This window comes from Malus sylvestris, chromosome 9 (assembly GCF_916048215.2).
Source record: "Malus sylvestris chromosome 9, drMalSylv7.2, whole genome shotgun sequence".
In the NCBI taxonomy this organism is placed as follows: domain Eukaryota; kingdom Viridiplantae; phylum Streptophyta; class Magnoliopsida; order Rosales; family Rosaceae; genus Malus; species Malus sylvestris.
The window spans coordinates 10,277,798-10,348,950 of NC_062268.1; the positions used below are offsets into that span (position 1 = coordinate 10,277,798).

General features: G+C 37.1%; 6 protein-coding genes, 2 long non-coding RNA genes and 1 pseudogene across 9 annotated transcripts; 1 reads left to right on the plus strand and 8 right to left on the minus strand.

Moving 5' to 3' along the window:
• Positions 1-5,398: 5,398 nt before the first annotated feature.
• LOC126582844 (7-deoxyloganetin glucosyltransferase-like) lies at positions 5,399-7,063 on the minus strand. Its single transcript, XM_050247072.1, has 2 exons — positions 6,529-7,063; positions 5,399-6,330 (listed from the first exon to the last, which is right to left on the minus strand). The coding sequence occupies exons 1-2, from the start codon at positions 7,061-7,063 to the stop codon at positions 5,399-5,401; spliced, it is 1,467 nt and encodes a 488-aa protein (XP_050103029.1).
• A 433-nt stretch (positions 7,064-7,496) lies between these two features.
• On the minus strand, positions 7,497-8,180 carry LOC126633779 (7-deoxyloganetin glucosyltransferase-like). The gene is made up of 2 exons (XM_050304336.1): positions 8,062-8,180; positions 7,497-7,938 (listed from the first exon to the last, which is right to left on the minus strand). The coding sequence occupies exons 1-2, from the start codon at positions 8,178-8,180 to the stop codon at positions 7,497-7,499; spliced, it is 561 nt and encodes a 186-aa protein (XP_050160293.1).
• A 3,716-nt stretch (positions 8,181-11,896) lies between these two features.
• LOC126633780 (40S ribosomal protein S20-like) lies at positions 11,897-13,790 on the plus strand. The gene is made up of 3 exons (XM_050304337.1): positions 11,897-11,951; positions 12,045-12,161; positions 13,564-13,790. The coding sequence occupies exons 1-3, from the start codon at positions 11,897-11,899 to the stop codon at positions 13,788-13,790; spliced, it is 399 nt and encodes a 132-aa protein (XP_050160294.1).
• A 2,947-nt stretch (positions 13,791-16,737) lies between these two features.
• LOC126582842 (7-deoxyloganetin glucosyltransferase-like) lies at positions 16,738-18,584 on the minus strand. The gene is made up of 2 exons (XM_050247067.1): positions 17,925-18,584; positions 16,738-17,836 (listed from the first exon to the last, which is right to left on the minus strand). Exons 1-2 carry the CDS (start codon positions 18,457-18,459, stop codon positions 16,905-16,907), a joined length of 1,467 nt encoding a protein of 488 aa, XP_050103024.1. The 5' UTR covers positions 18,460-18,584; the 3' UTR covers positions 16,738-16,904.
• A 2,531-nt stretch (positions 18,585-21,115) lies between these two features.
• On the minus strand, positions 21,116-22,162 carry LOC126582847 (uncharacterized). The gene is made up of 2 exons (XR_007609602.1): positions 21,799-22,162; positions 21,116-21,375 (listed from the first exon to the last, which is right to left on the minus strand). It is a non-coding gene; the product is annotated as an uncharacterized LOC126582847 (long non-coding RNA).
• A 7,558-nt stretch (positions 22,163-29,720) lies between these two features.
• On the minus strand, positions 29,721-47,615 carry LOC126582843 (7-deoxyloganetin glucosyltransferase-like). 2 transcript variants are annotated; one of them, XM_050247069.1, is made up of 4 exons: positions 47,558-47,615; positions 46,161-46,640; positions 45,107-45,913; positions 29,721-29,946 (listed from the first exon to the last, which is right to left on the minus strand). In XM_050247069.1, exons 1-4 carry the CDS (start codon positions 47,607-47,609, stop codon positions 29,942-29,944), a joined length of 1,344 nt encoding a protein of 447 aa, XP_050103026.1. In that variant the 5' UTR covers positions 47,610-47,615; the 3' UTR covers positions 29,721-29,941. The 2 variants fall into 2 exon arrangements, with proteins under 2 accessions (XP_050103026.1, XP_050103025.1); XM_050247068.1 differs by lacking the exon at positions 29,721-29,946 and having other exon boundaries at positions 44,905-45,913.
• On the minus strand, positions 40,336-40,632 carry LOC126582848 (uncharacterized). Its single transcript, XR_007609603.1, has 2 exons — positions 40,578-40,632; positions 40,336-40,483 (listed from the first exon to the last, which is right to left on the minus strand). It is a non-coding gene; the product is annotated as an uncharacterized LOC126582848 (long non-coding RNA).
• A 1,447-nt stretch (positions 47,616-49,062) lies between the features above and the next one.
• On the minus strand, positions 49,063-51,074 carry LOC126582433 ((R)-mandelonitrile beta-glucosyltransferase-like; annotated as a pseudogene).
• A 7,067-nt stretch (positions 51,075-58,141) lies between these two features.
• Positions 58,142-59,868, minus strand: LOC126582432 (7-deoxyloganetin glucosyltransferase-like). Its single transcript, XM_050246584.1, has 2 exons — positions 59,333-59,868; positions 58,142-59,216 (listed from the first exon to the last, which is right to left on the minus strand). Exons 1-2 carry the CDS (start codon positions 59,859-59,861, stop codon positions 58,276-58,278), a joined length of 1,470 nt encoding a protein of 489 aa, XP_050102541.1. The 5' UTR covers positions 59,862-59,868; the 3' UTR covers positions 58,142-58,275.
• Between the last annotated feature and the right edge of the window lie 11,285 nt (positions 59,869-71,153).

Below are 71,153 nucleotides of genomic sequence, written 5' to 3' on the forward strand. Positions count from 1 at the left end.
AGAATTCATCTCATCACCCATGGCATTGCACCACCTCTTCTTCTCCTCACTCTCAATGGCTTTCTCGAAATTGGATGGAATATCATCAATGATAATAGGAAGAGCAAAAGCAACATAGTCACTATACCGAGCTGGCTTGGTAATTTGTCTCTTTCCTCTGTTCTTGGCAATAGACTCTTGAGGTGAAACTTGCTCTTCAACTTGAATAGAATCTTCAAGTTCAACTTCTTTAACATCCTCATGGTCTCCAACTTCTTCACTTGTAGTGGCTTCGACATCAGCGGAAATAGGATTTGAAGTACCAGAGGCAATTTTCTCAAGCTCCACCTGTTGGACATCTTTCACATTCTTCTCAGAGACTTTGTACATACTTTCTTCATCAAATGTCACATCTCTGCTGATTACAAGTTTTTTCATCTCTGGGCACCACAACCTGTAACCTTTGACACCACTACTAAAACCAAGAAAGATAGCCTTTTTGGCTCTAGGATCAAGTTTATTTTCAGTCACATGAAAATAAGCAGGTGAACCAAAAATACGGATATAGTCATAATCAGAAGAAGGTTTTCCAGTCCATACCTCCATTGGTGTCTTACCCTGAACAGCAGCTGAGGGTAACCGGTTGATGATGTGACATGCATAATTAACTGCCTCTGCCCAAAATGACTTGCTTAAACCCGACTGAGACAACATACATCTAACCTTTTCAAGCAAGGTTCGATTCAATCTTTCTGCAACTCCATTTTGTTGTGGAGTTCCCCGAACACTGAAATGTCTCACAATTCCTTCCTCTTTGCAAACTTTAAAGAAAGGGTCGGATGTGTATTCACCACCATTATCCGATCTCAAAATCTTAATCTTTCTCCCAGTCTGGTTCTCAACCATTTTCTTCCAACTCAAGAAAATGCTCAATACCTCACTCTTGTGCTTCATAGTGTAAACCCAAGACCTTCTTGAATAATCATCAACAAAGGTCACAAACCAATGTCTACCACTAAAAAAAGGAGTCTTTGGAGGACCCCAAACATCTGAATGCACATAATCAAGAATGCCCTTCGTCTGATGTACAACAGTACCAAACTTCACTCTAGTTTGCTTCCCCAAGACACAATGCTCGCAGAAATCAAGTTTACAAGTCGTGGCACCTTTTAGAAGACCTTTTTTCACAAGCCCTTGTAGAGCTTTCTCACCGGCATGGCCTAATCTCATATGCCACAATCTAGTAGTATCTGAATCAGATGTGCCCATATTTTCAGAGACTACAGATGCTTCACCTGTCACAGTGCTTCCCTGCAATAAATACAAATGGCCACATCTAGGAGCTTTCATCACAACAAGTGCATCATAAGTAACTTTCAATGTCTGTCCATCTGAATGAAACCTAAAACCCTTGGATTCCAAAGTACCCAAAGAAATAAGATTTTTCTTCAAATTCGGTACATACTGAACACCTGTCAACTCTTTAACCATGCCATCATGCAACTTCAACTGAACTGTACCAATCCTTTTTGTTGTGCAAGGATTGTCATCTCCCATGAACACAACTCCATCATCAAACTCTTTCAAGCTTGAAAACCAATCCTTGTGAGGAGTCATATGATGAGTACAACCCGTATCCAACACCCGCTTAGTAGCACAATCAAATGATGAGGAAGTGGTTAAAGCAAAATCAGAAAAATCAGTTTCAACCTCAGTAACATTAGCTTCAGAACTTTCTTTGCCTTTGGTCTTCAACCTAGGACAATCTTTCTTCCAATGGCCCTTATTATGACAAAAGGCACATTCATCCATTTCCAAAGGTTTTCTACCTTTAGAGTTTCCTCTAGGTTGAGACTGTGATTTTTTCCTACTAGAAGATGATCTTCTCTCCGATGATCTACCTCTAACAAATAAAGCTTCAGAGGTACTATCATGATTTTTATCTCTATGCCTCATTTCATAATTCATCAAGGCATTTGACACATCTTCAAATTTCACAGTTTCTTTACCATGCATAATAGTGGTAACAAAATGCTCATAAGAGTCCGGCAATGAATTCAACAATATTAAGGCCTTATCTTCATCCTTAATATCCTCATCTAAATTTAACAAGTCGGCAATCAACTTATTAAAAGCATCAAGGTGTCTAATCATTTTTGTACCTTCTTTGTATTGGAAGCGGTAGAGCTTTTTCTTCAAGTGTAGCCGGTTCTCTGCACTCTTTGTCATATACTTGTCTTCCAATTTTTGCCACAACATACTTGCTAATGTCTCCCGCATCACAAAATACTTCTGAGTTTTTGCAAGGCACAACCGAATTGAAGAGCAAGCCCACAAATTTAATTTTTCTCATTCCGGCTTCGACATAGCTTCCGGCTTCTCTCCCAAAGCGGCAAGTAGATCTTGTTAAGCCAACACATCTTTAACCTCACATTGCCACATCTCGAAGTTGTTTGTGCCATCAAACTTTTCCACTTCGAACTTTACATTTTGCACCGTAGTTCTTGCAAACCCGGAGCTGCTTCCAAAATGATTCTCATCTTGCCCGTCTGACATCTTTGGCAACTAGACAATACCCAAGAGCAACCAGTGCTCTGATACCAATTGTTGTGCTAGGGTAGCACCAAACCCGTTGGAACCAACTCAAGCTAACCCACAGGAAATTTATCAAATGAAAATGCAAGAACAAAATATTAAAGACACCAAGATTTTAACGAGGTTCCTCAACAGTCAGTGTAACTGGAGTACGTCCTCGGAGCAGTAGGAGCTCACCCAAGAATCCACTATCAACCAAATGGGAGTTTACAAAGTGTTGGCAATCTCACAACCCAAATAACCCAATACACCCAATAGCTCTCACACACCACAGAAACAAATAGAGAAAGAAATATAATGAATAATTTCTTCTCTATACATATAGCTCAAAGCTATTACAACAACAACTACCTTGGTGGATGATTACTAACAAAAAAGAGGAGCACTTTCTTCTTCTCTTCAAAGAGGGGATGCTCCACTTCTATTTTTTCTTCTCTGTTTTCTGATGCACTCTTCTCTTCTCTCTCTCATTTCTCCAAAGGCAACAACCCCATATTAAAAACCAAAACCCACGGGTGTTATGGCCAAAACAATTCACTTTAGACAAGGTGCCATGTTTTCCTCCCCAAAACATGGAAGGGACATAATTATATTGTCTTTTTCTTTCTTTTGCTTTGTTTAATAGCTAAAAGGTGATGTTGAGTTGCCACTTGGCCACAATTCAACACCAACTACTTATAAGCACAATTAGTAATATGGAGAGTAACCCAACTACTTATAAGCACATGCAAGATCCATCTGCTCATCAATGTGAGATTCACTCTCAATAGAAAAGAAGTGGAAGTGAACTACTTCTAGCATGAGGCTTATTGCTTACCACTTCTATGGAACTAGTCATCTCAGATTATATCTCTAGTCTAAGACATTATATATATATATATATATATGTATGTATGTATGTATGTATGTATGTATGTATGTATGTGACATTTTCTCTTTGTCCTCTGTGCTCATTCATGTAGCTCTTATTCATTGATGAGTCAATTTTATACTATATATTTTTCCCTGTTCTTGGTATATTTTGGTTATTATTTTGATGATTTGTTATGTGTTTTCAATGTAGGACTTGTAAACTTGTTTTGAGCGTAAAGTAATCAAACTGTGGAATTTTTTAGTGATTACAATTGGAGCGGGTTCGTGAGTATGTCAAGCGAGTGTGTCAAAATTTCATAATTTTATCCCGAAGCATCTGATTGTGGCAAATTAATTATGCCTAGCGTGTAGTGTTGGCAGATTGGGCTACAGAGCTTGTTTGTGACTTTTGGGCTGAAAGATGATGGATTTTGGACTTGAGCTTTCTTGGAACTTGAAGAGGAGGTTATAATCTTTAATTTGATTCGTTTTGGGCCTATTTTGAGGCTTTGAAGGTCCAGAAACGTGATTATTTCTCTGTTGGGCAGATTTCTTAGTCATACTTGAAGTGTGTTTTTAAGTTATCCTTTTATTATTCTATTTCCTAGTTTTTAGAAAGCCTTTTCTATGAGGGATTTTAATTTGTGGTAGTATAAATAAGGCTTTTTGGCCATTAAGGTTCTCTAACTTAGCAAAAGCTTTGGAGAATTTTAGACTTTTTTCCTATAAGGTGTTTTCAACACTTTTTTAGTTAATGATATTTTCTTTGGTTTTTATTATGAGTATGCATAACTAATTCCTTTTACTAGGGTGATGCCATGAACCGTAGCATGAATATGTGATTTTATTAATTTGCTTATGAATGGATGCATACTTTCTTTGAATTATTAATCAGCGCAACTAAACTATCTATATATTTTAATGATTGATCACCATTAGGATATTTAGACAAGTAATTTGATGCAATTTCGGTTGGAACATCACCCTGAAATTGAGGAAGGCTTCTTGTGATTAGTAATTGTAAGTTAACTTAAGGCAAACACCATGCTCTTAAGGGTTGCATGGTTTTTCATAGGGTTTTCACAAAACTTAATGAGTCTTGCATGTTTATATTTGATCTGAAAGCACATACGGATTGCATGTTAAATATACGTTTTCGCTTGAACATCACAAGGAAAATACGCATTAGGAAAAGCTAACATTCAAATCATGTATATGAAAATTCATAAATAATTGGTAAAATTGCATAAGATTGTTAATGGTGATGGTGAAACCCTAGTCTTTCCCATAATTGATTTAATTTAAAAAATGTTTTCCTTCTTTGCTGCCATTATTTCCAAATTTCTTTTTATTGTTAATTTAGTCTTAAAATTCAAAAATCTCAAATCTTTGATAAAATCTGTTTTAAATAATTAATTAAGAATTAGTTTGATTACAAATTTGTCAAACAATCCTGATAGATAACGACCTTGCATGAGTGATTATATTACAATTTCTTTGTACTCTTGCAAGTATTTTACGTGATTTTAACCCTATTTGCGCACATACTAAAAATCCTATCATTCATCCTAATTAAAACCAAAAAAATGTTAAAGACATGATCAGAATTATGATAGTCTCTCTTTCTTCAACTATATGGTACTAACCGAATCTCATGGGAAGATATTCGAACTTTGGGTGCAAACGTTGTCCTAACCAACTCGGATATCATAGTTTGATCTTTTCTATGTATCACCATGTAAATTGGTTGCCATCTTCTTCTTCTTTTCTTAAAGTTACCACAAAGAAATACAAAATTGTAGCAATCACAGGATGGAAGGTGCATAAGCGTCCAAAGATTAAAGTTAGTAAATTGAAGTTCAAGACGGTGACATTTTTATTATTTATTGAGACAATAACCTCTGCATGGTAAATACTGCTACCCACAACAACAGCATTAGCAACAAGTTTAACAACATTCTAATGGATAATTCTAGCTTTTTCTCAATAGAACTTGATTCACCAAGTTCTCTAAGTTTTTGGATGAAGAACCATGTGGACCTGTAGATTCTTCCGCAAGTTTCTTCCACTCCATGGCCATAATTTTCATTTTCTTGCCCTTCTCTCCCTCCATCAACTCTCTAATAAGCTTCTCCACTTCATCTCTCTTCACATCACTATCAATCTCCAATCCACTTCCCCACTCATTGCAAGTGTAGTAACAGTTTGTGTATTGCTCGGCAAGGACTGGCCAACACAGCATAGGCACTCCTGAAGACAAGCTCTCAATCGTTGAATTCCAACCGCTGTGTGTCAAAAACCCTCCGACTGATGGGTGGTTGAGGACTTGCTCTTGAGGGCACCAACTCAATATTACGCCTCTTTCTTTGACTTCGAACTCAAACTCAGGCGGCAAAATTGCTGATTCGCCAACAACCAGATCAGGCCTAATTACCCACAAGAATGGAAGCTTACTATTTGCAAGTCCCCAACCAAACTCAACAAGCTGTTGTGGTGTCATGACTGCTATACTGCCAAAATTCACATAAACAACTGAGTTCGGGGCCTTATCGTTTAGCCATTCAAGGCACCCAGTTTCTTCTTTCCATAGACTGTATCCCATATGTTTCAAAGGATCTTTCGGCAATTGATTGAGAAGCAACTGGAGAGGGCCAATGGCGTAAACAGGTGGAGGCATAGATGAGAGAGCATCCAAAACATCTGGCTCCAACACATCAAAAGTATGAACAACAACTGCGGAAGCTTTATCAACTCTATCCACTGCTTCCATGGCAAAGTTAAACACAATGTCATTTGGATCTGTAGTTCGAAAGCAGCCCGGGAGATCCCTTAAACGGATATCCTTCATTCCTGGAACCCAGTCTATTACCATGTCCAAATATCCATTTGTCAAGCAGCTCTCATCTACAACACAACAACATAAGACAAATTTCATCACTTTATTTATACAATGATATACTTTAAACTAATCTAATTAAACTGCATGGAGAGGGATTCAAACATTGGTGCATATGAGGGAGCACATTCGCTCCGGCATTTAAAAAATTGGCAAGCAGTATTTAATCATAGATTGAGCAATAATTGATTCAACGTTTCTTTCACCTTTGAGGGGTGCTAGTCCCTTTTCCACCAAAACAGAATATTGTTTAGATCCCATGAAGCCAACTGCAGCTAAAGTAAAGAAGAGTGCGATAGGGATTCCAAGCTCTTCAGCAGCTGTGATGGTGGATGTCATAAAACCATCTGACACCAAACAAGTCACTGGAGGACTACCAAAACCATCTGTGTTGTCATTGAGTTTGTGGAGAAGGTTACGAAACGGAGCCAAGAAATCGTTTCGGATACAATCAAGAAGCAAAGGGATATCTTGAGGGGCATCCTCATCGGTATCTGAACTTACTGGAAGACCATCTGGGATTGTTTTGTACTGAAAATCAGGCAAGCCATCGAGGGAGTTGGGGCCGAGAGATTTAAGAAAGCGCTTATGGTTGTACTCGGTGTTGACAAAGGTTATGTGAAAACCTCTATGGTGGAGGAGCTTTGCTAATTTAAGCATTGCCTTTATATGGCTTTGAAGTGGAAGTGGAGTACATACAGCATGAGGCTTATAACCTACTACTGCAATGGAACTACTCATATTAGATTGTGTGTATCTCTACTGGAAGACAGTACTACTGCATATATATTTTGGTCTACTTTGTAACAGATGACGATGAGTCCGATAAGTAATGGACGGATGGGTTGGGTTTGCTCTTTGTAATTTTGCTCTTTCAGCCGGCAGTTGAAAATGTCTTACTACCAAAGGATTTTAATCTCTTTAGCACATATATGATAACAGCTTACCCTCTTGGCTCATTCATGTGTCTTTTCTATGACCTAATCAGATTATAAACCACTAGGATTTTTTTTTAAATCTTTGCAACATCAACTTGCGCTAGCTTCTAAACAATTAACTCCAACATAGGAAATCTGTGTAATTTTCACCGGGAAATTGAACAGGGGGCAAACAGAAACTAGTTGTGCAGTACATCGCTAGTTATTAAGACTAAAATTTATACGGAGAATGCAATCTAGTTGTTATTTAAGAGCACTTGATTCACCAAATTGTCCAAGTTTTTGGATGAAGAACCATGTGGACCGGTGGCTTCTTCTGCAAGTTTCTTCCACTCTATGGCCTTAATTTTCACTTTCTTTCCCCTTTCCCCATCCATTAATTCTGTAACAAGCTTCTCCACCTCATCTCTCTTGACGTTACTATCGATTTCCATGCCACTGCCTCTTCCGTTGCAAGTGAAGTAACAGTTTGTCTGCTGGTCACCGAAGAGTGGCCAACAGAGTATAGGCAGTCCAGTAGACAAACTCTCAACTGTTGAGTTCCAGCTGCTGTGTGTTAAAAATCCTCCAACTGATGGGTGGTCAAGGACTTTCTCTTCCAGGCACCAACTTACTATCTTACCTCTTTCCTTGGCTTCAGCCACAAACTCAGGTGGCAAAATCACTGACCAGAATGGCCTAAATATCCACAGGAAGGGATGCTTGTTATTTGCAAGTCCCCAGCCAAACTCAATAACATGTTAGTGTGTCATCACTGCTAGACTGCCGAAATTCACATAATAACAGAGTTTGGCGTTTAACCATTGGGGACACTCGGTTTCTTCTTTCCATAAACTGTATCCCATAGGCTTCAAAGGGTGTTCCGGTATCTGATTGAGAAGTAATTGGAGAGGGCCAATGACATAAACAAGCGGAAGCATAGATGAGAGAGCACCCAAAACATCTCGTTCCAATGCATCAAAAGTATGAAAAACAACTGTTGAAGCTTTATGAGCTCTGTCCACTGCTTCAAAGGTGAAGTTAAGGATGATGTCACTATACCAGTAGGGGAGAGCCCTTACGGGTGCATTTGTGCACCAGACTATCTCGGACTGAACTAGCTTCAGGGATTAAGCTGGACTGACTTAGACTAGACTAAGTTGGACTGATTTAATGAAGCGTTTGATGCAGTGTTGGACTAAAAAACAGGACTTTAGTATTATATTATATAATCTATATCTTTTACTATTTTATTATTAAATTTAATCAAATACTAATATTTTATAATATTTTACCTTTTTTCTTCTTTCTAGAATCATCTTCTTTCAACTCTTTTTTCTTTGTTCGACATCTTCTCTCTGTCTAAACCTCTCTTTTTCTCCGCCCACTGTTTACCTCTCCTTTCTCTGTACCTCTGTCTTCTCCTATCTCCCTTTTTTCTTCCGATCCACCTCAAATTACTCTGGCCTCCTTCTTATTTTTTATAGTTTGAAACTTTGTATTTATTTTGTTTTGCCTCAAAGAAAATGGCATGGAGCGGGTGCTGAGCTGCGGGTAACGGAGCGAGTTGAAACTTTGTATTTATTTTGGAATTGAGGGCTCGAGGACTCTCTGGGAGAGGGCAGAGAAGTGCTTAGGCTTAAAGCTGTGGTGTGGGGGATTATGATGTTCAGAGCCAATGCCATGTGAATTGTTTCTTTCGGATATATGGGGTGGGCTGTGGTGGTCGTCTGTTTCTCTGCTTTTATTCCTCAGCCGCGGGAATGAGGTGGGACAGGACAAAGATGCAGTTTGTGGCCAAGTTCTTCATATCTCTGTTTTCTAGGTCGAAGGGCGCGACCGATGAGCTTGGTTTGAGGAGAGGTGAATCGGACGACGGAGCTCATGAGTTCTCAATCGTGGTCTTTGTTCATGATTCAAGGTTGGGGACGAGGAGAGTAAAGGACGCGAGCAGAGAGCGATCGAAGGGATTAGCTAGTCCCATGGTTCGCGACGTCTCTCGCTAAGACCGTCTAGCACGGTCCTTAGTCAAGGCGAGTCCGGCTTACTCCCACTAAAGCTAGTCCCGTGAAGTAACAAACATGGGACTGGACTAACTATTAGTCTAGTCCAGTCCAATGAGGGCTAGTGAAGGGAAACAAATACACCTAAGTGTATAGCTTTCATTTCCTGAATCCAATCTATCATCTGTCAAACAGCTCTTATCTATAACACCGGAGTAATCATATTCATAAGTCATATGTAATAAACAAGCAATGAATCATTAAAATTAGAGAAATTCTTCAATATTTTTACATTTCAGTGATGCAATGCAAGTCATCTTTCTACCAAAGCAGAATAGTGTTTAGATCCCATTAAGTTGCATGCAGATGCCGGTAAAGTAAAGAACAGCACGATAGGGAGTCTAAATTCTTCAGCAGCCGTGATAGTCAACGTCATGAGGTTATCTGAAACAATGCAAGACACTGGAGGATTAACAATGTTGGAAGTTGCCATGTCATTTAGTTTTATTACAAGGTTACGAAACGAGGCAAGAAATTTGTTATACAGAATCACAATGCAAAAAGGAGTCTTGGGCGGAGTCTGCATCTGACACTGGAAGGCTATCAGGAATTGTTTCAGAATGAAAGTCAGACAAGCCATCAAGAGAGTTGCGTCCGAGAGATTTAAGAAAGTTGTATTGAACTCTGTGTTGACAAAGGTTATGTGAAAGCCTCAATCGTGGAGGAGTTTGCTAATTTCAGCATTGCCTTGACATGGCTTTGAAATGGAAGCAATATGAATACGGTGTGAGGCTTATCACCTACCTTCATGGAACTCATATTCGATTTGCAATCGCGTAATTGCATGCAGTTGAGCTTTATAGATGATCAAAAACTTCGAGTTCAATAGATAGAAGACGGTGAGGATGCCTTTTCTTCTGTACCATCTAAAATAGCATTGCCATAATAGAAGAAACGATGGAGTACAGTAGCTTGAGAAAATAGGATTTAGCTTTTTGATAGATAAAAGCTTTATCAACACTAAAAATAGTGCCTACAGACATATGCTTTTATTTCATATAGTCGAAACTATATACAGTAGACATAAATGTTTATGGTTCGAACACGTGAAAACTAGTTTGTTTGAAAATTCAAAGGTAGATATAATTATATAAGAAAATAGTTCTTTTGAAACCCAATAAGTAACCATCTAAAGTGGTTTCAGCACAAAGATGAGTAAAATAGAAAGAAAATTGAGAGACGAATGAAGAGCCAAAGTAGGCTACTTGAAACAAACTTAATATAAATTGGGTTTTGATCCTGGACATATCTAGTTTTTCTCTGCAGAAATCATGTAATAAATAAATTAAAGAATCTGTTGATTTTGTAAATTTGCATTCTATAAACTGGAAAATAGTTGTATGAAAATTTGACGAAGCAAGCAGGAAGAATTATCAGAAAACTTGCTGAGAGAGTTCATTGCTCTCAATGCATTGGATTGTATTGAATCATCACTCACTCACACAAGAAGTGTGAAGGAATACACGAAGAGAATCTAGCCTTTAAGCTTCAAACGGTTCACACGACCCTACGAGTAACAAACCCCATTGAGCAGCACAAGCTTCACTTAAACCTTCTAACAGAAAAGACATGTGGCACAATAAGTCATTAAGATATTTTAATCTTAGTCGTGCGTTGCAGCTGAGTGTTCATGTTATAACTAAGAGTAAATTATAGTAATGGTCCCTCAACTTTAATCAAATTGGAGAAATTGTCCATCAACTAAAAATTCATTACCATTGGTCCCTCAACTCATTAAAATGTGTAGCTATGGTCATTTTCGTCAGCTTCGTTAGAATTTTGTCAAAATAAGTTATGTTGGAAGGACCATTGCTACAATTGGGGTCCCTCAACTCATCAAAATGTGTAGCTATGGTCATTTTCGTCAACTTCGTCAGAATTTTGTCAAAATGAGTTATGTTGGAAGGATCATTGTTGAAAGGACCATTGCTATAATTGGGATCCCTCAACTCATCAAAACGTGTAGCTATGGTCATTTTCGTCAACTTCGTCAGAATTTTGTCAAAATGAGTTATGTTGGAAGGATCATTGCTACAATTGGGTTAAAGTTGAGGGACCATTGCTCCAATTGGGCTAAAGTTGAGGGACCACTCCAGTTAGATTAAAGCTAAGGGACCAATGGTAATGAATTTTTAGTTGAGAAACCATAGCTGCACGTTTTGATAAGTTAAGAGATCAATGATAATGAATTTTTAGTGAGGAACCATTGCTCAAATTGATGAAGTTAAAAGATCATTGCTACAATTTACTCTAACTAAGAACAAAACACTAAAAGCTTTACATAAGACTTGACATCCAAGCAATCTTCATCTCTGCAACAAGCTTAATCTCCAACAAAATCAAAACAGAGACCCATTGGTTTCTCTCTAAGTTTTGCCTTCTGCGAACACAAAGATTTACGCCATAGCGAGTGAATGCCACAAACCCATTGAGCACTGAAACAGTGGGCTTGACGTCACCTTCGTGATTCACAAAGCAATGTTCGAAGAAGGGGGTCTGGCTCCTCCGCTGAGAATACTTGAATCTGGGTCAACCTGAAAGAGATGGCACCATTGTAATCTTTGAAGCACTGTGCAACTCGAATTGCGAAAGAAATGGCACCCTTGACATCTCTGATGGTAGAGCACCCAGTGGATTCAAGTATAAGAAGTAAGAGAATCATTTTCTCATTGTTTAATCGCGGCAAGTAAATTCTCAAGCTTTTTGTTTCTGGGTTTTGCCCTTTGCAATTTGCAATGCTAGGATTCCGAGATGGCACCCTAAAATTCCGATGGATGAGAAAATTTGAAAAACTTATTGGGGAGAAGTTTCAGTTGAACCTTTTGATTTTGCAATTGAGCTATATTGCAACTCATGCAGGTGAGTTTCTGAAAATGAAGGGACGGGCTTGGAGGCTTTGAAAAATGTGGAGGCTGAGGTGAGAGGGTTGGAAGAAATTCCAGATGGATTCTCCTGCACTAATTGGGAGTATTTTGCTGTATCAGAAGATATGTCAGGGTTTTAAGGATTGATAATTCAATTGGTATTTTGAAGGGTTTTAATTTTTTTAATGAATTTAGGGGTATTCAACTAGGAATTTAAGTGATTATATGAAATTCAAATATATTCAATCAGGATTTTAAGATAGTTTATTAAAATCCTTAGAAATTTGAGTGTATTTAATTAGGATTTTAAAGAAGTTTGTTTGTACCATACTTAGGGCCTCCGTATTTAGACCTCGTATAAATACTCGGGGGACTCAAATGTAATTATATAATAAATGGAAGGGTAAATATGTAATAAGTGAAGAGCCCTTATTCTATAAAAGGGCCTCCTTACCCTCACAAACCTGAAACCTCACTCTCACATTACGAAGCTCTCATCCTCACATACAAAGCCACAAGGCTCACAAACAGAGAAGTTCTCTCAAACTCTTTTTTTCTCTGAGGGCCTCATCACCCTTGTAATCCATACATACAGTTAGAGAGAAATATAATCAACATCAGTGTGAACGTAGCCCAAACATTGAGGTGAACCACGATACATCTTGTGTTCTTTACTTTCTTGCAGATTCACGGTCGGATTTACGTTGTTCCAAGACCCATCCAGTTTTGTGCATCAACATTTGACGCCGTCTGTGGGAATCGACACGAAAAGCTATGTCGGTTTTCTCTTAATTTTTCATCTCACCACCGTGAAACCTTCACAACCGCACCATTATCCACCGTGGATCTGTAAAAACCCAAGAAAACCAAAGCCCTTCCAAACTCTTTGTCTCTTTGTCTTTTTTTTTTTCTCTCTCTCTCTCTCTGGCGCTTCAAAACCTCCGCCAAAAGTAGCGATGACTTTCACAACCTCCCCCACGTCCTTTTAAATCCCCCTGCCAGTCATTTCACCCTTACCATTGTTTTCTCAGAACCCCCACCAAAAACCCGAATCTCTCCCTGTCTATTTTCTCTCTATCTCATCTCTTTCTTAAATGGTGCAGGTGGAGGCTATGCGGGCAATTCAGAGCTCGATCCTCTCTCCCACCTCTGAATCCGCACACTGTCGCACCGCCTTCAAGCTGAAGCCACCGACGAGCTTTGCGTACAAAGTTATGGCATTTGAGGAGAAGCAGAGGGGATGAAGCTGGAGACTGTTTAGGAATAGAAGGTCTGAGATCACTGCGAAGCGTCCCTTTCAGACGGAGGTCGCTCCCGTCTCACCCGAAGACTCACCCAAGGTCAACCTCTAGTGGTATTGCCTGACTTCCCCTTCTGGCAACTAAACTGGTTCACAGGGAAGTCTCCATGTCTATCCAAGGTTCTGAACATTACAACTAGGAAGTCCCCATGTGATGAAGGTACCAACACATGGGATAGATTTGAGTTGCGGGTCTACAAGAGGGCTATCGACTTGTTCAGCTCACCTGATGTTATCAAGCAAAGTATTTCCATCACAATTGAACCAGGTGTTGAAGTGGAGGTTACAATCGCCATTCATGAGCTTGCTGTGAGTGTGACTTAGAGAGCCTGATCTGGAGAAATGGCTAGTGTCTTGCGGCCATGGACTGCGGTGCCGGGCGGGGACGGTTCGTGATTCGGTGAGTGGGTTGACTCAGTGGAAGATGGTGGGCGCGACGTGGTACAACATTTGCAAGGTGAAGAGACAGAGAGAGTGCGGTGGAAAAGCAAAAGCAAAGCAGAAAAGCAAAAGCAAAGCAGAAAAACAAAAGCAAAAGCATAAAGCAAAAGAAGATAAAAAAAAGTAGACATAATTGCGGTGGTGATGGCATTATGGGCGTGACCCATTGAGCAGAGGGTCAGATTTATTTTTGAATGATGTGATTTATTTTTCTTATCTTTCGGAGACATCTGTATAAACCCCATCAGAGGGTAATAATAAAAAATAAAAAAACGGCAAGCCCAAAATAATGGGCTGGAATGTTATGTGGAGGGTGAAGACCCATATGCCCAAAAGAGTCAGGCCCTCTATTATCACCAACCAGGTGATCAAAAGTACGTCCAGTACTCCAAAATTATACATGAGTATCACTCCTGTCAATCATACATAAACATTCATGAGCATCAATCATGTCAATCATACATAAACATTCATGACCATCACTAATGTCAACATTCATGAGCATCACTCATGTCAACATCCATGAGCATCACTCATATCAATCAACATAAACATTCATGAGCATCACTCATGTCAATTAGCTTTGAAACCTTCATTTACAGAGCTCTAGTTTTGAGAGCTCCAGCTTCAAAAGCTTCATTTACAAAAGCTCCAGCTTCAAAGCTTCACTTGCAAAGCTTCACCTACAAAGTTTCAGTGCAGGGTATACAAATACCGCATCCGAACAACCGCCACTTCAGCCCATACATGGATTGAATTTGAAGTCTCCAGCCAACAACCTCAATTAACTGAAGACTTGAGGGACTGCACTATGTACCATATATTGGGCTTCCACAACTGGGCCTTATGAAAAATATTTGGGGGGCTTAGCCCATTATTTATGTATTGAGGAGCGAGCCCTTATTCTATAAAAATGACTCTCTCACTTTCATTAGAGAGCACCCATTATTCATGTACCGAGGAGCGAACCCTTATTTTATAAAAGGGAATCCCTCATCTTCATTAGAGAGCATCGCCGCCAGCTGAGCAACCGCCTCGCCGCGAGCATCAACTCTAGCCCATCATTTATGTATTGAGGAGCGAGCCCTTATTCTATAAAAGGGACTCCCTCACTTTCAACGCCACAAGCCCAGCCAACCAAGGCAACATAAGCCACAAATCGAGCAGCCTCGCAACATGTGCTACTTCTAGTTGAGCATCATTTCAGATTGGGCACCGCCTCATATCGAGTATTAGTTCCAGACGACACCTAGTTACTTCGGCCTACACATGGACTGAATTTCAAGTCTCTAGCCAAAAGACTCTCTTGACTGAAGACTTGGAGGACTACTGTTTTTACCATACTTAGGGCCTCCGTATTTAGACCTCGTATAATACACGGGGGACTCAAATGTAATTATGTAATAAATGGAGGGGCAAATATGTAATAAGTGAGGAACCTTTATTCTATAAAAGGGCCTCCTCACCCTCACAAACCTGAAGCCTCACTCTCACATTACGAAGCTCTCATCCTCACATACAAAGCCACAAGGCTCACAAACAGAGAAGTTCTCTCAAACTCTCTCTTTCTCTGAGGGCCTCCTCACCCTTGTAATCCATACATACAGTTAGAAAGAAATACAATCAACATCAGTATGGACGTAGCCTAAACATTGAGGGTGAATCACGATACATCTTGTGTTCTTTACTTTCTTGCAGATTCACGGTCGGACTTATGTTGTTCCAAGACCTCCGGTTTTGTGCATCAACAAAGTTTATAACATTCCAGCTTAAAGAATTTGAAAAAGTTGAGGAATTAGAGGGAATTGGAGAGATTTTGTAGTGTATTTTAAGCATTCACAAATCTTACATCTCCCCAAGAGATTTTGAGGGATTTGAAACAAAATTTTACATGAAATCTCTACAAATCAATTAGACTCCATAAAAATCCATGAATTTATAAATCAATTAAAATATCTCAAATTCCCAATTGAATACACCCCTTAAACGGAAAGTTCAAAATACAAAAGAAAAAGGATTTGAAAGTGTAGATGGGCTTCACGAGGGTGGAATGGAGGGTGCAGCCAAGGTTTTAAAAGACGCAAGACGCTAGTCGAGCGGCGAGTTGAGGCCTAGCGCCCAAGCAAGAGCCTAAGCAGACTAAGCGGATTTAAGTAAAATTATTATATATTGTATAAATAGTGCCTATTTATACTTAAAAAATACATAATTGTATTTGGATGCATAAATTGCAAAATAAAATGACATATAGATATAAAGTATTAAAACATATTGAAAACAGGGAGAACAAGCATATAATGAGTGTTCATCCAAGTATTCCACAAGTCTCTTACATTTTATTGACAAAATAAAATGCAATATGAAAGTTATCGATTTTCTGTCCAAGTAAGAGTCGTGACCCAGATGGGTTTAGACGAGCTAGGCAGGCTAGGAGGACGCCTAAGCAAGTAGGGCACTTTCTTAATTTTCAAACTCCTAGGGATTAATTGGGGTAGTGACTAACCGCCTAGTGACTAGGTGGGGCCTAGGCGACGCTAGGCAGAGATTTTTAGAACAGTGAAACAGATTTTGCCCTCCTTCAGCTGCTAGATTTGTTTTTTAATTTTTTTAATTTTATAATGTCTATGTGAGGCCACAGTGACATGTGGTGTCCAGTTATTGTCCATGTGGGCGTCACGTTAGGTGTTAACAAATATTCTAACGAAAAGCCTAACAAAAGTATGACAATGTCCTACAATCCTCATTTAAATATGAGACTGTGATGAAAAAAACCTAATGTATAAAAATTTGAAAACCAAGATACTTTATAGTAGTAAAGTGAGAATTACCCTTTTTCTAATTACTTCTTACCATTTCAATTATAAAAACAAATAAAAATAACAATCTTATAGTTTTATGAAACCAAAACCAACAATCATATCAATTTCAAACACATAACAAAGCCAACATACAGAAGCCAAAATGAGCAACGTACTGGTTTATTAAGACCACATGCATCTAGCATTTTCCTTGAAGCACATTGTTGACCACAAAATCCAAGTTTTTTATTGAAGAACCGTGGGGACCAGTGGCCTCTTCTGCTAACTTTTTCCACTCATTAGCCTTCCTTTTCATTTTCTTACCCTTCTCTCCCTCCATCAACTCTCTAACAAGCTTCTCCACTTCATCTCTCTTCACATCATTATCAATCTCCATCCCAGTCCCCAATCCATTGCAAGTATACCAACAATTTGTTTGCTGCTCCGCAAAGAACGGCCATGAGAGCATAGGCACTCCAGCTGTCACGCTCTCAATGGTTGAATTCCAACCGCTGTGTGTCAAAAACCCTCCAACTGATGGGTGGTTAAGTACTTCCTCTTGAGGACACCAACCTGCTATTAGACATCTTTCTTTGGTTTCGGCGACAAACTCAGGTGGCAAAATTGCTGATTCGCCGATGACCAAATCCGGCCTAATTACCCACAAGAAGTGATGCTTACTATTTGCAAGTCCCCAACCAAACTCCACAAGATGCTCTGGTGTCATGACCACCACACTCCCAAAGTTCACATAAACAACCGAGTTTGGTGCCTTGGTGTCGAGCCATGGAATGCACTCGGCTTCTTCTTTCCATAGGCTGTATCCCACAGACTTCAAAGGGTCTTCTTCTATTTGATTAATAAGCAACTGAAGAGGGCCAATGGGGTAGAGATGTGGAATCATGGATGAGATAGCATCCAAAATATCCTGCTCCAACTCTTCGAAAGTATGAATTACAACTGCCGAAGCTTTATGTGCTCTCTCAGTTGCTTCACTTGTTAAGGAAAACGCAGTGTCATTCGGATTTGTGGTTCGTAGAAAGGTTGGAAGATCCCTTAGACGGATACCTTTCATTCCCGGTATCCAATCTATGACGGTGTCTAAGTAGCCATTTGATAGATACCTCTCATCTGCAACATTAAAAACGGTGTTAGTTTAGTTAAGTAAAAAAAAATGATATTCTAATTAGTTCTTCATTTTCTTACACTTCCCCTCTACCTTTTAGAGGTGTAAATCCTTTTTTGGCGAGAGCACGATAATGCTTGAATCCCATGAAGCCACAAGCAGCAGTAGGAAAGAACAACACAATAGGAAGTCCAAGTTCTTCAGCAGCTGTGATTGAGAAGCTCATAAAACCATCTGAGACAATGCTGGTCACAGGAGGGGTATTGTTGGAAGCTGCAACAGCATTTAGTTTGGCGAGGAGACTTTGAAATGGAGCCAATAAATTGTTTTGAATGGCATCACAGATATCATAGATGTCTTGGGTTGAATCTGCTGAATCCGAAGGCGGCAGGCCATCGGGGATGGTTTCGAAATGGAAGTCCTTGAAGCCGTCTAAGGTGTTGGGGCCTAAAGATTTGAGAAGGCGTCTGTGGTTGTATTCGGTGTTGACGAAGGTGATACGAATACCTCTGTGGTGTAGGAGCTTTGCAAATTTGAGGAGAGGCTTTATGTGGCCTTGATATGGGAATGGGAGGCATACAGCATGAGGCTTATGATTTGCAGCTACCTCCATTGAACCCATTACCATTCCTTAATCTTCAGGTTGGAGATGTCTCTGCTCGTACTACTTAGCATCTATTTATGGAAAATACTTGGGGAATCAACAACAATAAACATAGGGATGGGGTATTGCTGGTGGTGTGGGGTGGGGATGGGGTATGCTCGGGGAAGATGGGTTTCTTCTTCTTCTTCTTTTTTTTTATTTTTTTTATTTTATAATAGGATAAATTATTATAATATTTTAAAGGCCAAATTTTTTCGTGATCCCTGTGGTGATACTCCACTTTCGATGTGACCTTTGTGGTGAAAAATCTTTTAATTAAACCCTCGTGGTGGGCCTTGTTAGCAATTGAGGTCCAAATCCAAATTTCCGTTAGTCTTCCGTTAAATAAACTCACATGACTATCACATGATGGGTCAAATTCGTCATTTCAATCCAAATTACATCTTATTCAATGAACATCTAGTATAATTTAGGATTTAACTGAAATTAGATTTTACAAGGAAAAAAAAAAAAAAACAAAAGCTTGAACGCGAAGACTGAAACTAAACATGTAAAACCACGTCAGTGGCTAGGGGAAGAGGTGAAGGTGAAGTCGGGCCTAATTTCTTAGGTATAATTTAATTTCATTTGGAAATCTTAATACTTCTAATATACCATTGTTTTTTTTTTCAATGCCAGCACGTCTTTGATCATGAGTTAGAAGTCTTACTTGAATTTTCATTCTTGTATCAATTTGTACCAGTTTGAATGCATAAATGCCTTTCAGTTTTGTCTTTAATTGGTAATGCGTATTATGCAGGCCCTAGTTGACCAGTACACAATCTTTCAAATTTTTTTTTTCTTAATCTTCTTTGAATTTTAATTCTTTAAGTTTCTTACTCTCTTGAAGTTTATATGCGGAGGGTAGACCTGAAGATTGAATTTTCTGCAATGCCTTTCACCCATTGTCTTTAATTCTATAATGCCTTTCACCAATCTGAATGCATATATACTACATCTCACCCATTGTCTTTAACTCTTTAAGTTATTCTTGTGCCTATGTGATTTTTCTGCATTATATAGTTTGAGATACATGTGCTATCAAATTAGGGTGATGGTTAGTAACGGTGGATGAGGTCCACTAATGGCTATGGCAGTGGCTGGGAGCCTAAAATGAGATACGGAAATTACTGGGTTTTTTTTTTTATCTTTACAAGTATCTTTTATTTGTAATTTTATTTTAATTCAATCATGTTTTTGTCTTTTTATTTTTCAAAATAAAAAACTTAATTTTGATCGATCCACATGTGATAGTCACATGATTTTATTTAACGGAAGACTAACGGAACTTTGGATTTGGACCTCAATTGTTAATAGGGTTCACCACGGGGGTTTAATTAATAGCTTTTTCACCACAAGAGTCACATTGAAAGTGGCGTGTCACCACATGGACCACAAAAAAAATTTGGCCTATTTTAAATGCATAATTTTTTTTTGCCACATGACACAAATTTGGTAGCCATGTCATTACTTAACTGTTTACTTAACGAATTTTCTAACTGATGTATGAAATTGAAATAAAATAATAAGTAATGTATGAAATTGAAATGTTTTAAAGATGCTATAAGGAATTGAAATCGACCCAAACCTGAGGAGGTAAAATGTAATTTACCCATAAACATATTTTGACGTTTAATTGACAGAAATGATCATTTTTTTAGTAGCGACGATATATTAATCATATATCAACGATATAACGAGAACATAACGACAACCTATGATGCATCGATACAGAGACGGACACGAGAATACGGCACGCTTGACACAGGATGTGTCAAGTTTCTGAAAACAAAAACACAATACAACATGGATAGAGTAATTAAAAATATATACAAATAAATATATCTAATATACTATCGAACGAGCATTCAAGTTCAAACTATGACTCATTTTTCCTGAACATGTGCAGTTCATAAAGTATTAGAAAAAGTGGAAATAATTCCAAACAAAAAATTTAAACAATACAAATATTTTAATATATGTATAGTGAATGATAAAAGCACATATTATTATTAGCTTTTAGACGGTGGATGATTAAAGCATATATTTTGTTAGACGGAGTCTCCAAAGCTCTTCGGCCGAAAAGGTTGAGCCCAAAGCTCTTCGACGACAAGAAAAGAAAAAAGAAAAAAAAAAGAAAGAAGAAGAGAGTTCAAAGTTTTTAGATGGAAAGTCCAAAGCTTTTTGAACAAAAAAAAAAAGACGGAGATTGTTTACAGATTTTCACGGAGAGATATCGTCTGCTCAGCACTAAAACGGTAATTAGAGAGCAATGGGTTGATAGATACCGTCGGCGCAGTTCTCACCCGCACCATAATGTCATAGGATATTTATGAGTTTCCTCAAGAACTGAAAATTCTCAAGATATGGGATTTGAGGAATTCGTATCCGTCTTTCAATGCCGACAAAAGAAGAATTGTAGGAGGACGTTTCTACAAATCTGAGTTTCAGATAATTTCGGCTTCTTCGCTTAAATTTTTGTCTTAATTTTTATTTGAAGGTCAGACGTATCCTAATTTTTATTTGAAGGTCAGACGTATCCGAAAATCAGGATGCCTGTATTTAGGGCTGGGTTCGGTTTGAAACGGTTCGGTTTTTTGCTAAAACCGAAACCAAACCGAAATTTCGGTTCGGTTCGGTCCGATTTTTTTTCGGTTTTTTTCGGTTCGGTTTTGATTTTTTTCGGTTCGGTTTCGGTTTTTTTTTTCGGTTTTTTCATGATTTTTTTTTTTTAATATCTGGAGCTTGAAGCACATTTTTTTTTGGCATTCGGCTGCAAATTTACCCTTTCTCTCCATTAACCCTCGTCGAAACAGTAACGATTTGAGGCATGCAACAACTGTTTCTTGTTCCTGTGATCTGAGGAGGAAAAGGATTTCATCCACCCAACTTCAGTGCCCACTGCAAAACGAAAAGATTAAAACTTTAGTCACAAAAAATCCACCGAAAAATATAAAGATTACAAAAATAATTGGAAACATTACCCAGAAAAAAAATTGAACTTCAAACGGAATTTAAAAATCAACATTGACATAAAAAAAATTATCAAAAACAAACAAAAAAGGTCAATTGAGAAAGGAGTATTCAAAAATGAAGAAAAGAATTGCGAAAAAAGGGGATAAGCAAATAATGATATCAAGGTAGAAAAAAAGAAAGGGAAAGAAATGGGTGAGATTCTCACAACACAAAAATAAAACAAATCTACAATACAAAACAAAACAACAACCCATAAATTTACACCAAAATTTCAGATTCCCTCCATGGAATTTACTCTAAAAAAACCCATAAATCGACAAAATAAATAAGAGAGATTGGAGATCTTACCCTGGAGTGAGAAGATCGAGAAACGGAGAGAGAAGAATGGAGAAGAATGGAGAAATTTGGACAAGAAGGGAGTCTGGAGGCGCAGGGCAGAGAGAGAGAGAAGAGGGGAATGAAAAAAGAAAAGGTTGGCTGCTACTACTAGTGGCTAGGGTTTTGTTGATTTCTAATTGCACAAAAGGCTATAGATTTATATCTTTATAAATAGTTTAGTTATACAACTATAACAAAACAATACCAATTGCCATGTTGGTTTCGTTGAAACCTCTCAACAGGAGTGCACGGGTTCAAACCCACATGCCTCCAGAACTTTAGAGATTTTTTTATTTTTTATAATTAAAATATTATAAAAAAAATAATTAAATATATATTCGGTTCGGTTCGGTTCGGTTTTCGAACCTTAAAAACCGAAACCGAACCAGCCATATTCGGTTCGGTTCAGTTTGACAGTTTTCGGTTCGGTTTTTTTTCGGTTCGGTTTTTTTCGGTCTCGGTTCGGTTTGGTTCTCGGTTTTTTTCGGTTTTCGGTTTTTTGAACCCACCCCTACCTGTATTGATCTCAAAGTTTTGATATGCGTATCCGTCGGAGTTGACCGTATCTCTGGACCAGGATATGTATCGAAAGCATATCTGACCATATCCATCAGGTATCGTATTCGATACTGCATTGGATATGGAATACGGTACTTGATTGACATGTCCATGCATCATAGACGACAACACAACGATGATATAATAATGACTGATCATGTCTGTAACCAAAATGTCAAAATATGTTTATTGTAGTTAATTGCCAAAAATACTTTGGCTCCTTCCATTTCAAGGTGATACTGACTTTTAATTTATTTTGTCGGGTAATTACATTATATCACCTCAATTTTGGTTTACATAACAAACTCATACCTCATCATTTGATCATTGCAATACCATATATCGATTTACTAATTTGTAGCAATGATAAACCTCCATTAGTCAATCTGTGAAATTGACTGTCAAGTGATGACGTGGTAAATGTAAAGTGTGAAATCCCGTTCCCGGAATTTCACTATTTATTATATATCTCGTGATTTAAGTGCGTATTTCACGTTTACTGTCATTTTTATTACTTAATTTTAATTCCGTAAATTTTGGAAATTAAATCGAATAGTTATCTGGTTTGAATTTTCGTAATCAATCTTTATCTTTTGTTGACCTTTCAAAGTTTTAACTAGTGTTTTTAAATAGATCTCGAACTTACGAACGCATAGACGAAAGCCGTTTGCGAGTCCGAGTTATAATGGTATAGTTACGGACGTTTGAAGTTGTGAACAATAGATTGTGGGATTATTTAATTCCCACATGTGAGTTAAAGGTTAAGTTAGATTAAAAAGGGGAAGGTTTTTGAAAAAAAAAAAAAAAGAAGGGAGAAAGGGAGAGGGTCTGATTCTAACCCGTTTTGGGGTGAATTGGACCAGTTAACCCACAAACTTGACCCGATTGTCTCTTTTCCGTCCGAGCTCCGTTTTAGGTGATCTTGGTGTCCATGGAAAGCTCTTGACGAGCCCTACAACTCTGTAGTGATAGATTTCCTATTTTATTTTCCATATTTGCGGTTCAAAGCCACAAAACCCACGACTTTTCCGACGGTTTTATCATTTTTCCGGTGATTCCGGCAACCATTTCCTTCGAATGAGGTATGAAACTTCATCTACTCTTCATAATCTTCAAGTTGGTATGCTTGGTTCATGCTTTCGTATTCATTTTAGAGTTGGGTGTTTAGAACCCTAGAAATCCGGTTTTCTCCGGTGAATTTGGACGGTTTTCGGTTAGAATTTATCGTCGGCCTAGTTGTGAAAAGTGTTTCCCTTGTTGAACTCTAACTACCACGTAAATCTGAGCTCATTTAGTTAATGTTGAAAATATGATGATCATTACATCATACTATATGTGGCTCTTACTATTGGGAGATAGTCTCTTTGGCTTTGTTTAATGAACACCTATAACTATGCTGCTGTGGTGTGTCTTTTCTCAGTTGTTACCTAACATCCTAGGCTAGTAGACAACCATGATGATGGTTGACACTATGTATGTATAGTCTTATTTGAAAATTACCCATTTATCATGTTGCAATTGTTGCTTTAAAGTTAGTGAATGCATTAATGTAATGTTGATGATGGGGAATCGACATTTATATTGTCTCATAATATGAAATTGTTTCTCTTTATATTTAGTACAATGTTGCTAAAGTTATTTGTATACATTTAGTCAGATGTGGTCCAGATTTTGTCTTTGTGATGATAATGAATAGCCATGGCTTTTATATGAATGACAGTGAATAACCATTGTTGATGAACATATTAATTCCATCTCATTGGTTTAACTTTATCAGACCTTTTTGCATATGTCTGAAGAAGAACGAATCCTCATATGTATGTATAAAATAATGAAGGGATGAAATGGTTTTCTTATTTACCGTATACATATGTCTATGTATGCATATTCAAAGGAACTTACTTATATCCCTGGAAATATATATGCACCAATTGCCAAGACTTATATATACAGGCACATCTATATTTGTAAATAGCTTCTTCACTTATTTTCTATAAGTGTTTCATTCAAATGTTACATTTATTTTGATCATGCTAATGCAAGTTAACCAAAATAGTACTGGAATCTCATAGTGTTATTAGTAGTCCCAAGTAATCTAATTAAGACTAGAGTCGAAAGTGATGCATTTAGTAATTGCATATACTTGAGAATAAGAGTTGATCGAGGTGGTGGATGCTTGTAGTAATAATTCGAAACAATGCTTTGGAATCCAGATGGGAAATATAGAAATGGATGGTGTATGTGCTCATGTTGTAAATCATAAGTGTGGAGGTAGGAGGTAGGTTGTGTGTTGGTTTGATTGCACCATGTAGCATTGGTACATGGATGGTCCTGCTTAGTATATCCGCGATGGGGAATCATATGTATTCAGGGGTGATCATGCTTGGTATATCCGCGATAGGTGATCACTACCTGGACGATGAGATTATGCCTATGGTTCTGCTTGGTATATTCGCGATGGGGGACCATACACATTTTAGAGATGATGATGATTACTTGTACTTGGCACATTTCGATAGACGATCATAATTTAGTTTAAATTCCGTTGAGTGATGGTCTGGAATCCCTTCTACTCCGCGATTCCGTTGAATGATGGTCCAAAATCATATCCTGGTTTGGATTCCGTTGAGTGATGGTCCGGAATCGTATCCGCTCGGATTCCGTTGAGAGATGGTCCGGAATCCCTCATACTCCACAATTCCGTTGAGTGATGGTCTGGAATCGTATCTAGCTTGGGTTTCATTTAGTGGTTGTTAGGCATTGTACTCCGCGATTCCGTTGAGAGATGGTCCGGAATCTCTCCTACTCTGCGATCCCGTTGAGTGATGGTCCGGAATCGTATCCTGATTTGGATTACGTTGAGTGGTTTGGAATCCTTACTCTTAATCATTTCCATAAGTCAAACTTGTTCCATGGATTCGAGTGAATGAGATTTACCCACAATAGATCTTATGAATATAAATCAAAATTATCAAGTTATTACTTGAAATCCAGGCACAGAATTATGTAGAAGTCCTTTATTAATTTTGTGCATTGAGGTGTGATCTGATTGACTGATTAACATAATTAAATGTTAATATCGTGCCTCATTGATATCATGGAATGGATTACTTGAGATGATTGTGGAGAGATGTTGAATATGATTGTTATTAATATGATTAGATCAGTGATCAATGTAACTAGAGGATACTATTGTGCTGTGTTGATTCTTTGATATATTACATGATATGAATAGCGATTTTATGTTGAAACATAATGATTTATATGATGGATGAAATAGAAAACTTGATTGTCACGCAGGTTGTTATGTAGTTTGAATCGAATAATTCATGCTTGTCAAGTCCAAATGTTTGATTGAGGAATGCTATGCATTTTGGCTAAAACAGACTGTGTTATATGTCGAGTTATAGCGAAATTGAACTATGAATGGCTGGATCCTTATTGATGGTATGTAGGCAATCTAACGAAGTGGTTAGATGCAGCCATAAAGTGTACGAAAAATTATTATGCATCTGGATCTTGAATTATACTTTCTACAGTTCGGAGGCAGGGTATGTTGGTGACGTCACGTGTCGATCCTGGAAGTATGTCGGGATCGAGACGTGACATAAAGCCTATACTTTTGCTAACATGACAGTCAGTCAGTACTCAATTGTGTCAAGTAAATAAATAAATTTTAAAAATTTAGTTTTTTATGCCAAAAAATAAATTAAAAAGAGTGGGCCCCACCCACCCATTCAATTCACAATCCAGCATCTGCCTTGAACAACCCTCCGCCCTCGTCGAACTCCCTCTCTCCATCTCCGACCTCTACATTCACTAGCATATGAAGTTCTATACAAAATAAGAAAAGGGAAATAAGGATTAGAATGGCTCCCTTCTTTTCATACTCAACTCTGATAATTAAACATTACACAAGAAGTAAAGAGTCATTCTTCCTCAATGACAAGTCAGGACATTTGTGTAAAAAAAGAAATTCTCGTGATTTTATTTTGATTTACATTGAAAAAAATGTCTATACTAAAGTGTAAAATTAAAAGTTCTAAATCTATTAACCCTAAAAACTACCACGCTTACGTAGCGCGTATGCCGAGTAACTAATGAGCTAACTACGTCCTTCGGTTAATGTGGGGCATGCCAACTCGTTGGCCGAGCTCGGTCGAAGAGTAAAATATGTTGATGTTGCGTTGGGTGCGCTGCTGACTTCTCGATCTTGCGATTACGGCCAAGGAAGGAACACTCTCGGCCTTCGGGTTCTAGAGCCTGAAGACAAGGCTGCTAGTTCTGCGAAGTTCAATATGAAATTCGGTGTTCAATGTGCTGAATGTAGTAACTTGTAACACCTCACTTCGTCGAGAAGGCTAATGAGATGACCTCTGCCAATAAGGATTTGAAAATCCTTCTCGACTGAGACTTGGATAGATAACCAGTCGGGCTTGTCGCAGTGCTATTTATCCAAACTGAAGGTGCTTCGCGGTCGGCTGATTCTACGACAATAGTTCTATTTATCCAAACTGAAGATGTTCGCCGGTTGCCTTCACAGTACTATTTATGCAAACTGAAGATGTGTTGGCGAAAAAGGAAAATAAAAATCTCAAGGTTGTTGAGAGGTTTTGCGTAGAGCGAGGGTTTGAGCAGGGCAGTTTGTGTGTTGAGTTGGAGAGCTTTACACATTGTTTGTAACCTTGTATTTATAGTAGTCATATTTTCTGTTTGGCATGGCCTGGATTATTCCATAGAGTCCAACTAAAAATTAAACTCCCTCCACGTGCTAACACACGGCATCACCACCATATATTTTACTCTTGATAAGCCAATTCCTTTGCTAATAATTATCACAACCTGAATTGGTGTTAGTCAGACAACATATTCGAAATGCCTGATGCCAACCACGTGCAATATAACTCTCATTAATTTCAAACCCTCCATGCTGCTTGGCGGCCAAATCCTCCACATGTATGTGAATTATGTATGTCGTAAGCAACTGCAATTTAATTGCAATGCTAACTCTTGAAAGCCTTATCACATCCCATTAATGTCACCAAGTCTAGGCTACCTAGGCTTCCTACCTTATCACCTTTAAACTCATCCATCCATGCATGCATCATGACCCTTCTTTCTTAAATACCAGCTTTGCAGCATATCCACACGTCCACTCGCAACCTAACTTAACTTGAACTGTACCGCTTACTTAGAGATATAATTTGCATCTTATTTAGCCCATTTAAGAATACGCCAAGATAATCCATATTAAAAAATAATTACTATGATAAAAACTATAATATTATCCTTTAATAATAAAATTATCCTCATTTTTCCATCCGACGGTTGGGAGCTATGCTCACTCAACGGCCTTAATTGCACGGGCCGATGATGTAAAATCGGGTCCAAACAAAATCATATTCGACTCTAATTGTGGTGGTTAAAGTTAAAATGTCTCCAACGCATGTAGGGTCAATTTGATTGTTTAACTTTTAACTCATACGTTTAAGAAGGATTACGTGAAATTTAGAGTTAATATTATTTAAAAAAAAATGTATCTATATTAATTGGTGATGGAGTTGGCTAAGTCTCATAACAGGTTAGTAATAGTGTGGCTTGAATTCGTTTTTTACGAGAATTAAACATATGACCTCTCACTTACAAATGAAGAGGAACACCACTAGACTATAGTATTAAGTGGTGAGTTGAATAGTTGTTAGATGTTACATAAATTTTTGGAGTGTCAATTAGAATTCTCATATATTTATTGCTAACCTCCAAGTTGGTAGAGTGTTGCCCCTACACCGAAGTTTGAATTTTCCTCCCATAATTTAAGATTTTATAATTCCATCATTTAAAAAACTAATAATTAGGTTAGTGCTAGGGAGATTAAATTTGTAGATTAAATTTTGTAAACTAAATGACATAAAAGTTGATGATTGAATTATTACTTAAGTGTTGATTAGCGTGTTGATTTTTTATTGGTGTAACACATCGTTTCATCTACAAATTTAATCTACTTAGCATTACTCTAACAATTAATCTAAAATTAACAACATATACATCTACACAGGGATTACAGAATTTAAATAAACCCTGGATCTAATACAACACGTGCAAAACTTAATCTACCTTTACAATTTTATGTGATCAATACACAAAGTCTATATAAAAATGCATGGCACATGATCATACTTATATTATTTTTAGGATACAATTAATTAATTAGTTCAGTATAACAGCTGGCCATTTGACCAAAGACAAAATACATATCAATGCAATTCCATCGAATCCTCTACTCAAAAACCACTTAAAAAATAAAAGGCATGGCATCTCATGATGTATTATAATTCCTAGAAAATCACGAGGAAGATTTCACTTGGACACTTGTCACCGTTTATTTAGACAAAGCCACAAAGACTAATAACACACGTTCAAAGAAACATGTCGTTTAATGAAGGGATTTTCATTTTTTTAAATGAGAATTAGTTGGGGGCTTATACAACATCGAATTGCAACGATTTTTATTTTTAATTTTTCAAATTGCACCTTATAGATTATCTTTACAAAATATTAATTAAATCGGAAATATTTGAGTAAGGAAATTAACGAATATTTTGTTATATAGAAAACAATGAAATTTTATCATGATAAGTAAATAGGAAAATAGTTTAGGATAAAATTGAATTTTTGTAAAGATGATTTATGAATCGAGATTTATAAAATAGATTGTTCAAATCGTTGAAGTTCGATATGGAATGAATCCCCCAACTAATCTCTTTTAAATAAAAATAAAAATAAAAATAAAAATAAAAATAAAAATCTCTTATCTTAAACGAAATGTTTCTTTATGTATGTGTTATTAGTCTTTGTGACTTTGTCCAAATAAACGGTCACAAGTGTCCAAGTGAAATCTTCCTCGTGATTTTTCAGGAATTATAATACATCATGAGATGCCATGTCTTTTATTTTTTCAAGTGGTTTTTCAGTAGACGAGCATGTGTAATCGCATTGATATATTTTTTGTTTGTCAAATGGCCGGCTGTTCTACTAAACTAATTAATTACCTACATCCTAAAAATAATGTAAGTATGCTCATGTGCCATGTATTTTTATATACACAAAATTGTATTGACAGAGTAAGTCTTGCATGTGATGTCTTAGATCCAGGGTTTAATTAAATTCTGTAATCGCTGTGTAGATATATGATTCTGTTGTTAATTTTAGATTAATTGTTAGTCTTTTAAATGATGAAGTTATAAAATCTTAAATTATGGGAGAAAAATTCAAACTTCGGTGTAGGGCAACACTCTACCAACTTGATTATTTGTTGACACCACAAAATCTTAATTTTAGAAGGATAACAATAATACATAAGAACTGTTATTGACATTTCAAAAGTTTCATATAACATTTAATAACTATTTATTTCTGACGCTATTGCTCCACTAATTTTTTTTTTCTTAATAGCACTTTATTGACTAAATTGTCCAGGTTTGTGGATGAGGAACCATGTGGAGTGCTGGCTTCTTCTGCAAGTTTCTTCCACTGCATGACCATCATTTTCATTTTTTTACCCTTTTCTCCCTCCATTAACTCTCTAACAAGCTTCTCTACTTCTGCTCTTTTGACATCATTACTAATCTCCATCCCAATGCCCCATTCATTGCAAGCACACCAAGTGTTAGTTTGTTGGTCAGCAAAGAAAGGCCAACAAAACATAGGAACTCCTGCACCCAAACTTTCAACATTCGAATTCCTGATAGATATTATATGTGTGTGAGGTGGTTAAGTTTGTTTAGATTATGTGAGTAGAGATTATGACAAGTGTCAAGATCTTGTGGGTCTTATAATAGCTTAGTAGCTAAGCAATGTAATGAGATATATACAACATATAACTGTAAGAACAATCTCTCTTAATTCATTCAATATACAAAAGAAATACTTTCTCTCTCTACAATTGTTCTTTCTTCCTGTGCAAGAATATTGTACTTCTTTCTGTTTACACGGTATCATTCGCTCAAGCTTTTAGGTCTACTACTAACATGGTAGCCACTTCTCTTGAATCCCAAGGTACAGTTTTCAAAAGGGTTCTTTAGTTGTGAAACACTGGAGTAGTTGGTCACATTTGGAAGAACTGAGGAGGATATGATGCTTAGTGCTGGATAAAGTTTTACGACAACAGTTCTTATTTTGTTTGGTTTGAGTATGGCACTTTTGCGACATGGTATGAGGGTTTCTTCAGGCAACACTAGTTGGCAGGGGAGTATTGTGAACTGGTATTCGGAGGATCGAATTTACGACGTGTGAAATTGTGCACCCTCCGAGGGCTTTTCTTACCAACAACCAACACCACAACAACATCAACATCTCCACTAGCACCCTAGTGAGCTTAGAATCGAAGAAAGAACACCCCAAACCCTTCTCTTCCTTTCGGCTGGTACTGTTCATCATCTTCTCCGTTGAGTTTCGTATCGTTCCGACGTTTGTAAGCTTTTAGAAGCCCTTGGGTTATGTTTTAGGGTTATATTTTAAGTTGTGTATACGTTTAAATCACAGAAAATAGCTCGGAGTAGCTTTTCCAAATTTTCCTGCGAGCACCACCACTTTCGAGGCATTTTCCGGCCAAACCATGGCGAGTTGGCCAGTGCGCAAGATATCAATCTCTTCATCTCGTTGAGTACTATAACTTTCCTTTTTGAATCACTCGATTTTGTTGAGTATTGAAAAAGTTATGAACGTTTAAAGTTAGGGAAGTTTCCGACCGAATTCCAGCCTTCTTCTTCCTTGGGTCCGGCGACCCATCAAGAATAGGCCTTTTGGGCCTTTCCTGCCGAGCCCAACCCAAACCCATTTATTTTTATTTATTTACTTTGTTTTAATTTTAATTGGTTTAATAAAAAGGAAAACTAATGAAAAAGGCTTGAAAACTTTGAGTTTTAATGATAAGGACAAAATAAAGGGTAAAGTGAATCGTACCAGGATTGACTTTTTAGTGTAAAAATGTGGTTTTTCGTTAAAGTGAACAGTACCAGGTGCTTTTCGTTAAAGTTCCCTTAATAAAAAGGCCTTTGGGCCGTTTTATTTAGGGCCATAGGCCCGTCCTCTCTAAAACCCAAAAACCCTTAGGCTTAAGGCCTTTGGGCTGTAGCTATTGGGGGCCCTAAGCCCAACCCCAACCTTTTTAATTATTTTTGTTTATTAAATTGATTTTAAAAATCCTACAGGCCTTTAGGCCATTTTCCTTTAGGACCTTAGGCCCGTGCATCCTTTAAACCCCATTACCCTAAACCCTTAACCTTAATATGTCCAAACCCTTTATGGGAAATATTCTGTTTGGGAATATTCCATTAGAGAATATTCCATCAGGGAATATTCTATCGACTTTTACGAAGTTTAAACGAGACCCTTCTTAGAGTAATTCGACGTCCTGAATCTGTTTCTGAAGTCCGTTTTCCCAAATTCAATTGTTATAATAGAGTTTTATTAATTGGGCCCTTTATATGCTTAGGGGTAATTGTTAGTGGCATTCCGTCTTTGCTAGCTTGCGTGGCTCTTCGGCGGCTAAGTATCTGTGAGTGGATCCCTTCTAAAATGCATGTTTTGATAGTAGAAATGCATAAATAAAAAACATGATTTAACAATTATGTTTTATGAGACGCTTTGAGGTAAGATGCTTACTGAGGCTAGTTTGAATTATTACTATTTTTCCTATAACCCATGTTCTTATAGAATATCCAATGGATGACGATATGATATTTAGAGTATGTTTCGAACACCTCTTTATAATATAGATGATGGATGACTTTATACTATGAAGTTGCTTTTCAATATATATATGTTCAGTGGTTTTTGTACTTACCTAGTGGTCTTTTCCGCTACGGGATGTAGGGATAGATTCTGGTCCGTCCCGGGCAACGGTTTGGTGTTGGCATAAGGCCTGGAGTGTGTTTTTTCTGGCTATTAGCACAGGGACGGGGAGCCGGCATGGGGCCCGAAGTGTATTTTCCTCTGACTGTCTGCTCAGAGACGGGGAGCCAGCATAGGGCCTGGGGGTTATCGGACAATTCACTAGTGATTATTATATATACAAGTTATGATTTGAGACATTGCACAGTATGCTAGGTTTCGGAAAACTTATGTTTATCATGATATATGTGTTTTCATAAAACCTGGGGGTTAGTACATTGATAACTATTTTACTATTTATATATCAAATTGGTCCACTCATGTTTGTTTTGCACCCCCTTCAGGACTTAGAATCGAGGCATACAATCCCGGCATCCAGACACTTCCGCATCGGCATCTTCGAGTCTTCTTGGTGTAGGACCCATTCTTTTATTCATTCAATTTTATATTATTTCTTTTAGTATTCTAGTTAGTTGTATGCTCTGAACACGTTCCTTAAATGCACATTTCTTATTCTTTTACAATTATAAGTTTTATCTATTCCTTATTTTCAGCATTTGCACTCAATAAATGGCTTTCGTCACCCTTGAGTGTCGGCCAACACGTGCCTATCCTGGTATTTGGGGAATATTGGGATCGGGGCATGTCAGAAAATGTTCTTATTACTCCATTCCTGTCTGCAATGGTTGCCAGAAATAATAACAATGACTCGAAGTCTTATGGTGAATCTTCCAAGACTGACATTTCTCCAAATGGTACTTCATATGGAGGTTCTTCTGGTTTCAAGCCAACCTACGACAAGAACAAAAACAAGGGCAAATTTCAATACAATTCTCAAAATCGGTTTGGGAACTCTAAGCCTAACTATGGGAATTATACTGTGAACCAAGTACCTGGAGTTCTTGGTACATCTCCACCAAGGCCATATTGTTTTTCTGGTACATCTTGTCAGATATGTGGGAAATTTGGACACTTGGCTCCTACCTGCAGGTTTCGAAATATTGATAGTACAGTTTCTGAAGGGTATCAAATTTGTGGGAAAAAGAATCATGGTGCTAAATATTGCCATTTTAGGAACTCAAATATGTCATCTTCATCTCCTATAGCTATGCATGTCACAAATACTCAGTCCAGTGAACCAAGTGCTTCTCCTCAACAGTTTTGGCTCACTGATTCAAGAGCTTCTTCACACATGACTGCTGATTTGAGTAATCTGTCACTTGTTTCCCCATATCCCACTAATGAAATGATTCAGATTGTGAATGGTGCAAGTTCATCAATATCTCATATTGGTTCCTCCACACTACATACTCCATTAAAATCCTTGCAGCTTAATTCAGTTTTATATGTTCCTAGATTGTCTTAAAACCTATTATCTATGCATCAATTGTGTCTGGATAATAATTGATGGCTAATATATGATGCTTTTTGCTTTTGGATCCAGGACAAGGCCACATGGAGGATCCTCTTTCAAGGATGTTGCAGTAATGGATTGTACCCCATCCCACTTCTGGCTAGGTGTAAAGCTATACCTACACAGTATTAGGCTGCATATCTTGGACACCAAGTATCTTCTAGCTTTTGACATAATCGATTAGGTTATCCCTCTAATTCAGTAGTCTCTGTCATGTTAAAGAAATGTCATCTGTCTGTATTACCTGACTCAGTGTCTGTGATGTGTCATATGTTTGGAAGGTAAATTTTGTAAATTACCATTTGTTTCTTCTATGTCTAAGTCAATTCATCCATTTCAAGTAGTTCATAGTGATGTATGGGGTCTATCTCCTTGTACTTCTATAGATGGTTTTAGGTATTATGTGACATTCATTGATGAATGCACAAGACATTGTTGGCTGTTTCCTATTATCAATAAAAGTGATGTCTTATCCACATTTGTTGGCTTTTATAACTATATTTCAAATCATTTTGCCACTTCAATTAAAACCTTACAGAGTGATGGTGGGGTGACTATCTTAGTAAAACTTTTCAAAATTTTTTGTTGGATAAAGGAGTAAACCATCAATTGTCATGCCCTTATACCTCTGAGCAAAACGATTTAGCAGAGAGAAAACATAGGCATATTATGAAACAACTATCACTTGTTACAGACAGTTGCCTTACCTCCAATTTTTTGGTCATTTGCATGCCAAATTGCTGTGTACCTTATTAATAGAATGCCAACATCTCCCCTACACCAAAAATCTCCTTTTGAACTATTGTTTAAAGTTGTTCTAGATATTAATCATCGTAGGATTTTTGGGTGTTCAATTTTTTCATTGTTAAAACCCTACAACAGCACCAAGTTACAACCCAAAACTACAAAATGTCTTTTCTTAGGCTATGCTTCGAAATATAAGGGGTTCATTTGTTATGACGCTCTTCATGACAAATATTACATTTCCAGACATGTATTGTTTGATAAGTCCGAGTTTCCATATTCCACTTTATCTTTAAAACATCATGTCTCCACCAATGCTACGTCTAAACCTGTCTTCATCTCCCCATCTCCTTCTATATCCATTAATAGGGAGAATCATTTGGTTACAGTCCCATTACCTAGGACCACTACTCTGTCTGATACTCTATCATCCAGCTCTAATCATCACAATGGGTTACTTGAGATAATTGTGCAGAGATGTTGAATATGATTGTTATTAATATGATTAGATCAGTGATCAATGCAACTAGAGGATACTATTGTGCTGTGTTGATTCTTTGATATATTACATGATATGAATAACGATTTTATGTTCAAACATAATGATTTATATGATGGATAAAATAGAAACCTTGATTGTCATGCGGGTTGTTATGTAGTTTGAATCGAATAATTCATGCTTGTCAAGTCCAAATGTTTGATTGAGGAATGTTATGCATTTTGGCTTGAACAGACTGTGTTATATGTTGAGTTATAGCGAAGTTGAATTACGAATGGCTTGATCCCTATTGAGGGTACGTAGACAGTCTAACAAAGTGGTTAGATGCAGCCATAAAGTGTATGAAAAATTATTATGCATCTAGATCTTGAATTATACTTTCTACATATTCCGGAGGCAGGGTATGTTGAGTTACGGGTATTTGGTGATGTTACTTGTCGATCCTGGCGTGACATAAAGCCTATATTTTTGCTAACATGACAGTCAGTCAGTACTCAATTGTGTCATGTAAATAACTAAATTTTAAAAATTTAGTTTTTTATGCCAAAAAATAAATTAAAAAGAGTGGGCCCCACCCACCCATTCAATTCACAATCCAGCATCTGCCCCGAACAACCCTCCGCCCTTGTCGAACTCCCCCTCTCCGTCTCCGACCTCTACATTCACTAGCATATGAAGTTATATACAACAGAAGAAAAGGTAAATAAGGATTAGAATGGCTCCCTTCTTTTCATACTCAACTCTGATAATTAAACATTACACAACAAGTAGAGAGTCATTCTTCCTCAATGACAAGTCAAGACATTTGTGTCAAAAAAAGAAAATCTGGTGATTTTATTTTGATTTACATTGAAAAAAAAATTTCATACTAAAGTGTAAAATTAAAAGTTATAAATCTGTTAACCCTAAAAACTACCACGCCTACGTAGTGTGCAGGCCGAGTAACTAATGAACTAACTACGTACTAAGGTTAATGTGGGGCGTGCCAACTCGTCGGCCGAGCTCGGCCGATGAGTAAAATATGTTGATGTTATGTTGGGTGAGCTGCTGACTTCTCGATCTTGTGATTACGGCCGAGGAAGGAACACTCTCGGCCTTCGGGTTCTAGAGCTTGAAGACAAGGCCGCTTGTACTGCGAAGTTCAATATCAAATTAAGTTTTCAATGTGCCGAATGTAGTAACTTGTAACACCTTACTTCGCCGAGAAGGCAAATGAGATGACCTCTACCAATAAGGATTTGAAAATACTTCTCGACCGAGACTTGGATAGATAACTAGTCAGGCTTGTCGCAGTGCTGTTTACCCAAACTGAAGGGGCTTCGCGGTCGGCTGATTCTACGGCAACAGTGCTGTTTATCCAAACTGAAGATGTACGCCGATTGCCTTCACAGTGCTGTTTATCCAAACTGAAGATGTGTTGACTTGAGAGGTTTCACGTAGAGCGAGGGTTTGCGCAGGGCAGTTTGTGTGTTGAGTTTGAGAGCTTTCCATGTTGTTTGCAGCCTTGTATTTATAGTAGTCATATTTTCTGTTTGGCATGGCCTGGATTATTCCATAGAGTCCAACTGAAAATTAAACTCCCTCCAAGTGTTGACACACGGCATCACCACCATATATTTACTCTTGATAAGCCAATCCATTTGCTAATAATTATCACAACCTGAATTGGTGCTAGTTAGATAGCATATTCGAAATACCTAATGCCAACCACGTGCAATAGAACTCTCATTAATTTCAAACCCTCCATGCTGCTTGGCAGCCAAATCCTCCACATGTATGTGAATTATGTATGTTGTAAGCACCTACTATTTAATTGCAATGCTAACTCTTGAAAGCCTTATCACATCCCATTAATGTCACCAAGCCTAGGCTACCTAGGCTTCCTACCTTATCACCTTTAAACTCATCCATCCATGCATGCATCATGACCCTTCTTTCTTGAATACCAGCTTTGCAGCATATCCACACGTCCACACGCAACCTAACTCAATTTGAATTGTACCGCTTGCTTAGAGATATAATTTGCATCTTATTTAGCCCATTTAAGAATACGCCAAGATAATCCATATTAAAAAATAATTACTATGATAAAAACTATAATATTATCCTTTAATAATAAAATTATCCTCATTTTTCCATCCGACGGTTGGGAGCTATGCTCACTCAACGGCCTTAATTGCACGGGTCGATGATGTAAAATCAGGTCCAAACAAAATCATATTCGACTCTAGTTGTGGTGGTAAAAGTTAAAATGTCTCCAACACATGTAGGGTCAATTTGATTGTTTAACTTTTAACTCATAAGTAGTAAGAAGGATTACGTGAAATTTAGAGTTAATATTATATTTTTTTAAAACAAAAAAATATTTTCTATATTAATTGGTGATGGAGTTGGCTAAGTCTCATAAAGGGTTAGTAATAGTGTGACTTGAATTCGTTTTTTACGAGAATTGAACATATGACCTCTCACTTACAAATGAAGAGGAACACCACTAGACTGTAGTATTAAGTGGTGAGTTGAATAGTTGTTAGATTTTACATAATTTTTTGGAGTGTCAATTACAATTCACATATATTTATTGCTAACCTCCAAGTTGGTAGAGTGTTGCCCCTACACCGAAGTTTGAATTTTCCTCTCATAATTTAAGATTTTATAATTTCATCATTTAAAAAACTAATAATTAGGTTAATGATAGGGAGATTAAATTTTGTAAATTAAATGACATAAAAGTTGATGATTGAATTATTACTTAAGTGTTGATTAGCGTGTTTATTTTTTATTGGTGTGACACATCGTTTCGTCTACAAATTTAATCTACCTAACATTACTCTAACAATTAATCTAAAATTAACAACATATACATCTACACAGGGATTACAGAATTTAAATAAACCCTGGATCTAATACAACACGTGCAAAACTTAATCTATCATTACAATTTTATGTGATAAATACACAAAGTCTATATAAAAATGCATGGCACATGATCATACTTATATTATTTTTAGGACACAATTAATTAATTAGTTCAGTATAGCAGCTGGCCATTTGACAAAGACAAAATATATATCAATGCAATTCCACGGAATCCTCTACTCAAAAACCACTTAAAATATAAGAGCAGCTCCAGCCATGCATGTAGGCCGGGGGACAAGGGAGAGGAAAGGGCTCAAGGCCTTGTGAATCAACTCCAGCCTTGAAGAGCCCGAGCTGGTGGAGAAGGCCCGAGCAGAAGGCCTGTCAATTTTTTACAGCCCGTGAGCCCGAGCTCAAAACCCTTTTTTTATTTTTTTCTGTCAGGCGCATCGCCCGACAGCTTTTCAGAAAAGCAGTCCACTTTTGCAGTGATCTCAGTTACCGTTGGAAAGCCACGTGGCTTCCCACGGTCCGTTCGATCTCAACGGCTCCTTAATTTGGACCATTGGATCTCAACGGTAAAAATAATAAAAAAAATCTTATTTAATATCAACTGTTCGATCTGAGATCAACAGTCGATATTAATATGCTTTATAAATAAAGAAAAAATAGTTTTAAAATTAAGAAAAGTTACTGTTGTGACACGTGGCACAATCTGGAGTGTTGGAATTCAATTTTTTTAAAATCCAACAGCAGAGATTAATTATTTGAATAAAAATTAAAAAAAATGGAAAAAATCCGAAAAAAATTGTAAAAAATCTGAAAAAAATTTGTAAAAAATTGTTTTTACTTTTTTATAAATACCACTTCTTCTCCATCTACCTTACACCACAAATTCATATTTTCTCAACTACTTTCAATCAAATTCCTATATTTCTCTCAAAGTTTCAATCCAATTTTTTTTTCCACAAAATGACTACTGATGCAGGTACGAATTGGTCGCTTCTTGAAGATGTTGCGTTGTGCACTAGCTGGGTTGAAGTTACTCATAATTCCCTTATGGGTAATGAGATGCAGTTGCGAGAAATGTGGAGTTTAATTCATACCAAATTTCTTAAGCAAATGAGTGGGAAAAGAACCAAAGAATCGATGTCCAGTCGTTGAAAAATACTTAGCCATTCCTTTAGTACGTGGAGAGATGCCTTTACACAAGATAGTAGTAATGTTCGAAGTGGGGCAAATTATGTGGATGAGGTAAGAATATATTATAATTATTTGTTTGTATTATTATTTTCTTACCTAATTTGATTATAATTATTTGTTTGTATTATTTATTTGTTACCTAATTTCATAATTATTATTATTTGTTTGCATTATTTATTTGTGACCTAATTTCATTATTATTATTTGTTTGTATTATTTATTTGTTACCTAATAATTTCATTATTATTATTTATTTGTTACCTAATTTCATTATTATTATTATTTGTTTGCATTATTTATTTGTGACCTAATTTCATTATTATTATTTGTTTGCATTATTTATTTGTGACCTAATTTCATTATTATTATTTGTTTGTATTATTTATTTGTGACCTAATTTCATTATTATTATTTGTTTGTATTATTTATTTGTGACCTAATTTCATTATTATTATTTGTTTGTATTATTTATTTGTTACCTAATAATTTCATTATTATTATTTGTAGCAACTTCAAGCACAAGCATGGTATGCTGCCAAAATCAAATTAAGAAACAAATCATTCAACTGGTGGGAATGTTGGAATATTGTTAACGATTGTCCTAAATTCAAAGTTGTGCATGTTGGTCCAGAAGTATGCATGAACAACATCCCTCTACACAACACCTTTGTACACAGCACCCCTCCACACTCTACACCCGATCATGGCTCCCATGTTGATGAAGAAGATGGAGAAGAAGTGCCTGAAACGCCCATTCCTGAACAAGCGTCGGGGTCGACCTGTTATCCAATTAAGCCTCAAGGTGAGAAGGCTTCCAAGAATGAGTATGGAAAGTACATGCAAGAACTTGCTCGTCAAGGTGAATTGACGTTGGCGCGGGAATTGGCGAAATATGAGGCTGAAAAGGCTAGAGATGAGGCAAAAGCTGCATCTATTCAACAAGCATTTCAAGCTGAACAGAGGGAAAGAGAACTACTTAGACAAGAAAGGGAGTTGCTTAGAGAAGAAAGAATTGCACAACGAGATCGTGACATTATGAACACACGTTTAGAAGGGATGTCTCCAAATTCTAAATATTTTTAGCAGTCATAGAAAGAGGATGTGGTGCAAATGAGGCGTGCAAGAGAAGCGAGATCAAGACAAGATGGTCCTAGCACAACAAGACAAGATGATCCTAGCACCACAGATTGGTTAAGTGATGATGAATAGGGTACTTTTTGTAATTGGAGCCCATAGTTTTCCAATCACTTTGGGTTGTAATTTATTATTTATGTTGTTTCCATTTTATTGAAGTTAGTACTTTATTTAAAGTGAGAGTACATGTATTTAATTTCGTAATATATTTATCCTAATAATAGAATCTTTATTCATCAAATTGTTCACGTATAATGAAATTATAAAACACACCAAATAAAACTAAAAAACTCACCAATTGGAATTACATAAACACACCAAATAAAATTACATAAACATACGAAATAATAAAAAAACTCACTACAAAAAACACACCAAATAAAATTACATAAACATACCAAATAATTCACACCAAATAAAATTACATAATCATACGAAATAATAAAAAACTCACTACAAAAAACACACCAAATAAAATTACATAAACACACCAAATACAAACAAACATACTAAATAAACTTATGTATCTTCAGCTTGTTTCAATGCCCACTGATGCTCTATCAAGTCAATTTGCCGATCATTGTGCATATATGACCTTTGAAGTGCAGTATATCATTGAATGACCCTTTCATTGTAACGTCCATCCTTTTCTAATGGCTCGTGTTGCACGGGTTCTTCGGTGGCATCATGCGCACAATATATCCGTGCTCTTGAATTGTTCATCGTGTCTGGCTCTGGCTCATATTCATCAACCGCATCATAATCGAACTCATCTTCCACAATCATGTTGTGAAGAATGACGCACGTCATCATGATGGATCGAAGTGACTCTACATCAAACATTCTGGTAGCACCCCTAACGATCGCCCAACGAGCTTGAAGGATACCAAAACAACGCTCCACATCCTTCATGCACCCCTTTTGACAGCTTGCAAAGTGTTTTTCCTTTGCACTTGGCGGACGTGGCACTGTTTTGACAAATGTTTCCCACCGTGGGTAAATGCTGTCAGCTAGGTAGTATGGCCCGTCGTACCTACGTCCGTTGACGACCTACGTGACTTTTGGTGCCTTTCCTTGCAGGACGTCGTTGAACACTGGGGATTGGGCTAGGACGTTGAGATCATTTTGAGCCCCCGGAACCCCGAAAAAAGCGTGCCATATCCATGTATCAAAAGATGCCACTGCCTCCAAAATGATAGATTTTGCTCATTTTCTGTCCCCATATGCGTCTTGCCATGCACTTGGACAATTTTTCCACATCCAGTGCATACAATCGATGCTTCCTATCATCCCAGGAAAACCTCACATCTCGCCCTTCTTCAGAAGCCTTTGCAAGTCCATGTGAGTGGGTTTTCAGAGGTACTATGCGGTGTACAAAGATTCGACTCCTCCAAAAAACCTCATCAGGGCGTCAAGAATGGTTGATTTCCCCATCCTTGTTATCTCATCCACTTGGTCTACAGATGCTTCATACGCAAGCATCCGTAATGCATCAGTGATTTTTTGCTGAGGCAGGAGACCTATAACACCACAAGCATCCTTCTTTTGCACAAAGTAAGAATCATGGTTGCAAACATCAGTCATAATTATGTTGAACAAATGTCGTTCCATTATAAAACGGCGTCTGAAGTACGTATCAGGAAATGCACTGTTATGACAAAGTAATCGTCCAACAACTCTTCACCCCGTCGTTTCCTGTTTCTATCAAGGTTTCTTGAATGGTTGGGCCTGTATATCTGAGCAACAGTCTGGATGACTCGACGGGAATGTGAGGCTCTGACCATTCTTGTTTCGTCATCTCTCCTTCTACGCTCTTCATCCTCTTCCATCCCATTTTCGGCTATCTGAAGGTTGAACATTCCTTCAGATTGGTTAAACAATTCTTGCTCTTGCTGATCGATTTCCCACATCATCCTTGATGAAGAAGCAGACATTGTAAGGATGGATGGTGAAGAAGAAGCAGAAACTAAGAATAATGAGATAGAGATGTTGAGAAAATTGGTGTGAGATTTGTGAGGATGGATGGTGGATTATATGGACGATTCAGAAAGGATCGGATTGTAGATGAGGCCACATGGCATGCCGTCATTCGTTAAAAATATGATCAAAATCTATCGCAAAGATTCTGAAAAGATAATGACACGTGGCACGATCGTATTGGATAAAAATCTTATCGAAATCGATCTCCAATAATTATCTTTTCGGATAATGACACGTGGCGCAATTTTGAACGAGTTAAAATCTGATCGAAATCTATCGTCAAATATTCTTAAAAGATAATGACACGTGACACGATGACATTGGATAAAAATCTTATCGAACTCCATCGCTAAATAATTGTTTTTTTTTTATAAAATGACACGTGGCGCAACGAGAACGATTTAAAAAATCTTATCTAAAATTACAAATAATTTTATTTTGTATTATTTAAACAAACAAAAAAAACTAATATTTTATTGCCTATTGCCAGGGGGAGGGCTCCAAGGGTGGAGATGCAAATGGCAATTACTGTTCATTAATGGCAATTACTATTCATTAAAGGCAGTTACTGTTCAATAGGGTGGATTCAATAGTGGATTGCCAGGGATGAGGACTCCATGGGTGGAGTTGCTCTAAAAGGCATGGCATCTCATGATGTATTATAATTCCTAGAAAATCACGAGGAAGATTTCACTTGGACACTTGTCACCGTTTATTTAGACAAAGTCACAAAGACTAATAACACACGTTCAAAGAAACAGGTCGTTTAATGAAAGGGATTTTCATTTTTTTTTAAGAAAAAAACTAATGAAAATGGCTTGAAAACTTTGAATAGTATCAGGTGTGATTTTTTAGTGTAAAAATATGGTTTTTCGTTAAGGTGAATAGTACTGTGAGCTTTTCGTTAAAACTCCTTTTTTTTTTAAATGAGAATTAGTTGGGGGCTTACACAATATTGAATTTCAACGATTTCAATTTTTTATTTTTCAAATTGCACCTCATAGATTATCTTCACAAAATATTAATCAAATCGGAAATATTTGAGTAAGGGAATTGACGAATATTTTGTTATATAGAAAACAATGAAATTTTATCGTGATAAGTAAATAGGAAAATAGTTTAGGATAAAATTTAATTTTTGTCAAGATGATCTATGAATCGAGATTTATAAAATAGACTGTTCAAATCGTTGAAGTTCGATATGGAATAAGTCCCACAACTAATCTCTTTTAAATAAAAGGGTAAATCGCAAAAATGGTCTATGATATTTGCATAATTCATTACTTTGGTCCCTAAGATTCGAAATCGATAAAATGGTCAATGAGATTGTCCATCATCCATCATTTTGGTCATTCTGTTAAAAACTCCGTTAAGTGTCCTGGAGCTCTTTGACGGAAGTTTGCACAATTTTCAAAGTTTCGTAACTCAATTGTTTCTTAACCAAATTTGACCCATAATATATCATAATGAAGATAGGAAAGTGTAGAATAAGATTATACCTATATCAAAGGCCAGTGGTTGTCGGAGATGGCTGGATTATAGCCTTAAACTTTAAACGTTCATAACTTTTTCAATACTCAAGGAAATCGAGTGATTCAAAAATAAAAATCATACTTCTTGACGAGACGAAGAGAATGATACCTTTTGTGATGGCTAACTCACCGTGTTTTGGCTGGAAAATGGCTCGAAAGTGGCTAACTCGAGACCAAGACAGCCACTTTCGAGCTGTTTTCCGGCCAAACCACGGCAAGTTAGCCATAAAAAAAAAGGGTACCATTCTCTTTGTCTCATCGAGAAGTATGATTTTAGTTTTTGAATCACTTGATTTTGTTGAGTATTGAAGAAGTTATGAACGTTTAAATTTTGCCCAGTTTCTGGCGAGTTTTCGAGTTTTCACTTGGACCAGTCAACTTTGAGGCTTTTTTCCGGCAATCTCTGGCAACCATTGGCTTCTAAATAGTTATAATCTTATTCTACACTTTTCTATCTTTATTTTGATATATTATGGGTCAAATTTGGTAAAGAAATGATTGAGTTATGAAGCTTTGAAAATTACCCAAACTTCCGGCTAAAAGCTCCGGGACACTTAATGGAGTTTTTAATAGAAGGACCAAAATGATGGATAGTGGACAATCTCAGAGACCACTTTTATTGATTTGGAATCTCAGAGACCAAAGTGATGAGTTATGCAAATCTCAGGGACCATTTTAGAGATTTACCCTAAATAAAAATAAAAATCTCTTATCTTAAACGAAATGTTTCTTTATGTATGTGTTATTAGTCTTTGTGACTTTGTCCAAATAAACGGTCACAAGTGTCCAAGTGAAATCTTCCTCGTGATTTTCCAGGAATTATAATACATCATGAGATGCCATGTCTTTTAATTTTTTAAGTGGTTTTTCAGTAGACGAGCATGTGTAATCGCATTGATATATTTTTTTTCTTTGTCAAATGGCCGGCTGTTCTACTAAACTAATTAATTTCCTACATCCTAAAAATAATGTAAGTATGCTCATGTGCCATGCATTTTTATATACACAAAATTGTATTGACAGAGTAAGTTTTGCATGTGATGTATTAGATCCAGGGTTTAATTAAATTCTGTAATCGCTGTGTAGATATATGATTCTGTTGTTAATTTTAATTTAATTGTTAGTCTTTTAAATGATGAAGTTATAAAATCTTAAATTATGGGAGAAAAATTCAAACTTCGGTGTAAGGTAACACTCTACCAACTTGATTATTTGTTGACAGTGACACCACAAAATCTTAATTTTAGAAGGATAACAATAATACATAAAAACTGTTATTGACATTTCAAAAGTTTCATATAATATTTAATAACTATTTATTTCTGAAGCTATTGCTACACTAATTTTTTTTTCTTAATAGCACTTTATTGACTAAATTGTCCAGGTTTGTGGATGAGGAACCATGTGGAGTGCTGGCTTCTTCTGCAAGTTTCTTCCACTGCATGATCTTCATTTTCATTTTTTTACCCTTTTCTCCCTCCACTAACTCTCTAACAAGCTTCTCTACTTCTGCTCTTTTGACATCATTACTAATCTCCATCCCAATGCCCCATTCATTGCAAGCACACCAAGTGTTAGTTTGTTGGTCAGCAAAGAAAGGCCAACAAAGCATAGGAACTCCTGCACACAAACTTTCCACAATCGAATTCCAACCGCTATGTGTTAAAAACCCTCCAACTGAAGGGTGACTTAGGACTTGCTCTTGTGGACACCAACTTGCTATCAAACCCCTCTCCTTAGTTTCAGCTACAAATTCAGGTGACAAAATCGCGGATTCATCGACAATCAAATCAGGCCTGATTACCCAAAAGAATGGAAGCTTGCTATTTATAAGTCCCCATGCAAACTCTACAAGATGTTCTGGTGTCATGACTGCTATGCTGCCAAAATTCACATAAACAACTGAATTTGGTGGCTTTGAGTTTAGCCATTCAAGGCACTCAGTTTCTTCTCTCCACAGGCTATATCCGACAGCGTTCAAAGGATCTTTTGGTACGTGATTGAGAAGCAATTGGAGAGGGCCAATGGCATAGACAAGTGGAAGCATTGAAGAGAGAGCATTCAAAACATCTGGCTCCAATGTTTCAAAAGTATGAACAACAACTGCTGAAGCCTTATCAACTCTCTCCACTGATTCCAAACTGAGGTTAAACACGCTGTCATTTGGATTCGTAGTTCGAAAGTTTGCCGGTAGATCCCTTAAACGAATATCCTTCATTCCTGGAATCCAATCTATTACCTTGTCCAAGAAGCCATTTGTCAAACAGCTCTCATCTACATATATAATTAACACTCAAGTAAGAGTAATTAAATGAAATGAAACGTCATACGTTTAGAAAAAAGAGATTGATTAATAGGACGAGTGATGGGCATGGGCTCTCCCAGAGTGTGTAGGACCGTACGTTTTGCGTTCTACACCTAATCCGAGGAGCTAATATGGTGCAATACAGTATTTTAATGTTTTGTTAAAAAAAAACAAAGGTTTAATCAATTAACTTATTCAGATAATTTTTTTCACTACCTTTGAGTGGTGCAATACCCTTTTCCACCAAAGTAGGGTATTGTTTATAGCCCATGAAACTGCTTGCAGAAATGGTAAAGAAGATTACCAAAGGGAGTCCAATTTCTTCAGCGGCTGTGATTGTAAATGGCATGAAACCATCTGAGAAAATGCAAGTAACTGGAGGACTAAAATTATTGATTGAAATCGCCGCGTCATTGAGTTTTATGAGGAGGTCTCGAAACGGAGGCAAAAGGTTTTTGCTGATGGCATCGGATGCTAAAGAGACGTCTTGGGTGGCATCTTGGTTGGAGTCTGGTGGAAGGCTGTCTGGAATGGTTTCGAATCGAAAATCAGGCAAGCCATCGAGGGAGTTGGGTCCAAGAGATTTAAGAAAGCGGCTGTGGTTGAACTCTGTGTTGACAAAGGTTATATGAAAGCCTCTAAGGTGGAGTAGCTTTGAAAATTTAAGCATTGCCTTTATATGGCTTTGAGCTGGTGCTGGAATCCAAAGAGTAAACTGTTGGTTTACCCCCTGAACTTTCACCTCACTTTCGATTTCCCCCCTGAACTTTTCCATTGGAAAATTAAGGACTCAAACTAATTTTTTTAGCCAATTTGCCCCCTACCGTTAGTTTTTCATATATTTCATCCATATTTCCGTTAAGTGAGACCATGTGCACAACATGTGAAGGTAGTTAAGTTATTTCACTCTTAAAAATAATTAAAAAACTGAAAATAATAAAAAAAACAAAACTTTCCCTCTATTTTTTCCCGCTAATTCCTATCATCGATTTTATTTTTCCCTCTCATTCATATGCATGAGAAATGACATATGGTGTTATTGTCTACCATTTTTATTTTCTCTAACAAATTAATAATTTGACAAATGCTAATGGTGCTATTGTCTCCAAAGCAGTGCATTAATATAAGAAACCCTAGTCTTTTTTATGGACATGTTTCTTATATTAATGCACTGCTTTGGAGACAATAACACCATGAGCATTTGTCAAATTATTAATTTGTTAGAGAAAATAAAAATGGTAGTACATGCTTCAAAAAAAAGATTAACTTAGCTACTTATGAAGACAATAACACCATATGTTATTTCTCATGCATATGAATGAGAGGGAAAATTAAAATTGAGGATAGGAATTAGCGGGAAAAAATAGAGGGAAAATTATTATTATTATTTATTTTCAGTTTTTAATCATTTTTAAATTGAAATGACTTAACTATCCTCACATGTTATGCACATGGTCTCACTTAACGGAAATATGGATGGAATATATGAAAAACTAACGGTAGGGGGCAAATTGGCTAAAAAAATTAGTTTGAGTCCTTAATTTTCCAATAGAAAAGTTCAGGGGGGAAATCGAAAGTAAGGTGAAAGTTCAGGGGGTAAACCGATAGTTTACCCGGAATACAAACAGCATGAGGTTTGTTGTTAGCTACTGCCTTGGAATCCATCTTAGATTGTGCTTATGCGTTTGTGCTTGCACTAAGCACAAATATATATAATATATGTATATTTGTGCAGATTAGTACTGTTTTGAAAAGTAGACACAACTGAAGTCAAATTGAATACGTGCTCCTCTAAGACGTGCAGGTTGCGCAAAAATTAATCTTGGGCGACAAGGTAATTGACTAATTGTCTTTTGTTTCATGACAAAGGCATTCAGTGCAATCAAATTAGGAACCTTAAAGGTGTGTTTGTGGTATAGGATTATTTCGAATTAGACTAATATTAGAGATTAAGCTAGATTGTCTTGGCTTGGACTAAAGCTAGTTTAGTGTTTATTTATTTATTTATTTTTATTACAAAAAACTGCTTTACTTTAAAGTTATTTGGATAACAGCTTTTAAAATAGATTACTTTTAAAAACAACTTTAATAAAAGAATAATGCTGGTTAAATAAAATTTTAAAAATTAAAAATATTGAAGTAGATGATTAATTTATTAAGAATATAAAAATTGAAGAATCATTCATGATGCATGTCAGTATATATCTTAAACAAAAATATACATAGTAGCTAGTGGATTCAATGTTTACTTTTATTTAAGAGAGAGAAAGCGATGAGAGAAATACTTGCGACTTCTTCTGTCATTTTGTGGATATATTTTTCAACTTCTTCTGTCATTTTGTGGAGATATTTTTCAATTTCAGTACAGCTTTCAATGGATAATATGTGTGTGCATTACATCGTAGTGCATATATGCCTCACAATGCGTGTATTATTTGATGACAATATGAGAGTCGTGTAGAAGCGTGGGTGTAAGTGAAACGTTAACAAGTGCTATAAATAAGTTATTAAAACACAGCCATACAATTTGGCAGTTTTTAATAATTATTTTGTGTCGCATTTATATAATAAATAGTTTTATATCACAGTCTTCTAAAATATTACGACCCCGTCTATTAGGCCTCGTTTATTGTAATGCAAAAATTTTGTTTCGAAGCTGTATCTCTATATAAAGTGAGCACCCTAAAATAATGAAACATTCAAAATACCATAAATTGTCCCTTAAGAATTTCATAAATTACAATTGAACCAAAAGAAGCTAAATTATTTAACCATATTTTTATTTTGAATGAATTTAACAATTAAAATTATAGAAAAAAAATAAAAAAAAAAACAAAACAAAACCTCCCACGTTAGTGGGTGGTTTCGTGTCTTTAATTCATTTTTTTTAAAATATATATTTTTTAAATATGTAAATTAATTATTTAAATAAAAATATATATAAAAATGTCAATTACCACATGCGTATGCGTGTGACAACATGCTAATAATTAATAAATAGCCCGTATAAAACATTTTGTGGCCTTGTCTATAATTTTTTTTTCTTTTTGTTGTTTTTTTCTGCTATATTGCTAAAATGTTTTTTTAGCATCTGAGTTTTCTCTGCAAATGATTGTAATTAAGCATTCAATTCTAATTTTAATTTTATTATTTGAGATAATGGTCCTTTATATTTGCACTTCATCCTTCTAGTTCTGAAGACCAACAACAACAAAACAATAACAAAAAAAGGTCGTACCCAGTGCACAAGGCTCCCGCTTTACGCAGGGTCTGGGAGAGGTGAATGTCGGCTAGCCTTACCCCCATTTATGGAGAGGCTGCTCCCAAGTCTCGAAACCGAGACCTACCGCTCATGGGCGAAGGCACTTGCCATCGCACCAAGTGCGACCTCTAACAAAACAATAACAAAAAACAAAAACAAAAAAATTATTAACAATAAATTTCGTACGGATGTGTGGCATCTAACTTTATCGTAGTAACACTTGATTCACTAAATTGTCTAAGTTTTTTGATGAAGATCCATGTGGACTGGTAGCTTCTTCTGCAAGTTCTTTCCACTCCACCACTCTTTTTTTCATCTTCTTACCCTTCTCCCCATCCATTAATTCTCTAACAAGCTTCTCTACTTCATCCATCTTCACATCATTACTAATTTCCATGCCAATGCCCCATTCGTTGCAACTATAGCGGCAGTCCATCTGCTGGTCGAAGAAGAATGGCCAACAAAGCATAGGCACTCCTGCAGTCAGGCTCTCAATAGTTGAATTCCAACCACTGTGTGTCAAAAAACCTCCCACTGATGGGTGGTTGAGGACTTGCTCCTGTGGGCACCAACTTGCTATTAGACTTCTTTCCTTTGTTTCAGCCACAAACTCGGGTGGCAAAATCGCGGATTCACCATTAACAAGATCAGGCCTAATTACCCAGAAGAAGGGCAACTTGCTGTTTGCAAGTCCCCAACAAAACTCCACAAGTTGTTCAGACGTCATGACTATTACGCTGCCGAAATTCACATACACAACTGAATTTGGCTCCCTAGTGTTTAGCCATTGGAGGCACTCAGTTTCTTCTTTCCATAGACTGTATCCAATATTCAAGGGGTGTTCTGGTATCTTATTAAGGTGTAATTGAAGAGGGCCAACGGGATACAAAAGTGGAAGCATAGATGAGAGAGCATCCAAAACATCTCGCTCCAAGGCATCAAAAGTATGAAGAACCACTGCTGAAGCTTCACGGACTCTATCGGTTGATTCCATCATGAAGTTAAACATTATGTCATCGGGATTTGTTGTTCGAATGAAGGTCGGGAGATCCTTTAGACGAATATCTTTCATTCCTGGAATCCAATCTATGACTTTGTCCAAATAGCCATTTGTCAAATAGCTCTCCTCTATAAAAAACAAAACAAAAAAAAAAAAAAAAAAAAAAAAACAAAGAATTTTCATTTGCATGTCTAGAAACAAGGAATTGAGAGCGAACCATAAATTAATTAAAACTTCGGTAGTTGTGCATATAATATATTTCACCTTTGAGTGGTGCCAGGCCTTTTTCGATCAAAGCACGAAATTGTATAAGTCCCATGAAGCTGCTGCAGCAATAGTGTAGAACAGTATTATAGGGACTCCAATTTCTTCAGCAGCTGTGATCGTGGATGTGGACATGAAACCATCCGAAACTATGCAAGTCACTGGAGGATTGTTGGATGTTGTTATGGCATCATTGTTGAGCGCATTGAGGAGGTCATGAAACGGAGCCAAGAAATTTTGTTTTCTTATCGCATCAACAAGCAAAGTGGGATCTTGGGTGGTATCTCCATCAGAATCTGGAAGGCCATCTGGGATGGCTGCAAACCGAAAATCAGGTAAGCCATCAAGGGAGTGGGAGCCTAAAGATTTTAGAAAGCGCCTTTGGTTGTACTTGGAGTTGACAAAGGTAATATGAAAACCTCTATGGTGGAGGAGCTTTGCAAATTTAAGCATTGCCTTGATATGGCTTTGAGCCGGGAGTGGAATGCAAACAGCATGAGGCTTAGTAGCTACTGCTGTGGGATCCATTTTAGGTTTTGCGTTTGCATTGCAGCGGTTGCAGTAATGTAGACCATTTATAGTGCTACTGGTCTACTTTTCTACGTCTTCTTAATTTGTCTCTCTTTGTTTCTTCCACAAGTCTAGGAGGTCAAATTATCTTAGTTTGAAGGCTTTTGGGTTGAGAGAGAGAGAGAGAGAGAGTACGGTCAAGAAAAAGAAGCGTGACTATTAGGCACATTGAACCTAGGAGATGAAGAGGCAAACTTGAAACTGGAATCTTCTCATGGCCTCTGCTGTCTTTTTGTATATCTACTTTGGTAATTTGTATTTTGATCTAAACACTAATCTGCTGCCACATGTATGACATAGATGAATTGTAATGTTGCTGCTCCATAGCCTTAGCAGCTGTCCTATGTACTGGGAATCACAAACTTTCTCGGAAAAATTAATGAAAATAACTTAAAAATTTTAAGTTTTAACGATAAAGATAAAATAAAGGGTAAAATGAATAGTACCAAGATTGACTTTTTAATGTAAAAATGTGATTTTTCGTTAAAATAAACAGTACCAAGAGCTTCTTGTTAAAGTTCTCAACTTTCTCTTCGTGCAAAAGCTTGTTCTCTATTTCTTTTGTTCTGCCGCTGCCGCCTTTAAATCAGATCACCATCTTTTTCTCGTCTTTTCATTCTAATTTTGATTTGGATGAAGATGGTCTGAATGCCTAGACCCTTTCCTCCCTGTATGGTTTTTTTCCCTGTCAAATTGTATCTGATTGATCATTACAAATTAGTATAAAGGAAAGCTTTGTTTTGTTTACTAGTTCGTTTTCGTGGTCGTTTTCATAGACAGTACAAAATAATTACAATTATTGTACCCTCGCAGCTAATTAATTAGATATAGGTAAAATGGCATTCGTCAATCATGCAGCCATCACAGAAATGATATATATGGGGGTACACATAATTAGATAATATAACTTATGCCGTGATGCACAACCGCACTACCAACATGTTGCCAATCAGTTGATGGTCGATCAATCCTTAATTCGAACAGTCCAGCCTCGTCTGATAGAGAGGTTTTTGTTTTTTTTTTTTTATCCTGTCAATAGTTAGTGGTTCTGAGGGGAGGAGGAAAAGAGGGTGGGGAGAGGTGAACTTTGGTGGGGAAGGCTGAAGGGTGCTTGGTTTTCATTATGGAAAGAGATCCTTTTCGGATCTCTTCCTCCAAAGCCCAGGATCAAGTGATATGGGTCCTTGAAATTTGATTAAACGGTAAAAAATTATTATAATTTTTAAAATTTTTTACTAACTTCTCTATTTTTAGTCGTTGGATCAAATTTCAAGAGTCCAGATCATTTGATTCCTAAGATTTAGAGGAAGAGATCCGGAGATGATCTCTTTCCTTTCATTATAGCACAAACCCTCCTCATTTGATTGATAGGATTGACTGGGACTATTTACTATATTAAAGATATTTTGAAGGAAGGAATAAATAACAAGCTTTTTATTTTGTCCAAATTGAAGTTTACTCATAAAGAATAGTTGTTCCTTTTAATCCTACCATTTTTGTGATATTTAGTAGGAATATCTATTCTTCATGAGAGCCTTCAACTTCAATAAAATAAGAAATTTGTCATCCATTTCTTCGTTTAAAGTGTCTTCAATATAATGAATAATTGAGACAATGTCCTCTATAATTTCTCTTTCCTTTTTGTTTTATTTTTTTTTCAGTCTGCCTGTATAACTCACATATAAGCATAAAATTGACTGGATTGATTAAATTTTGCACCTTCAAGGTAACATGTAATAATTTGATTCCCCCTCTTGAACTATCAAAATGCATATGGTACTGTACCAATAAAATAGGTTTGTTATTTGATAAAATAAGGTCATAAACAATACTTACCTTTTTATGTCAAAAGATGATACATTGTGTTAAGTTCGAGTCATGTTAGGCGGGCTTGTAGTTCATACAAATGTAGATTAAGCTAATTATCATGACAGTTTCATACTCTCACTTACACTCGGATTGATACCATAACACCCATATATTGAGGTTTTTGTAATTTAATAAAAAAATCCTTGAGATTTTCAAAATTACAATAGCACTTCTTGAGTATAAAATTGATTTCACAAAATTCCATTTACTAAAATTTCATCCGAAAACTTGTCATATTATAAAAAAAAAGTTATGAGATTACATGGACACCCTTTGGAGGTAATTACACGGACACCCCTTGAAATAATCCTATCAAATTTATTACTTTTTCACATAACTGCCCTGAGGTTTTAACCGTTACAATATATAAATACATTATGACCTTACAAAATTGAACGAGCCAAACCTCTGAGTTGCCATATCACTATTTTCACCAAGAGTGAGAAAAAAAAAAACGAATCAAGAAATAGGAGGTGTAAAAGAGTAATAGGTCTCTCGAGTATGTCAAGTTGCTCTATCCATTGAGAGCATATTTTGGATGTTCCATTGTTACACACTTTTGAGTATTATTTCTATCTCTTGTTATTTCTATTGTTAAATATGTCATGGGCTCATCAAAATTCCAACACATCCAATATCGCATGTATCAGATGAAAAGTAAAGGGATTAAAAATAGACTTGTCCACGTTAAATAGCCAGGTCGTCCACTTAATTTTCCCATTACACATGTCAAAGGGTGCAGTTTTAATCTCTCCAAATAACACGTTTCTTTGGATCCAGCCATCCAGGGTGCTTGCTGATCGCGGTGAAGACGCTTAATTAGCAGAGCTGCAGATAAGCATCGAGGGCAGCCAAAATAGGAGATTAAAGAAATTTCAAGGAAAGAAGATTACACCATCTTTAAAGGAAATGTCAAATTATTATAGTCAAATTACAATGGATGACTGATATGGCAATTTAAAGTTTTATGTCAAATTTTATATTTCTCCAACTGAATTGTCAAATATTATTTTATTATTTAAATAGAATTTAAATACTTGTAATTATTAAAAAGTTTCAAAATTTTTATTGGTTCAAATGTTAGTGGAATAAGGGATCCACAATTAAAATGAATTAACAATAAATTTCACATTAATGTCAAATTTAATTTCAAATCACAAAACCTTCAATTCTAGTCAGCAAATAACATTTTGGTTAAAGAGACTTTTGATGTCAAATATGCATAGTGACATTCCATCTAAGATTTTAACATCTCCATTGGAAATGCTCTTCTTAGCATTCAACAAATTGAGGGAAGGGAGATGAGGAATCAAAATAGGATTTGATTTCCTCTAAGAGGAATGCTGGCTACATTCTCCACTTGCCTTCCTCTATTTGTCTTTTCCCACTGTCACAACCCGTCCCGAATTATTGTTAACGATGGTGTGAAATGTCTAAATTTCCCTTGGACATTGAATATGATATGTGGTTTTGTGGCTTAAGTTTGGGTTTTAAACTAAATTGGTTAGTTCCTAAGTTTTTGGAACTTAGAGTTAGTAATTTTGGTTGTGATTAGTGACCCAAAACTGGACCACACACTCACACTCACACACACACACCTCTCGTTGACCTTTCTCTCTCCTCCCTCTCTCGGATCTTCTTCCATTTCCGTACAACATGTATGGACAACCCTCAAACCCTTTCAATCTCCACAGATCGAGATTGTGATTGCTGTTTTTAAATTCCTTGCAAGCTCAGGAGTTGTTCTATACCTGTGGTTGGCCGAGAAATCTTTGAAAACCTGAGGAACCATAACCTCCGATTCGAGGTATTGTTCATGCACACATAAATGTGGAGTTTTTGGAAGATTCTAAGGTTATAGGAAGCTTTAGATCGTCCCCAAGAAACTTGGAGAAGAAAAATGAAGTGATTTGGACGTCGGGAAGTTGAGTTTCGACGAGATGCAGGTTTAGCAAGATTATCGAGGGATTTTCCGACGAGTTCCGTCGGTTTTAGGGCTTTTGAAAGGTATGGTTGTGTTCTATTCATCCTAAGCTTCAATTTGGTTTAAGTTTTATGAAATTTTGTGGAAAATTGAGTGAGAAATGAAGGTTTTATTATTTTCCAGAAACCATCAACGCAGAGCTCACCGGTGCCAGACTCCGGCAAGCTGAGGAAGATGAAGGAGCATATTCCGTCATATCTGACGGAATATTCTAACGGCAAAGGTAACGCCGTTAACGTCTGTTAAGGTTTTAACGGAATATTCCTAACGGCAGTTAGGGATTCCGTTAGGATTCCCTGTGTATGGCCGCGCGTGTTGCCGTGCACTTACCAGCGCGTGGGTGGTCGGAAAATTTTTCTAAAAATATGGGGATGTTGATGAGGTTATGTAGATCACGTTGGTATATTCAAACATCTCATTTGAGCAATGTATGAGAATTTATTAACTAGTTTTGTCTATGCGCTTTAAATAACGTTTATTCAGTTATTTCGCATATAGGTGAGACATATCCCGAGGACGAGCGTAGTCAAGGGCGGCTTGGGAGCTACGACCCTTTGACATACTAGTGAGTGGGCTTTTGGTTTTCAGTATATAATTATATACTTGAAATTTTCCCAGAAAATGTGTTTAAATGATAATATGCTTTGAAATGCCATGCATATAAATTTATATTCAGCATATGAATTAGTATATGATGCATAATATGAATTGGTGTTGTGGATGCTCAGGTAAGTACCTGGTGAGTTATGTTTTGTTATATGAGATATTGATAATGTGAGACGTGATTGAGAACTTATAAACCTGCACCCAGGGTGATTGTGATTTAGCCAGAGATAATGTCACCTCCCGCACCATATGCTCACATTGGATTCTATTTAGATGCACAATCTTGTCGTACAAACCATTATAGGTGGTTCCGACTCGTAGGTGACTCGCAATTTATCACACAGCTATAATGAGAACGTAGTAATGAGCATAACTATATTACACCCAGTCTTGTCATACAGACCTTTATCGTGGTTTCGACTCGTGTGCAGTGTAGTGCCGTATAGGTCACTTGTAGTGACTCCGACTAGATTGACTAATGAGCTATGAATTCAGCCGTACAGACTTCTACAGGGGTTCCGGCTAATATGTTATTTTTCCATGAATTTATTTTCACCTTAGTTACTTATTCTGTTTTATATTTTGGCATGGTATACTTATGAGTATGGATATGTGAAGCATGATTTGAATATATATATATATATATATATATATATATATATATATATATATATGTATATATATATATATATATATATGTATGTATGTATATATGTTTATATTCCATTTCTGGGAAAGTTATACATGTTTTACGGTGAGGGGTTAGAGCATTTAATAAATGAAATTGTTTGAAAAGCTTTATTTTTGCCCACTCACACTTTCTGTTTTGCGCCCCTCCTGGTTTTAGATAAGCTTGTTCGTTGGTGGCTCAAGAAGATTAGTGGAGGTTCTGACAGACTATCACAAATGTAGGACATCTTTGGATGTCGTTTAATTAGTACTGGTTTTCTGGACTGAACTTAGGCTACTTACGCTCTAATTGTGTTTTCACACATGTACCAACATTTATCTTAACTAGTACTCTTATGAGTTGGTTTTCATCTATTCATATTTCTCTGCTATCATTATTGCTTCTGCACTATGCACATGGTTACGTCACCCTTACGTGATGGCCAGCATGCCTCGATCTCAGTCGGGGTGTGTCCCACTCAATAGATGCCACGTGAATTTATCTTACACTCAAATCTATGTATTAAATGTGTTTAAAATTTCTTTCTTTTCTTTTCAATAGTGCCCTAATTAAATCTCATATGTCAACTAAATCATTAAATTATCTACTAAATTTGACAAATTTGCTTTAATCCTGTTTGTGTTTTTCTTCTTTTCGATGTTATGCATTTAAATACTAATGAATACTTATGGCTTCTTATGTCATGTTGCTACTTTCATGAAAAGGGTTTGGACTAAGTTTATTTTAATAAAAAATAATGCTATAACTTTATTTAATTAAAAAGACTTAAATTTTAATGAAAACCCCTTAAATTTTAATAAATAGGACAAAAGAACTTAAATTTTAATGAAAAAGACATTTTTAATAAAAAGGACAAAAAAATCTAACGCGCAGACTTACGGTACACTGTTTATGAAACTTACTACACTGTTTATAAAAACTTACAACACTGTTTATGAAACTTACAACACTGTTTATGAAACTTATGACACTATTTATAAAACTTACGACACTGTTTATGAAAACTTACTAAAATGAAACTCTAAGGGTCCTATCTTTTTGCACATAAATCCTTCTCCCCCACATTCTTCTCCCTTTTTGAACCAGACTACTCAACACCGACTTTGCCTGTCAAACTGGTAGCTCCACCATTGGCATTACGTCCCACAACTAACTGTCTCCCTTCACCATTGCATGTTTGCAGAGACCCATCAACTCCTGAGTTTAGCGAATTCGCATTACCATCTACACTACCATCTTTTTGGTTAATTGAATTACCAAAAACTTCAAAATGTTCATTACTTCCATCTAATCCAACCTTTGCCCATCTACCCATCTCCTCCACACTATGACTAGCTTCTTCACTCCTGCCCTGTCTCCATATCATCAAAATTCACATCCACTCCACTACTTCCCACAAACCTAAAGCTCTCACTCTCATCCACAGGATCAAAGTAATCCCAGGAAGAATCTTCATCCGACAGAGGAGGAGGCGGAGGCGGCAGTGGAATATCCTCATCCATGTAACTACAGCTAACCAGATTGAACCTTAGAGTCACAGAAGCGGCACCTCCTTACCTCATATAACTCAACCTTGCTACAGGAGGCGAAGCGGGCCTCTCGTTGCATAGAGATGAGTCCGAAGCGTCGGTCAAAGGCGACGGCGACGGCGAGGGGTAGAAAAAAAAATCTATTAAACAAAAAGATGGGAGGAAAAAAATGGAGTGTTTGAAGTTTTTTTTTGGAGGGGGGGGGACAAGTTGGATGTGTTAGGTTTTTATTTATTTTTATTAGCCTTTTATCCTTATTATTAAATAAAGTTAGTGGGTGGTTTTTAATTAAAATGTAAAGATTTGAAGTCATTTTCATTAGTTTTTTTTATTTTTTTATTTCGAGTTGATACATAATATAATACATGTTTAATGCCTAACAATGAGTGTATAATTTAATAACTGATGAGAGGCAAGAAGAATTACGTTGAAAAATTATTGTATGGTACCGCAATATTACATGTTTTATACAACAATGGTCGATTATTAATTAAGGCAATGAACAACAATAACAAAGCATTGACAGGGCCAAAAGAATACATGACCAGAAATATTCTTATGGATGATGTCTAGTTTTTCTTAGTAGCACTTGATTCACTAGCGTGTCCAAATTTTTGGATGAAGAACCATGTGGACCAGTAGCTTCTTCTGCAAGCTTCTTCCACACCATGACCTTATTTTTCATCTTCTTACCCTTCTCCCCATCCATTAACTCTCTGACAAGCCTCTCTACTTCATCCCTCTTCACATCATTACTAATTTCCATGCCAATGCCCCATTCATTGCAACTATAGCGGCAGTCCATCTGCTGGTCGCCGAAGAATGGCCAACAGAGCATAGGCACTCCTGCAGTGAGGCTCTCAAAGGTTGAATTCCAACCGCTGTGTGTTAAAAATCCTGCCACTGATGGGTGGTTAAGGACTTGCTCTTGTGGGCACCAACTCGCAATGAGACTTCTTTCTTTTGTTTCATCCACAAACTCCCGTGGCAAAAGTGCTGATTGGCCAATAACTAAATCAGGTCTAATTACCCAAAAGAAGGGCACCTTGCTGTTTGCAAGTCCCCAGCCAAACTCGACAAGATGTTCAGGTGTCATAACTGTTATACTGCCAAAATTCACATACACAACTGAATTTGGCGCCTTAGTGTTTAGCCAGTCAAGGCAGTCGGTTTCTTCTTTCCATAGGCTGTATCCAATATTCAATGGGTGATCTGGTATTTGATTGAGATGTAACTGAATAGGGCCAATTGGATAAACAAGTGGAAGCATAGATGAGAGAGCCTCCAAAACATCTGGCTCTAAGGCATCAAAAGTATGAAGAACAACCGCAGAAGCTTCATGAGCTTTATCGGTTACTTCCATCAAGAAGTTAAACATGATGTCGTTGGGATCTGAAGTCCGAATAAAGGTTGGGAGCTCCCTTAAACGGATATCTTTCATTCCTGGAATCCAATCTATAACCTTTTCCAGATATCCATTTGTCAAACAGCTCTCATCTACCAAAAAAAAGAGAGACAGAGAGAATTTTCATTTGCATGTTTAGAAACAAGCAATTAAGAGCGAATAATAAATTAATTAAAGCTACAGTAGTTGTATAGATAATATATTTCACCTTTGAGTGGTACCAGGCCTTTTTCGATCAAAGCACGAAATTGTATAGTTCCCATGAAGCTGCAAGCTGCAATAGTGTAGAACAGAACCATAGGGACATCAATCTCTTCAGCGGCTGTGAGTGTGAACGTGGACATCAAACCATCTGACACTATGCAAGTTACTGGAGGATTAATGGGTGTTGATGTGGCATTATTGTTGAGATTCATTAGTAGTTCCCGAAAGGGGGCCAATAATTTTTGTTTTCTGATTGAATCACAAAGCAAAAGGACGTCTTGGGTGGTATCTTCATCTGAATCTGGAAGGCCGTCTGGGATGGCTTCAAACTGAAAATCAGGCAAGCCATCAAGGGAATTGGGGCCCAGAGATTTTAGAAAGCGCCTGTGGTTGTACTTGGAGTTGACAAAGGTAATATGAAAACCTCTATGGTGGAGAAGCTTTGCAAATTTAAGCATTGGCTTGATATGGCCTTGAGCTGGAGCCGGAATGCAAACAGCATGAGGCTTTGTAGCCGCTGCTGTGGAATCCATTTTAGGTTTTGTGTCTGCATTCCATTGCTCGTACGAATCCAGACTATTATAGTGCTACTGAGCTACTATTCAACATCTACTTTTTTGTCTTCTTGTGCAGACGGTTAGGTAAATTTAAAGAGATATGAAAGAAAATAGGCAAGGTTTTCAATTGAGAAAGACAGAACGACAACTATTTGATCGCAACTTCCCAGGTTTTCCCCTCATTTGATAGAGATAGAGAAATGCTTTACAATAGTGTAAGGATTAAGAAATTTACAGGGAAGATGATTTACAGTAATTAGTGGAATCGGACGTAGTAGAGGTCGCACTTGGTGTGATGGCAAGTGCCTTCGCTCATGAGCGGTAGGTCTCGGGTTCGAGACTTGGGAGCAGCCTCTCCATAAATGGGGGTAAGGCTAGCCGACATTCACCTCTCCCAGACCCTGCGTAAAGCGGGAGCCTTGTGCACTGGGTACGACCTTTTTAGTGGAATCGGACGTAGTGGCTTCTTGTATTCTTCTGTCATTTTGTTTTATATTGCTGAAGTAATACTTTACCATCTCAATTTTCTTTGGTTGTGCTGGAGTTGTTATTCTGAATTTCTATAAAAATTGGATGCTGTATTGTATCTTTGAGTAATTTATTATTACTTTAGTCTAAAGAAAGGTTTGAAATTGGCACTGTAGAAATGAATAGTGTTTTGCACTGAATTTCATTCTATATACTGTAAGACTTCATCCTGTGAAGAACATCAATAGAATTTCCTGTGTAATCTAGAGAGAGAAAAAGAAGAGTTTAAGAGAGAGAATTGTATCTGAATTATCCTTTTCATATATGATTGAATGCATCTTACAGTACATAATACAAGTATATATATCTTTGACTTTCCTTACTCACTAAGTATTCTACACTAACTGTTTTAACTATCATAACCACCTTATCCCTTCATCTTTTGACACTTGTCACGATCTAACAATTCTTTATCTTTACATCCCCCCTCAATCATATGCTTGGAGGAACCAAGCATAAGATTGGAACAATGATGCTGAAACAAGGGGGCAGACAGTCCCTTGGTTAATATATTGGCAAACTGTTCTTTGGATGACACATGAAGCACATGGAGATCTCCTCGAATAACACGTTCCCGCACAAAATGATAATCTATTTCAACGTGTTTCACTTGAGAATGGAAGACAGGATTAGAGGATAATGCAATGGCAGAGATGTTGTCACAATAAAGAACAAGTGCAGTGAAAAGAGGAACACACAGATCACATAAAACCTGCCTGGTCCATGCTAACTCAGCTGCTGCTATTGCCAACGCTCTATATTCTGCCTCTGTTGATGATCTGGAAACCGTGTGTTGCTTCTTCGATGCCCAAGATATAGGACTCGAACCAAGATAGACAATATGACCAGACATGGATCTTCGATCATTTGGGTCACCCGCCCAATCGGCATCACTATAAGCCTGTAGTTGAAGCTTGCCTAGTTGAAACTGAAGACCATAATGCAACGTGCCACTGAGATACCGCAAGATGCGCTTGACAGCTACAACATAGGAGTCCATAGGATTATGCATAAACTGGCAACATTGATTTACAGAGAAGGCAATATCAGGCCTTGTAAATGTCAAATATTGCAAGGCTCCCACAATACTTCGATATTGTTGTGGACTGTGATAAGGAGTCCCTTCTGTCTTAGACAACCTGTGATAGGGTAAGCATGGGGTGTTACAAGGTTTGGAATCTTGGAGGTCAACCTTTTCTAGCAGATCCTTGATGTATTTAGTTTGTGACTCAAAGAGACCTTGAGGCTGATATGTAATCTGTAACCCCAAGAAATAATGAAGTTGGCCTAAATCTTTCAGGTCAAACTCTTTGGCTAAAGCTTGTATAACATCATCAATCAACTGAGATGAGCTGCCAGTAAGGGTGATATCATCCACATACAAAAGAAGAACCACAGTACCAAGAGGAGTGTGCTGCACAAACAATGATGGATCAGCTAGAGAAGCTTGAAAACCCAAACCTGGCAAGAAACTTGTAAACTTTTCATTCCAAGCTCGAGGAGCTTGTTTTAAGCCATAGAGGGACTTATGAAGTCTGCACACATAATTGGAGGGATGAACTGAACTTTCAAAGCCTTGTGGTTGAGACATGTAGACTTCTTCATGTAGATCACCATGAAGAAACGCATTCTTCACATCCAGTTGCCGCAAGGACCATTGAAACTGAGCGGCTAATGCCAAAATTAATCGAATAGTGGTAGGTTTCACGACAGGACTGAAGGTCTCACTGTAATCCACACCCTCTTCTTGGCTATAACCTTTTGCAACTAACCGTGCCTTATATCTTGCCACTGATCCATCAGGATTGGTTTTGATGCGATAGACCCACTTACAGCCGACTAGGTTTTTAGTAGAGGGCAATGGAACTATGGACCAAGTATTCTGAGACTTTAAGGCAGTGATCTCATCTTCCATAGCAGCAACCCATTCTGGAATTTTAATAGCATACTTGAAAGTAGCAAGTTCTGAAACTTGAACAGATGACTGAATTGTTGCTGAAAAAACCTTCTTCTTAGATATTCCACTTTTAGAGTGAGTTTGCATAAGGTGCAAACTAACTAAGGGAACTGGAAAGACAACTGACAGATCTTCAGGTTGAAAATCTGGATCATCAGGGAGCAAGGACTGTGTAGATTCTGCAGGTAAGGCAGTGGGTGATGTAAGAGAAGTAGGATATTCCACAAATCCCGAATTAGGAAGTGGTGTGGACAGGGAACACTCTGAGGCATTAGAAGGGGTAGAAGTTGAACACTCTGAAGCTTGAAGTGGAATAGGTGAAACTACAGTATTATGAGAATTGACCAATGAAGGAAGAACTTGAGGTTGTACTTGTAGTGAAGGGGATGAAATGTGAGATGATGCACTGTTGGATGTAATGATGGAAGAATAAGGAAATGTAGTCTCATCAAATAAAACATGTCTAGACACATAGATTTTGTTGGTAAGAGGATTGAGACAAAGATAGCCTTTATACTGACCTGCATAGCCTATGAATATGCACTGTAAAGTTTTAGGTTGCAGTTTACTGGAATTCAACTGTTTTAAAAGTGGAAAACAAGCACAACCAAAAACTTTAAGATGGGAGATGGATGGTGAGGTTCCAAACAAGCACTGAAAAGGTGATGACATTTGAAGTGTTTGACATGCCATCCTATTTATAAGATAGACAGAAATGGCACAAGCATGAAACCAAAGTTTATGTGGTAATGATGCTGTTTGAAGGAGAGTGATTGCTGTTTCAAGTATGTGTCTGTGCTTCCGTTCAGCAAGACCATTCTGTTGAGGAGTATAGGGACATGACTTTTGATGAAGTATACCCTTTTGGAGTAAATATTGTTTGAATTTATGACTGGAGTATTCACCCCCACCATCACTTTGAAACACTTTCACAGTGGCAGAAAATTGAGTGATCAGAAAACTATGAAAATGAACAAAAACACCAAAAACTTCACTTTTATTCATTAATGGGAAAATCCAGGTGAACCTGGTACATTCATACACAAAGCTTACATAAAATTTGTAACCCTCAATGGAAACAGTGGATGAAGGACCCCAAACATCACTATGGATGACCTCTAGAGGATGGACAGTTTTATTTGCAGGAAATAGAAATGGAAGCTTGGCAAATTTGCCTTCCAAACAAGATTTACAGATAGAAGACACATGATATAAAGACATAGGAATATGGGATTGTTTTAGCATTGCCGAAGTGACAATGTGGGAAGGATGTCCTAATCTTTGGTGCCACAAATTTATTTTGACTTGACTGCCAAGATAGCATGTTTGTTGCTGAAATGATGCATTGTGCTTTTGTGCTTGAATGATAAGATGTTGTGGAATGTGAAATGGTATTGGATAGAGACCTTCTTTACACAGCCCCTGAAGAATGATTCTCCCTGTGATCTTGTCCTGGATCCAGAAACAAAATTCATCACAGATAAATCGACATTTGTTATCTTTACATAGCTGATATATGGATAGTAAATGTTGTGATAACTGAGGCACATGTAAGATGTTCTTTAACTCAAAAGCATACTGAGGTGTATGAAGAGTAGTAGAACCTATATGAGAGATTGGCAAACCTGAGCCATTTGCTATTGTTACTGTATCATTGCCAGAAAAAGGTGCTGCAAGATTGAGATTAGAAAGGTCTGAAGTCATATGAGAAGTAGCCCCAGTATCAGCAACCCAGAACTGCTCTTGTGGTGCAGAAGGAGAAAATGTAGTGTTCATTGCAGAAAGAGTTGAGGGTGGTGATCTTCCTTGATAAGTGAAGTTGCCTCGATGATAACATTGAACTGCCGTGTGGCCATATTTCCAGCAGATTTGGCACTGCACTTTAGAAGATGGTGCAGATGGAGAAGAGTGTCTTTGAAAGCAATCGGCAGCAATGTGACCTCTTTTGTTGCATATTTGACACATAGGTACTTCATAACCATGCTCAGGACAAATGGAGATATGAGGTTTGGCAGGACCAAATATTCCAGCACTCGAAGTTGAAGGACCTATGTTGTACTTGAGATTAGAATGAAAGTTGTTCCTGCCTCTACCTCGTCTTCGAAAGCCATTGAAACTATAGCCACCATTGTAGTGAGAAGAGTGACCACTATAACCAGGAGGTGTTGAATCACCAGTATACACTTGTGACTGAGAGGAACCACTAGAAGAGCCTTCTTGTAGCATGAGAGCTTTGCCTTTGCCAGATGTATTTTGAGCAACCATGGCAGTAACAAAAGACTCTGAGATCGAGTTATTTTCAACGGTTGCTTCCTCAGCCAATAACTGAGACCGAAATTCCTTAAGACTGATGACATTCTCCCTGCCCCTTATAACTGTCCTAAAGGTATTATACTCAGAAGGCAAACCTTTCAGTGCCAATATCACAATATCATCATCCTCAAAGGTGACACCAGCTGCAGAAAGATGATCCATCACATCTTTAATACGTTGCAAATATGTAGACACTGAATCATTACCCTTCTTAATGTTTTGCAGCTCCGTTTTTAACTGAAAAATACTGGCTTTAGTTACAGTGGAGAACCTATCTTTGAGGCTGATCCACATGTCATTAGAGCTCAAGCACCCAATAACGCAGGACATAGCTGTGGGAGACAATGTGGCAATGATAAGTTGCATGACTGCACGATCATGCATTTTCCAGATTTGAAACGCATCAGTCTCAACACCTTCAAGTGTAGCATTTTCAACAAATCGAGTAGGACATCGCCTAGTACCATCCACAAAGCCTAAAATGCCATGACTTTCAAGAAGCAATCGAAGTTGATAGTACCAAACAAGATAATTTGTATCATCAAGTTTAACAGTGCAGAAGTGGACACATTTGGAATCAGATTCGTGATCGGAGACTGAACTATGGTCAATTGGGCAGCTATCACCATTGTGTCGCAGAAGGTAATAGAGAATCAAGAAATTTACTTGAAGAGATTGAAAGATCAAGGGATGAAGAAGCAGTCACAAGAGTGCAAAAGAAAAGAACACAAATCGAGATCAAGATTCAGAAAGAAATCACCAATACAACATGTAAAGGTTGAGTCATACTTTTCAACAAACACTTGGCGGGCATGAGTGCATACACTGTGCAAATAAGATCGATGACAGATACGAAGCCCGGCTCGAAAGAGAACAGCAAAAAAAACTTCAATGCAGATCACTACAAACGTCAAAGATCAAGAGCGGAAGCAGTACTTTTCCTCAGAATCCAAGGACCGGCGAAGATACCATGTAAGACTTCATCCTGTGAAGAACACCAATAGAATTTCCTGTGTAATCTAGAGAGAGAGAAAAAGAAGAGTTTAAGAGAGAGAATTGTATATGAATTATCCTTTTCATATATGATTGAATGCATCTTACAGTACATAATACAAGTATATATATCTTTGACTTTCCTTACTCACTAAGTATTCTACACTAACTGTTTTAACTATCATAACCACCTTATCCCTTCATCTTTTGACACTTGTCACGATCTAACAATTCTTTATCTTTACATATACAACTCTGCCACTATTTTGTTTGTTGACCAAAATGAGTGGGCTTCGGTGGTGACCATTGAATGGGTTAAAGCTCTGAACATCAAATGCCTATTTTACCCTATCTACATTCTAAATCCGACGGACCGGATTGGAAATTGCATGGGTATTTGGTCATTCTCAGTTTGGGAGAGTGGTGGTGTGCCTGGGTTCAATGGGATCGAGGGAGTAGGTGAGGGATGTGCCTGTGTTACAGAGGGTGATGGAGGAAATTGAGAGGGAGGCAGATTGTCTGCCCTCCTAGTTGTGGTGCAATTCCATATCTTCCTATTTTGTGCGGTCACGGTTAAGCTACGTTAATATTTTATATTTTTATTATTTTTTATCTTATTATCTTTATTAAAAAATTAATATAAAATGTTGATGTGACTTAACCGTGACCGCACAAAATAGGAGGGCATGGAAGGTCACCACAACTAGGAAGGTAGACAATTTGCCTCCAATTGAGAGAGGTTATCATTGACCCGATTGAGGGAGGGATTTTGTGAGGATTCCACTGACTTGATTGACTGAGGATGGTTTGACATTCGGTAAGGCAAAAACAGAAAGAGAGAGGCGGGTTGCAGAGGCAAAGAGAAAGAGGGAGGGGTGGGGGCACTGAATAGGAGCAAGTAAGGCTCTTCTGAGCAAGAGCAAGCAAGGTGTTTTGATGCCTTATTTTGGCGGTGAAAGGAAGGGTCACATGTAGAGAGAGAGGTTTCCTTTCGCGCACATTACCGTTTCAATCGGTTTCGATTGCTTCGACAGCAAGCCATGACCACCTAGAACAAAAAATAAACACCCGCCACTGCTTTTCAGCAGTCATCTCCGGCGATCCATTCAAATCTCCGATCGAAACAGGTATTTACTTCTGATTCTATTGATTTCAAATCGTTCAAATTTTCATTATAATTCGCAATCAAGCTCCCAAATTTGTTGGATTTAGGGCTTTGTATCTGAATTATTGCTGAAATTGTGTGATGGGTTGAATGCAGAGAGAAACTTAGGGAAAGATGAGCGACGTATTCGAAGGGTAGGAGCGCCACTATAGTGAGCTCTATATTTATTTTTGTGAATTTAATATATACATGTAGTTGCGCTATATTTTGGATGATTTATGTTGTATTGAATTTATGTTGTACTTTATAGTTAGGAAGATTTAACGATGCTTTTTGTATGTACTTTACTGTATTATGTTTTGATAAACAGAGGTTCAGCCACAGGTTACTGAAATGATCACTTATATATATAGCCTCCACCACAAAGTAATTTCCTAAGAAATGTGTAGTACTTTGTCTTCTAGGTTAGTGTTCTCTAATTTAGATTAGACATTAGGGCTTTGAGCTTGGTAAGGTTTCTTTTCTTGATGCACCTCATTTTTTTATTTATTGTTTTTTTTTTTGGAGTTTTTGATTTACAAATAAATTCTACATTTAAATTCTCTTTTTGTGATCCTGCAGATTTTGTCTCTGTAATCAGATGGTTGATATCGCTGTCTGATTTCGTTCTTCTTCACTTTCAAGAAGCACCGGTATTTACTGAAGGTATATAATCCGTTTAGACATTTAGTTTTCAATGTATCAAGTATTTTGCGTTGTTAGTTTTCTGTTACTTTTGTTGCTGCCTGCCTTTTTTTTCTATTTTTTTCGTTTTTATCTGCTTCTCTTTCACTTTTGTGCAACCTATTGTCCTCAGTTTATAATATTTCGTTGGATAATTTGATTGCCTAATGTATTCTCAAGCGATATCTTTGGTTTGAAACTGTTCTAACCTGTTTAATCTTTAAACTGTTCAATGTTAACCCCAACATTTTATTTTCATTCTGTACGCATTGGAACCAAACTTAATTGGTGCTAAAAATGTATAGAGCCTTTAACTATACCATGAATGAAATGTTAGCCAATAAATAATTATAAAAGTAACTTTGTCATGGGCTATAATCATATCCAACATCGTTCCATGATTGTTACCAACCTTTAAAATCAAATTTAGCATCAGTATGTTTTACCTCTCACCGTTATCAATTGTTCTTAACATATGATCATCAGATCCCAATATGTTGACCGTCGTTTTCCCTACCTTATCGTATGTGAAACGTGTCACATCCCGGCCCGGGGCGGAACAATTCCCGGGCCTGCTCCACCACCGTAGCACGATATTGTCCGCTTTGGGCCCCGACCATGTCCTCACGGTTTTGTTTTTGGGAACTCACGAGCAACTTCCCAGTGGGTTGGTATCAAAGCCAATCCCTGGCCAGAAGTGTGCCGACGAGGACGTCGGGCCCCCTAAGGGGGATGGATTGTGACATCCCACATCGCCCAGGGGAGTGATCCTTAAATGTATATTCTCATCCCTACCTAGCACGAGGCCTTTTGGGAGCTCACTGGCTTCGGGTTCCGTAGGAACTCCGAAGTTAAGCGAGAAGGAAGCCAGAGCACTCCCAGGATGGGTGACCCACTGGGAAGTTGCTCGTGAGTTCCCAAAAACAAAACCGTGAGGGCATGGTCGGGGCCTAAAGCGGACAATATCGTGTTACGGTGGTGGAGCGGGCCCGGGAATTGTTCCGCCCCGGGCCGGGATGTGACAAAACGATTATATTTGCACTCACTTTTATTCATTGGAAAACAGTATTTGTGTCTCTCCGTATCCAGTCCTTGGTGCAAAATGTTTACAATTTGAATCTGTTTCAGCTTCCTACACATTGGAATCAATCTTAAAGAACTGCGTCTATTCGCAGTCTTCAGGGTATAACATTGATCACTCTCAAGTTTTAATTTCTTTTTCAACATTTTTTCCTTTTGCATTTCTAAAAAAAAAAAAAACTTTATTCAATATATACTGATATGGTCACTTATAGCATAAAAAAACTTCCATCTTTTTTGTCAATATTTAAGTTTTTCTTATTTTTCTTCATGAACCAGGTCAGCCCATAACTCTATAACCATCCACGTATAGAACTTATCCATTTTTATCATTGTGGTATCAATACAAATTTACTCTTATTTGTTGAGGTGGGATTGGTCTTAAAACACAGGAACCAGAATTTAATTGATCCCATTGTTCTGTGCACAAAAATTCCATCGACCCAAAAACCTCACCTGGAAAACAAACTTATTTACCTCTTTTTCTTTTTTTCTTTTTTTTTCTGCTTCTCCTTAGTTTTTACCTTTTCATTTCTTTTTCGCATCATTCTCTCTTTCATGATTAGGTTTAGCACACCGTTTTTAAACCTATTAAACGATGTTCGTTTTAAGTGTTTTGCTTCATTATTTAACATTCATTTGGATTTGTGATTGATGTCAACTTGGTCAGGTTTTCATACTTGCAAAGCATCTTTACAGTAATGCCTTTAAACTGTCAAATTTTCAATGAAAAATCTTGAGAGCCTTATTCAATATTTGGTTAGTAGATGAAACATCAACATAATTTCCCTCGCTTTGACTGATTCTCTGATTAAAGTCCGGAAAAATACAATGAAAAAGATGCAACTTTTTATGGGATTGACAATTTTCGGCTTAGTCTTGGCTAAAAAAGAATTAGTGTTACTTATTAAGTCAAGTTAACAAATTTGCAGGACGCAACAGAGCACATAGAACAAGTTTTCAAACGAGTTAAGAAGATCTAGCTGAAAAGAGCATACAAGACAGAGCACATAGAACAATTAGTGTTACTTATTGTGTTCTAAATCTGTTTTGTAAATGTGCTAAAAGATTGGACATGTTATTGAATATTAGCCATGTAGTTTGAATTGGATATGTGATTGAATATTAGGTATTTAGTTTGAATTGATTTGGATATGTGGTTTATTGAATTGGAATTTGGATATGTGCTAATTTGAATTGGAAATGTTGAATTAGAGATGTGCTACTTTGAATTGGATAGGTTGAATTGGAGTGTGCTATATTGATATGTGATGAACTAATGGTTACAGAACACACACGCGCACACTCACCAGTCATCACATACTCTGGGGCTGCATAACCATAGGTTCCCATAACTCGCCTCAAAACATGAGTTTTATCACCCTTAGTACCATCTTTCGCAAGTTCGAAATCCGAAAGCTTGGCATTGTAATCCTAAAATAACTCATTCATTTAACACATACGAAAATTATGCATTTTCATAATTAAAGTTTGAAATTGTCATCATTCTGTTCAAATGCACCATTTCCTTTTTGTTTCCCTTCTCTCATCTTGCAAGCACTCATGGTGTCCATTTCCTTTTAATTTCGGTTAATGCAGGTTCTGAAATTTGTGATGATCATTTTCATATTTCTATAAATTTTGAGAGAAAAAAGCATGTGAAAAAGCACATTTGTCTCTAGGTGTAAATCACATTAGTCTAATTATGGCTAGGATAAAAAGACCATGTCATAAATTGTGGCTTGGTTACACTGCAATTTCAATTTGGGATTTGAATTTATTTACAAAATCACGATCCTTTTTAAAATTTAGAAAAGAGCATGTTAAAAGACCAATTTTCTTTACAAGAACTTGAATAAAAAGTAGGCCATGAGTGAAAACCAACCAGCAAAGATTATGGTGATTCACTAATTTAAACATAAACCAGCTTTGAGAGTCATGCTCACTCATTGTTAGTTTTCCTTGCGAGCATATTTCCTACCCAAAGTTTCCCACACTGTGTTCTCAAACCGCTGCATCGGCATATCTTTCCAACTTCTAATGGTCTTTGGTGCTAGAACATCTTCTAACTTCATTCTAAAAAAATTGATTCATAAGTACAAACACCTAAAAGCAACTAAGTAAACAGTTTAATCAAGAAGCAAATCGGAAGTAGAACCAAATAAGCCACAGTCCAACTTTCGCACACCCTCCGATGTAATTTAATATCATAAACAGTCTCCTGAATTCAAGTTTGCCTAGAGCTTCTAATTGTGTGTGCCCATCGTGTCTTTCTTGGTCTACAACCAAGGACTGATTAGTGAGAGCTTCAAAAATAGATGGTTATCACAAACAAACAATTGATCATGATGATGTTTTTTGTAATTTGGGTTTATAGTGCTTCTAAATGCTGTTTTAATTGAGTTTTCTGTGTTTGGTCGATTTGTTGTTGCGGATGGGTGATACATTTTTTTTCTTTCAGTTAGGAAACGGTGCCGTTCAGAGTTTGTAATTTTTTGTTGGGGTTTTTTCAAGCTACTGTGTTAAAGGTGTATGATGTGTTTTTTTCTTTTCGCTTTATTTTTGCTGA

Excerpts from the sequence above, each read along its gene's own strand:
- LOC126582844 (XM_050247072.1), bottom strand. The coding sequence starts at position 7,063 with ATGAGTAGTTCCATTGCAGTAGTAGGTTATAAGCCTCATGCTGTATGT. Across the intron at positions 6,331-6,528 it reads GGGACTAGCACCCCTCAAAG|ATGAGAGCTGCTTGACAAAT; the intron begins GTGAAAGAAACG and ends GTTGTGTTGTAG.
- LOC126633779 (XM_050304336.1), bottom strand. The coding sequence starts at position 8,180 with ATGCTTCCGCTTGTTTATGTCATTGGCCCTCTCCAATTACTTCTCAAT. Across the intron at positions 7,939-8,061 it reads GAAACCGAGTGTCCCCAATG|GCCATTCTGGTCAGTGATTT; the intron begins GTTAAACGCCAA and ends GTGGATATTTAG.
- LOC126633780 (XM_050304337.1), top strand. The coding sequence starts at position 11,897 with ATGGCACCCTTGACATCTCTGATGGTAGAGCACCCAGTGGATTCAAGT. Across the intron at positions 11,952-12,044 it reads AGTGGATTCAAGTATAAGAA|GATTCCGAGATGGCACCCTA; the intron begins GTAAGAGAATCA and ends TTGCAATGCTAG. Across the intron at positions 12,162-13,563 it reads CTATATTGCAACTCATGCAG|GGAAGTCTCCATGTCTATCC; the intron begins GTGAGTTTCTGA and ends ACTGGTTCACAG.
- LOC126582842 (XM_050247067.1), bottom strand. The coding sequence starts at position 18,459 with ATGGTAATGGGTTCAATGGAGGTAGCTGCAAATCATAAGCCTCATGCT. Across the intron at positions 17,837-17,924 it reads AGGATTTACACCTCTAAAAG|ATGAGAGGTATCTATCAAAT; the intron begins GTAGAGGGGAAG and ends TTAATGTTGCAG.
- LOC126582843 (XM_050247068.1), bottom strand. The coding sequence starts at position 47,609 with ATGGATTCCAAGGCAGTAGCTAACAACAAACCTCATGCTGTTTGTATT. Across the intron at positions 46,641-47,557 it reads TCATGCTGTTTGTATTCCGG|CACCAGCTCAAAGCCATATA; the intron begins GTAAACTATCGG and ends TTTGGATTCCAG. Across the intron at positions 45,914-46,160 it reads GGGTATTGCACCACTCAAAG|ATGAGAGCTGTTTGACAAAT; the intron begins GTAGTGAAAAAA and ends TTATATATGTAG.
- LOC126582432 (XM_050246584.1), bottom strand. The coding sequence starts at position 59,861 with ATGGATTCCACAGCAGCGGCTACAAAGCCTCATGCTGTTTGCATTCCG. Across the intron at positions 59,217-59,332 it reads AGGCCTGGTACCACTCAAAG|ATGAGAGCTGTTTGACAAAT; the intron begins GTGAAATATATT and ends TTTTTTTGGTAG.